This window comes from Musca autumnalis, unplaced genomic scaffold (assembly GCF_047663935.1).
Source record: "Musca autumnalis isolate F117 unplaced genomic scaffold, ASM4766393v1 scaffold_3, whole genome shotgun sequence".
NCBI classification, from domain to species: domain Eukaryota; kingdom Metazoa; phylum Arthropoda; class Insecta; order Diptera; family Muscidae; genus Musca; species Musca autumnalis.
In genome coordinates, this window is record NW_027411866.1 from 182,586,242 (window position 1) to 182,658,330 (window position 72,089).

A 72,089-nucleotide genomic window follows, 5' to 3' on the forward strand; every position below is an offset into this window, starting at 1 on the left:
TTCTCACAGAGATAGAAGCCTATTGATGTTGGTGATGTCGATAGTTGTTATAAATTTAAATATTAATTATTTTGGTTCAGTTCGCTTTAAGTCATTTGGTATAAAAGCCAGATAGGTGAAAACTTTCGTATCTCCATAAAAGAAATGTTTTTGAGTTAAAAGATTATTCACAGAGGTAGTGGGGTAGGGTATCACATAGTCGGCCCCGTACCGACTATAGCCTTTTCTCACTTGTTTTTTTATGTTTCTCTTCTATGAACATTGAAGTTTCGGAATCCGGAGAAATTTCCCAGGTGTAAGCACCTTCCATTTATAGTTGGTTTTCACCGAAGGTACTTCTTGTGGTCCTCTTTACAGCGATATAATGTTTTTCGTTCATGCTAATGGCAAAACGATCCAAGAGCTCTAAAAATTCCTTTGGTGACCAAATCAAATGGTCATTCCTTTCTTTCAGATAATTCAAATCAAAATTTATTAACAAAATGTGAGAATGAAAATATACCTTATCGAAAAAATTATTATACAAAATTCGTTTTAGGCAATTCGGTTACAACAGATTTAGCCATGTCCATCCGTCAGTCTGGCTGGCTGGAAAGCAGGATAACTCTCCAACCAATAAATCCATCTAGTCTACATTTTGGATATTTTGTCCAAACTTAAATCAAGTTCAAATATGGACAAATGTGGAAAGTTAAAAATTTTCATTAAAATTGTCAAAATAATTCTAGATGGGAGAATAGAATGCGACTTTGCACATCGTAATATTTCTTCCAGGAATGTTTCAGCTTCGAATATGGGCTATACTGGTTCACTACTTCGCGTACCTCTAACACAAAATTTCAAAATTCTTGGCACATGTGCAGTTTAGGAACACTTTGATGATTGTAATGCAATTTTTTTCAGCAGGTTGTGTTCCCTGCCATTTTACGACTGTACAATTTGTTCTTCAGAAAGTGTCCAGAAAGTTTCCTATCGTAATATCTCTGTTCTACTTAATCATGTTCAAATATGGACTATACCGGTCCAATCTTTCGGGTACATCCCACATAAAATTTCGTATTTTTCCCAAATATGTTGTTAAGGGACATGTCTTGGATAGTTTTGGCTTTTTTAGAGCAGGCCAATGCTACGAAATTATAATGTTTATCTAGGGTTAGCGGTAACAATTCTAAGGCCTTAAACGGAGTCCATGATCTGGTCCAATCTTTGCACATCGTAATCTTCTTCCAAATTCGGAAATGGACTACATCGGTCCACATCTTTTGGCACCTTCCCAAAAAAATCATACATTATATCATATCATCATATATACCTGTTCGCGGATACATTTTTAACTTTATTTTGTATAGTTATGACAGTACTCATTACAAGAGTAATGATTTGAAAAAAACCCACATTAGCTTTGCTTTTTTCATTGTGTCACGCATGGGCTGAGGGTATATCTCTGTCGTAATGGTCTACTAATATTTATACCCTCAGCCTTTAGGCTAAAGAGGGTATATACACTTTGATACGACCAAAAATGTGCCTCATCGAAATAATGGTTTTAGACCCAAAGTATTTTTGTACGATATCCGTTTCAGACAATTTTGAGCAGATCTAGCAATGTCCGCCCGTCTCTTTGTCTGCCTGTCTGGCTGGCTTGTGCGCACGATAACTCTCGAACGGATCAATCGATTCGGTTCAAAATTTGGGTATCGAAATAGTTTGTCCAGATTTGATTTAAGTTCGAAGATGGGCCATATAGGTTCACTCCTTCAGGTACCTCCCCCACAAATGTTCAAAAATTGTCGCAAAACTTGTGCGCACGATAACTTTCGAAGGGAGAAACCGAATTAAACCAAACTTTGCATATGGTATTACTACCTCTAGGCATATATCAGGTTCGAATATGGATTATATCGGTCCACTCCTTCAGGTACCTCCCACACAAAATTTGAAAAAAGTGCAGATTAGTGACACCTCACGAATCGTTATGAAATTTTTTGTAACAGGATGTTCGTGCGGCCCCCGTTACGTCATTGTATTTTTTTTCGAGGGCAAGTCCATAGTTCCCGAGATAATGGCGCATAACCTCAAAAAATGCTGCACTATGTCGCGAGTTCACATAAACGGTGGCCAAATATAAAAGGAGTTGGCGTTGACAGATGAATTTTGGTATAAATACTTATAGTTCACTGACAATGTCGAGAGCAAAAAATTGGGAAAATCGGTCCACGTTTTGGGATAGTCCCCATGCAACGGTACTTCTTAATGTTTCGGTATTTTGAATATTTTAGCTAAACTTATCAACCAAATTGGTTGAATTTTGAGATGCGGGGTTTTCACTTTACAAAAAACTTTTCCAATAAAAGACAAGTTTTTTTGAGCTTGAGGTCTGTTTTGTTGTTGTTTTTATTTTCTTTCCAATATTTCGCAATTCACTAAATTGCTTCCTCAGGGAAAATAAGTAAATTGAGTGTCAAATTAACTTAAAACTATGATAGACTTCACCATCATCGTCGAATGTAAATATTGCACTTTTCCGATAAAAATTATGTACATAGGTCCACGTTTTTATATAGACCTCATATAACGGCACCTCCCGATTTTCGGAATTTGAATATTTTACATATGTTTCACGCTCATTTGCGCCGAAATTTTGCATTGAGGGTTCCCAATAGACCAAAAAACTTTTCTGATAAAAATTATGTACATAGGTCCACGTTTTGGTATTGCTCCAATAGAACGGTATCGCCCGATTTTCGGTATTTTCAAGGTTTTAGCCACATTAATCAACCAATGTAGCTGATATTTGGTATTTAGACTTCACCAGGTCTTGCGAAATATTTTTACAGAGAATTGTTGGTATTGGTTCACGTTTTGATATAACCCCCGTGGAACGGTACCGCCCAATTTTCGGGTTTTATACCCTCAGCATTTATGCTAACGAGGGTATATACATTTTCATACGGGCAAAATGTGCCTCATCGAAATTATGGTTGTAGACCCCAAGTATGTTTGGACGATTTTGAGTCGATTGAGCTATGTCCGTCCGTCTGTCTGGCTGGCTGGAGCGCACGATAACTCTCGAACGGATAAACTGATTTGGTTCAAATGTTGGCTTTCGTAATATTTTACCCAAACTTAGTTTAAGTTCGAAGATGGGCTATATTGGTCCACTCCTTCCGTTACCTCCCACACAAAGGTTTGTGCGTACGATAACTCTTGAAGGGAGTAACCGATTTGGTCCATACTTTATCCATCGTGAAATGTGTACCAGACTTAGATAAGGTTTCAATATGGACTCAATCGGTCCACTCCTTCGGGTACCTCCCACACCAAATTTCAGAAAAGTTGAGTTTAGGGCCATCTCTCGAATCGCTTTGATTTTTGTTTTAGCAACTTGTATTCACTGCCCTCCATACGACGGTACAAGTTTCATCGCGGGCAAATCCATACTTCCTGAGAAAATAGCCTGAAAGTTGCAAAAACCCCCTATGACACCGTGGTTGGTGGTTGGAGCGCCCAAAAATTTTAAAATCCCCTAAATACATAAGTATTTTGGGAAAAAAAATGATTCAATATACACAGGCTGAGGGTATATCTCTGTCGGCAAAGCCGACTAATGCTTTTTTACTTGTTTTTACTTAATTTGTCGTCGAGTTCATACGTCCAATAAAGGCTACACAATTCTGAAACTTCAAAAATTTGCTTAAGACCGATCTTATCACTTGATGAAGACAAGTGCCCACATAACCGTTCGGTATTGACCTAAAGCTTTTAAAGATTATAGGTGTTTCAAGAACCTCAAACCTTCAATATGTTATAATTTAAGTAAATTGTTTTCTGATTCATTTTAAAAACGAGTAAGCAAATGCTATAGTCGGTCTGGGCCGACCATGTGATACCCTACACCACTGCATTTGGCTACTTTTACATCAAAATTCCTGTATTTAACAAAAAAAAACTTATTGAAAAAAATAACTTTGTGGATTCTACCACCTTGTCACATCAAGCTTAAATAATAATACAATACTTCCACCAAAAAATTCAGAAAGGACAAGGGAGACTTCTCTCATATTAATGAGGGCACCCCGATTCATATTGCATCAATAAAATGGCACCTATAGTTTATTGCGGCGTCCGAACGGCGTGTCTTAAGACTTAACTTGTAAAGAAGTTGTTCATGGTTGAAATACTCAGGAAATATTGCCAACATTACTGACGGGTATTTTGCCACCGTTAACAATTTTGTGTTGCCTGGACGGAAAAAAATCATATTCAATTATACGTCAGGAGGATGTGGGTGCCTTCGCCCTCAAATAAATTAGTATTTCAAAAAACATTAACGATAGCGACACAGAGTATATTTTGCAAAAAGTGGCTAAGCGACCCCGTGCTGCAATATAAGTATAAAAATCCAATTGGACAATTAATACGTTGAGGCTCCACGTAACTTGCAATAATGCCACAACTGGAAATTTCTCTGTCATGATAGAGACAATTTGTAGCATGGTTCTCTACACAAAACCCACTATATATTAGGAAGAAGGCCTGTTATCTAACAGACACATTATCGCAATTTGCATCAGGGGAAGCGTTAGTAACTTTTTCTTCATATGTAAGCTTCTTTGCCGGTATATGCCCTTCAGAAATTAAAATATGGACCAATAATAAAATGTTTATATCTTTCATACAAAAGTAATGCGCCGCAATAAATAATATCAGATCAACGCCCAAAATTGTAGGCATCTTCTTCGACCTAAACTCTTACCTCGTGCAAAATTTCGTGACTATTGAGCTATAATTGCTTTATGATTACAATACAAAAATAACTATATATATTAGGCTGTAGCTCTGTTATCTGACCTCGTACAATGACCTCGCATCAACGGAAACGTCGAAATGTGTCTTCGAGGAATAAAGATAAAAGCCGTATATTAAAAATTTTTACAATTTAACCCTCTACATATTATCTGAACACCATCTCATATTGCAAGCTTCTTCGTTGCCATATACACTTAACTTATATAAAATTTCGAGACGATCGGACTATTATTGCGACCGTCAGTGCAGCTACAAAATCGGATAAAAATTGTGTTTTTGGTTCATTTCACCCGCTATATATTTCACGATCATCACCAATAAAAATAGGGATCTATTTTGGTCTGAACCCGACCTCCATACAACATTTCGTGATGATTGGTCCATAATTGCGGTCGGGAGTTTGATTACAATTTATAATGGACAGACGGACGGACGGAAGGACGGACGGACACACATCTCAAAATCGCTTCATCTCGCCGAGATATGATGATTGGTATACCGCCCTTTGCCCTTTCCACGAAGTAATGTCATCTATCATTTCCTTAAGGTCGCAACATTTATATATGTTATGCACCATTTTGTCACGATATACAAACATTAGGAATTTGAAAGCTATTCTTAAAAATCGTATAGAGAAATGCAAAAAACTATTATAATTTTGAGACCGTAGTGTGAAAGTGACCAAGACTAATTACAGCTAAATGGGGGAAAGTGGCAAAACTGTTCTTTAAATCGATGCCAAAGTCAAGATGCAAAAAAAAAATATTCTGATCGACTATTTTGGTTTCGTACTTGTTTTTAGATTTCTTCATATTGTTTGAGGTTCAACCTGTGCAGAAAGTTCCCATCGATTTTATAAAATTCATTTTGGTCATACGTTTGAAATATCCACTGATTAATTTCCCACAAAGTGGACATACAAACACACCTTACAAATGAGTCATAATTAAAATACAAGTTATATTTATTTCAATGTTCAATTATAATTAATTATGCACAACAGTTTATGGAACCGTTCGGTGTACATTCTTATCAGCTAATTTATCCTTATAATGATAAAACCCGAAAGAAAAAATGTTGTAAACCTACATGAAATCCTATGTTACACAAGATCAGATTAAAATGTAAATTATGACTGCATTTGTATTGAAGGAAATTTTTCAAAACATTCATTAAACAAAAATAAAAATCAAAAAGACCAACAACTAAAAATGAAAAAAGGACAACTGTGGATATACCAAACTCGACCGACCAACCGACCGCACACGTTCCCACCACACAGTGATGACTGTTGCTTATCTGCCACACGACGTATGACGACCTTTTGAGGCATGATCATCATCAGCAGCAGCATACTCACTCACTTGCTTACTGACTGCACACACCTTTCCAGGACAACCCATCCATACGTTATGAATTGTCTGCCATGCACTGAAGAAGTATCTTTAAAGAGCATCGATTTTTCGTTTCTTTCTTTATTTATGCATAAAATGAAATTAAATAAATTTTTGTTCAGGCGCCAACGAGACCAGCGAGAAAATTTTTCGTCCAACATCAACCACACAAATTTTTTGAGGTTTGATCATTTGCGGGATTAACATTTTTTTCATTGATTGTTGGTTGGCTTAAAAAATAACTGTGGGTTAAGAATCTTCAGTGGATTTCTTCGTTCGAGAAAACCAAATCCCATGGAAAATATTCGTTCACTCAATAAAGGAAGAAGGCTTTCTTTAATGTTATAATAAATTGGTTGGTGTCAAAGAAATGTCCAATGTCAAAATGAAATTTATGATATCCGCATTGTGTGATGATGGTGAGGTCATACACCATGCATGCACATGTCTATCTACATGTGCATATGTATGTGCATATGTATGAACGCGGGTGATCAAATAATGATGATGGTTTAATATATGATTTGTCTAAATGGAGGTGTTAAATCAAGACACGCATATTTTTCTTTTGTGAATATGTTCTCCGCAATTAGAGTACATATGTGAGAAGGTAGAATTGTTAAAGGTATAATATTTATGATTTCTCGTACCAAGGATATACAAATAATTAAAATCTGTAAAAAACATAGTCAGTACTAATTTTTATGATACCATGCAATGTGAGCCTGGTGGTAATTTTTTACATTTTGAGAGGGAAAACCCGAAAATGTTAATTTACATTCAATTGACAATTACCATTTAACAACGGTGATCTGCCATTTCATTTAGGCTTATCTGCATATTTAACCGGAAGTTCTGATATAGCTTCGAAAACATCTTTAGCAAAGAATAATATCAGTTAATAAACCTACTTTTCCCCTGGATTAAGTAAAATAGAACAATTATTTAAATTTTCACACGGACAAAATTATTATTTAAACCGAGTGTCTCAAAATAAAGATATCTAATGGATTTATTGATTTTTTTACCGTCACTACCTGACGAAGAAGACGCTGTTGACGACTATGATACGCAATGTCATGGTAATATTTCATGGACGTCATTTTGCCAAGATATCATCAATTATTATCGTTATGATTTCCAAAATCATATCAAAGATATTGTATATTGCTTTCTGTTTGAACAATAATTCATATTTCAGTTTTGACAAACATGATACGTTTCTGTTGTTGTTGTGTGTTCTTAGACTTGTTCTTCGTTTGTTCTATACGATGTGAGTATATGTCATATTGCCTCTTATCGTCTCATCATCTGTCAGATTTAAAAACAAAAAACCAACTCAAAATATAATGTAATGCAGCGGATTGAGAAATCATCGGAAGGGAAAAGAGAATACAATTTAAGGCCATGGAATGAGAAAATAATGCAAGAAATATGAATTGTCATGGTGTTTTTTGTGTGTGCTGGCATTGTTCTTGTTGTGCGGGAGGTCCTTCGTCAAAAGAATGCAATGCAGTAAAACAATGTCATTTTGCTCATTTTAAGAATGTAATGGGGGTCTGATGAGAGAATGCAATTAAAAAGGTTATAGTTTTACAATTGGTTTTATTATGTACGGTAGGGAAGCCACTGTAGTGTAATTACTAGCATGTTGGTCTTGAGCCCAAGAACAAGTTTTTGCAAGAATAGCATGCACTTACTTAGTGAAAATTGGAAAAAAATTTATTATGAATCTTATATCTTTATTACTGGTAGACACATTCCACCTACGTGAGTTTATTTTGAAAGAAAATCTCTCGACCTTTCCATAGATGCCAATTATGTTGATGTACGTGCTCAGATAAAAAGAGTTACAGCCTAGTATATACAGAAATACCTCAGTTTTAATTGTGTGTACAGTAGAGTTAGAGCTAGAGTTCGAGTTATAGTTTACAACTGACAAATTTTTACACGAGGTAAAGATTTTGGTGAAGGAAGAGCCAACAGTTTTGGATAATGAGCAAATAGTTCTTAGCGGGTGAACTTTTGGGGGAAACATATAAAAATTCAATGTTTGTCTATATTTTATTTCTAGGAGACATATTTCGGCGAAATTAAACTTGAAAACCAACATGAATATAGCGTTTAGATACCTGAAGTATGGCCTAACATATAAGTGGTTTTTCTATTGTTGTACTTTTCTTGCATGGAATGTAAATTCCATGTTACAAAATGTCGCAATCATGATAGGAAAGTTTTCAAATCATGAAAAAAGGATTCCCAGGTTTTTAAATTGTTACAAATTACAATGCTGTACGGGGTCTTGATGTTTTTGTAATACCTTTTGTAAAAAGTAATGTAATAGTACCTCGAAATATTGCTCTTTTTTATTGATCTTATCTAATCGATCAATGAAAAAAGAGCAAAATCACAGAAAACTATTTCTAAAATACTTTTAATATTTGTTTATACCCTCAACATTTAGACTAACGAGATTATCAAAATAATAATTTTAGACCCCAAGTATGGTTGGACGAAATCCATTTCAGACAATTTGGAGTCGATTTACCCATGACCGTGCGTCTGTCAGGCTGGCTGTTGCGCACGATAAATATCGAAGAATCAACCTATTTGGTTCAAGTTTTGGGTTTCGGGAATTTTGTCCAAAATTAAATTACCCCCACAAAAGTTCATAATTTTTCGTTTAGATTATCTGCACGATAGTTCCAGAAGGGACTAACCGAATTGTTCCAAACTAGGGATGTGGAAATATTACATCCATGCATATATCAGTTTCGAATATGGACTATATGGGCCCACTCCTTTGGGAAAAGTATAGTTTAACAGCTCTTCTCGAACCGTTTTGAATTTGTTTGAAACATGCTCACCTTGCGGCCCCTTTTACGACGGTGCAATTTTTTGTGGGACAAGTCTATACTTCCTGAGACGACGGCAATCATAGTGACTAGTGCCTAAGATAACCCCCTAAGGGAGAAACCGCTTCGGTCTTAATTTTGTACATCTTTTTAGTTTTAGAGACTTGGATTACGTCGGAATATGGACTACATCGGAACACTCCTTCGGGAGTCTCCCACACAAATTTTGGAAAGAGTGCCGTTTAAGGACTCGTCTCGGATTGTTTAATTTTTTTTTTGCGTTTTTTTTTGTCTTTGTGGCCCTTTTTCGATGGTAAAATTTTTTTTGGGGTCAAAGTCCATTCTTCTTGGGAAATTGGCCTAAAATTTAACAACAAAAAAAAAAAAAAAAATATAGAGACTTTATAAGTATTGAGTTTACTTATTTTCTTTGTGTCCGGGGCTGAGGGTATATCTTCGTCGGCACAGCTGATTGATATTTCTAACTTGTTTTTTTTTATAATATGTAGCGAAAAAGCCCCGATAGGTCATTATAAAATACGTAATATAATACTTTACGTTTCCAGTAATGACGGCGTATATATGTACAGCTTCTTGTAACTAATTAGTGACAGCCCCTTGTTAAACATACGTATTTGAACCAATACCTGAAAATTTTTAAAACATTTGTATCCAAAATTTTTTATAATTAGGTTAATCTAAACCATCTCTTACTTATTACATCATATGTGATTAAACCCATTTACAAATATAGGATTGTTTTAATGAAAATTGTTATTTCGACAATTTCTAACCGTGCACATAATTAAGGACACATAATTTTTTTCATAGAAAGCTCAACATTTTATTGAAAACTGTTAATATTTTGTTTCAAAACCTTTGTTATCAGTCACTGCTTGACATCTGCGTGGCATCGAGTTGACAAATGTTAACACACACTATTTGGAATGCTTTCCCAAGCTTTTTTGGTTTCAGAGTAAAGATCATTAAAATTTTTTATTTTAAGTAGGGCCACTTTCGATTTTACAATTTGTCATAAGTTCTCAATAGGATTGAGATCAGGACTAGAGGATGGCCATTCCAGAAGTCTCACGGAATTTTCAATAAACCACTGCTTCACGTGAAGAGAGGTATGCTTCGGATCGTTATCCTGCTGAAAGATCCATGTTACCATATTTTCGTCAACATATGGTAACTTTGTATCGTTAAAGAATCTTGCATACTGGAGTTGATCCATAGTACCCTCAATCTTATGTAATGGTCCGACACCCCACCGCCGTGTTTAAGAGTAGCACGGGTATATTTTGAATTGTACTCAGTGCACTTAGGGTGACGTACATATTTTTACCACCTGGGGAGACTCTATTGATCTTCGTCTCATCGGAAAATAATACCCGTTTCCATTCTTCAGATGTCCAATGGCGGTACTTTTTTGCAAATTCCAAACGCAGCTTTCGGTTTCGTTCTGACAGTTCCGAGAAATTCGTCCAAAGAGACCATGTTTACCAAAAGCTGCCACCCGAATCTCGTTTGCAGATTTATGAGGATGTTTCTTTGATTCGCGGATTATTTACATATCTTCTCGGGCTGTCGTTATTCTGCTTCTTTTTTTACGCGGCAATTTTTCTGTCGTAGAATTCGTCTTAAAATAACGAATGGCGTTCTGCACCATGGTTTTGGAGACTTTTAAAGCAGATGCTATCTGTCTGCATGTCCCTCCATCACGATGCATTTGCACTACAGTCGGAACTGGATTATGTTTTTATGCAGTTTTTGAATATATTTTTAAGTAAAAAAGGCATAGTATTGTACAATAATAATAGATTCAGTAATTTTTGTTATATATCTAAAGGTAATCTACAAAGTTTTAGAAGGATACATAATACCATCATCAGATTCATCTGAATTGACTTTGTCCCATGGCCTTTGTGATACCATTAATATACAAATTGTGTAATATGGGAGAATTTCCATATATCAATGTTATATGAGCTGTCACTTCATTTATTCATTCGACATCCTTTATGTTTGTCAAAGTCATAAAACTTTTAGTTTTTGCGTTCACACTAGCATACAATTTCATATGATCACAAAATATAAATCACGCAAATAACACAATTTATATTGTTAAAAACTTTAATCGCACTCACATTTTCGTTTTCTTTACCTATTTCCTTCATTTTTTGGTAAAATTGTTTTCTTCTAACAATTAATTTCTCAACTGCATACAAAAATACATGGCCGAATAGAGCGTTCCCTAAATGAAAAATTTACATATGAGTTGCCACAACATTTTGATAGATGCAAATTTGTATAGTGGTTACACTATCACGGTGCTCTTGAATCAAATTTAAATGGAATGTGCTTACACCTGGGAAGTTTTTGCGGATTCTGAAACTACAATGTTCATAGATGAGAAAAATCAAAAAACAAAAAAAACGCAGAAGTGCTTTTTAAATAAATCGCGATTCAAGTTAACATTTTTAGGGGTTGTTTAGGTTTTCACGATTTTGCTTAGAAACCGCAAGAAGTATCAAAGTGGGACTGAAGAAAATGTAGCTATGAAAATTCTCTACAAGATTGACCTTTACGGTATTTTCGTAGGTCTTACCATTTTTGAGATATTGAAGTTCAAATTGGGACAATGCACTGACTGTATCGCCCCCTTATAAAATTATGTCATGAAGGGTGTGCCTAACTAACTTTTAATGAAAACCGCTTACATAGGGGAAGTTTTTGTGAATTCTGTAAAAGCAATGTTCATAGATAAGAAAAATCCAAAATCAAGAAAAAAATCACTGTAGGGATTTTTAAATAAATCGCGGTCAAAATTCACATTTTTAGGTGTTTTTTAGGTTTTCACGATTTTGCTTAGAAACCGCAAGTCCAATCGAAATGGAGCTAAAAATGTAGCTGTGAAAATTCTCTACAGGATTGACGTTTATGATTTGTTCTTAGGCTGTACCATTTTTGAGATAAAGAAGCTCAGTTTACATTTTTATGTTTTTTTGTTAGGGGTTCGCGATTTTGCTTCAATACGACAAGTCTTATCGGCATGGGACCTGAGAAAATATTATAGCTGTGAAAATTCTCTACAAGACTGGCTTAGGTTGTACCATTTGTTTAGATATATAAATTTAAGTTGGGAAATTGCAGTCATGACATTGTTTTATAAGGAGACGATACAGAATTGAATTGAATTTGAGTTGCCCCAATTTCAACTTCTATATCTCAAAAGTTGTAAAACCTACGAAAATATCATTAAGGTACATCTTGTAGAGAATTTTGATAGCTACAACATTTTCTTTATTTTCATTTTGATAGGACTTGCGGTTTCCAAGCAAAATCGCAAAAACCTAAACTACCCCTAAAAATGTCAACTTGAATCGCGATTTATTTAAAAAGCGCTCCGGCGATTTTTTTGTTTTTTGAGTTTTCTCTTCTATCAACATTGTAGTTTCAGAATCCGCAACAACTTCCCATTTGTAAGCTCCTTCCATTTAAATTTGATTCAAGAGCACTTTGACTATGTGTACAACATTCACAGGTAGCAAATTTGACATCTCATATGACATTCATAGATAGTGTAAGCAAACACCCCTTTAATCAAATCTATTGGAAAGTGTGCTTTTACTCCCGGTTAATAAATTTTATATCGAAAAATATAGGAAATGCAAAAAGACCAACATTTCTTTTCTATCCCGGATAATGGAGGTTCCCGGTTAATCGATTCACGGATAATCGAGATTCAACTGTATAATCTTCCTCGTACTGACGTCACAAGATTTATTTCTACCCATGATTAACAATGGTATTTTTATTCGGCAAACTGTGTAATAACTAAGCGTTAATAACTCTATTGTTATTAAAAAAATAACCAACCTGATTAAATAATATACCGAAATTATCGACTGTCCTTAATTTGGTGCACGATCTATTTTCTAAACAAAATGACGAAGTACGTGACAATTGCAAAGTAACGGTACAATCAGTTTGAACAATGTGGAATGTTAAAGCTTAGCGTTTTTCCATAACAAAAACTAAACAAACGTGAAATATTTTTTTCCGCCATGCTGTCCCTAATTATTTGCACGTAGCTGATGTATGTATGTTCTATATCTCTGGTATATCAACTTATGTATATAAGATCGGATGGCTAAAATATGTCGCAATCATATAAAAGAAATTCCATGAAAAATAGTGCCCAGGTGTAAAGGAGTAGGGTATCACATGGTCGGCCCTGTCCGACTATAACCCTATCTTACTTTTTTTTTGTGCGGATCATAATGTTTAATTTATGATTTCTTCGCTATTAGATATTTGGGCACAAAATTATTCTTCACTAAAAACGGGTGCTTGTGAATCGTTCGTTCGTTGATCGTTCTTCGTGGATCTTTCGGTCTTCGCTCAGTGAGCTATTGAACTATAATGAGCTATATCGACTGATCTAGTTCATACGCTCTTTTCGTTCATTTCAACTAGTTCGTTCATGAACTATTCAACAATTCCTCAAGAGTAAAGTTATCGAATGTACTTCTTGTGGTTCGGTTTACATCAATATTATGTTTTTCATGGGCAAGTCTACAACATAATGTTCTAAAAGTTTAAAATATCCTACGTTGACCAACTAAAGTGCGTCTCTTTATAGGCAACAAATTAGCGACGTGTGTTGAGAAAATCATCCAAAATTAGGTTTGCTGCTTTTATTTATGTCATAGTCTGAAGATATTTTTGTAACCATTGACATTATTTGATGTTATCTGGAATGCCTGGAATAGGGGTGAAGTCTTTGATTAGAGAGAACAGTGGGGCTTATTCTGGGATTTTAAGGAAATTAGTTTTATTTAAAACTATTTAGATTTCGTAAAAGCAATAACAGCAAGTCGAGTTATAATTTCAGGTATTTTAATTTTAATTAACTCCATTTCGGATATCTTTTGAGAGAGTGGACAATTCCTCTGGCATAAAGCAGGATAGTCTTTGAGAGCTATATTGTTCACCTCTTTACAATTCGCACTTGGAATATTTTAATTTGTCATTACTTGTTGCATGGTATTACTTACATTTGCTCATCATCATCATGCCGATCACTAGCTATCCACCATTGCCACCCTTATACGATGTAAAACCCTTAACTTGTTTTACCTGTCCCTTTTATTTTAATGCAATCCGCTGCATTTAGTAAAATTATAACGTGATGGCGTTGAAGAATGAAAAGAAAATTATGTTGTTACTGTGAGGTACACAAAAGACCTGGTCATATGTAAAAAAACCACTTGAAATTGCCCTAAGAAGCTACACATTCATTCACTAATTGTGAATAGATAAAGGCCTCGCATTTTTTTCGTTTTGTTTTTTGAAATTGTACACTTCAATATGACAAAATAAGACGAAAAGCAAAACAATAAATGCGTTTGCCTGACAGTTATGGACTGATGGAGGAATATGAAATAAAGACTTATCATTCGAAATAAATACCAGGTTTTGTAATCAAATAATCAAGAGCGACGAGCATTGTTAAACTTAAACGGTTTGGATATGAAAATCAAAAACTAGAACGGGAATTGTGTAGTCTGATGATGATGGTGGTCACAAACGATAATTACAGCAGAGTGTGTGGTCTGTAGTAGCGGAGTGCTGTTTCATTAAAGAAGAAGACGAAAAGTAAACCTACCACAAACTCCTTTTGTCCATTTATCCATGTCTTCAAAAATACGTTTATTTTGACGACAGGCTTCCATCGTTATTATCGTCCATCATCACCGTTGTCGTTGTTGTCGTCAGCAACAACCTTATTCTCGTTCACTTTGCTATACGTGTGGTCCTCTTCTTCGTCTTCAGTTGACATCACTTTAAGGGAATTAGAACGAAGGCCATATTTTGTGTTATTAAATGAAACACCATCTTATATTTTGTGGTTTCTATTTTTTCTTTTTGTGTCAAATGTTGTTTCTTTCGGAATATATTTAAGGGATTTTTGTTTCAAAAATGGCACCTTACTAATAACGGAGTAGACTGACGATAATGCTGATGATGGGTTTCCTTACCATCGTTCCACATCACTGACTTTGTGTTTTTGGGGTTAACTTTGAAATTTCACACGTGGCTTAATGTCTTAATAAATTAAAACCATTATTATATTGATTTCAAGTCAACAAGCAGTTGAAACATTGGTACTCTGGTGTTGGCCTGCTGTCGCTGCTTCTGATCCGAGACGATGATGATGTTGTTTGCCATTCTTAGTGTTATTGCTGATGCTATATGAAGTGTTAATTTGCTGATATGGCGCCAAAAAGTATTAGGTTTTCTTACGTTGTGTTACCTTTTTTGGTTTTTAATAAACTTTAAAGCATCATTTAGTTGAAATTCGAAGCCACCCATATGGGAAGCACCACAATGCAAAAAATGCCAAAGTCTGCCAGCTTGTGTTGCAACGCCATTTTTAAGGTTAATCAAGCCATATTTGCTTAAAATCTACACGTTTTTATATGCATACTGACGAACTTAAGGTAACCAGAAATAACAAAAAAACCTTCCCACAAAACTTCCTCTTTCAACCACCAACTTCAGTGAGGTCTAAACTGCAAAAACGGCCATATTTATTAAAAGGTATGATACCAATTTAAGGTTTCTTCTTTGCAAAGGGTTTCCTTTATAAAGTTAAGCCTTTCGTAAGGTTGGCACTAGCATCACTGTCATATTTAACACTGTCTCTGCTGCACATTGGGTAATAGGCAATATTTATGTACAGCTTAATAATGTGGTACCGAATTTTTCCTAGGATGTTTGGTATAGGAAATGGGTTATATCGGTCGACGTTTTTATATAATCTTCATAGAACTGATTTTCGGCATTCGCCATTAAATTTGGTGTTTTGTCTTCCTTGGGGTATAATACATTCCTACACAGAAAGGTCCAGGTTTTCATATAGCCACCCGATTTTAAAGGTTTTAACCATATTATACAACTGTATAATTTGGTTTGTTGGTCTCCGTTGGGGGTCGCAAACATTAATGCATAGAATTGTCGGTACAGGTCCACGTTTTGATAAAGCTCCCATAGAATGGTACCTCCCGATTTCCGATAGTAAAGAGGTTAAGCCTAATTATGCCACCGAAATGGCTACAATTTGGTAGTTGCTCTCAGTCGGGGGTCATAAACATTTCTGCAAAGAATTGTCGGTATAAGTCCACGTTTTGAAGAGAATTATCGGAATAGGTCTATGTTGTTATAGACCTACCATAGAACGGTACCTCACCATGTTCGATATTTTTGAGGTTTCACTCCGAAATGGCTACAATTTAGTATCCGTTGTGGGTATAGAATATTCGGTACATTTCCTGGTTTTTTGTGCAGCCTCCATAGAACGGTGTATCCCGATTTTCGGCATTTTCAAGTTTTTAGTCGCATTATTCAACAGATATGGCTATATTTTGTGTTTAGTCTACCTTGGAGGTAACAAATATTTCGGCATAGGATTATCGGTATAGGTTCACGTTTTGATATAGCCTCCATAAAACGTGCTTCCCGATTTTTTGAGGATTTTCAAAGTTTTAGCCACATTATCCAACCGAAATGGCTGAAAATCTGTTTTCACTATAATTTATAATTTGAGTTATAAAAGTTCCGCCCGGTCGAACCGTTTTTACTTCATGGTAACAAATTGCTGATTCATTGAACACGTTATTATTGTACACTCCCAAACATGAAAACTAGTTGGCTTTATCTAGACTTTGATGTATTAAAGCACGTGGCCTTGATCGGGTTATTCTAAGCATTGAAGTCAATGTTCATGGAGTATTACTAAATTTAGATATTTTATCTGTAAGTATAAAGTTTTCAAAAACATATTTTTCAGCAAACATCTATGTTTTTGCAACAGTCCCCAACATAATATATGTTTGGGTCCTCCATTCAAATATATGTTTGGGTGCAAATAAATATTTGTTTGGGTTTAAACAAATTTATGTTTAGATTCCAACAAATATTTGTATATATATATTATAAATATATACCCAAAAGCCACAAAAACAGACACATGCAGTGGTGGCCAATACATTTGCGACAAAATTGCACGTTTTAGTAAATTTTTAAAATATTGTTTGAAAGTAAAACTAAGTTTTTAATTAATTAATTGAATTAATCGAGCTAACATGGCCTAAGGTAATTGTATTGAAAAATGAATTCAAGCGAAGTACCACACACCCAACCACTGTGCTACCATCGTTTCGCTGGTGGTTTAAGCCAGCTCATCAGGCATGTTTTGAATGTAAATGGCAAGACGACACAGGCTGATTTTGATAACTTCTATTTATACAACCATTTTCACAAATTTGTAGATATGATGTATTTCTTGAAGTCTTTTTCTATATCAAGTCACCCTAGTGTCTTGTCTAGGAATCATTTTCTCAATACCCCCTTCGATTGTATATGTGTATGTATTGAGAAAATGATTCCTAGACAAGACACTAGGATGACTTGATATAGAAAAATACGTTTCCTTTTTCTGGCAGTGTCTACATACTTAATGTTTGTGTATTGTTATCATTTGATGAGCTTTCTAAAACTTTTTAAGTTTATAGAATCCGACATTGCCAATGATATCGCCTGTTATAACTGCAATACTTCAGTATCCATCATTCTGATATGGACCCAATACCCACGATCATACAAGGTGGCGCAAAGGTAAACTTCCGATGTATTTTTGGCTGTAATTAAAAAAAAAAAAAGTAAGAAAAGTCTATAGTCGGACGGAGCCGACCATGGGATCCCTATACCACTATCTTCTCCACGGAACTTCTTTTCAATGATTGTGCAAATTTAATTATCAAATATCAGAGATGCAATATATAATATTTATGACCAAAACCAAAAAGTTATCTAGCATGACAAAGACATTTTTGTAGCAGGAAAGCAAAATTTAGTTCACACAAACTAAAATGTAATGAAACCCACTTATGTAGTACTACTACTTCCGTTGTTATCCGCTACGTTATTGAAATTTTTACCAATTTCACACAAAAGTTTCAGTCCATTTAACCTGCTAAGTATTATCTGATCTTCACGTTGGTTTGTACGCTTCTTCTTCATCATAAACTCAAACTTTGTTTAAAATTTAGCGGGTTATTATTTTGACCTACAGAGCCGCTACAAAATTGGTTAAAATTTTGTTTTTGGTTCATTTCATCCCCTGAACATTTCACTTCTGGAGAGACAATGTGTAGCATGGGATAAAAATGTGGTTCTCTACACAGAACCCATTATATATTAGGCAGTAGGCCGGTTATCTAGCAAACACTTTATTGCACTTTACATCAGAGTCAGGTCAGGTCAGTAGTTTTTTCCATATGTAGGCTACTATGCGAAATATATATGTCCTCAAGGAATTAAAATATCGACCAAAAATAAATTTTTTATATTTTTCATACAAGAGTAGTGGTCCATTTTACGCGCTAAAGAATATCAGATCATAATTCAAAATTGTAGGCATCTTTTTCGACCTATACTCTTACCCGGTGCAAAATTTCGTGGCTATTGATGTATAATTGCGACTTCTAGCGAGTTTATTATTACACTACAAACAAATAACGGAATATATTAGGCTGTAACTCTGTTATCTGATCATGAACACCAACATAATTGGCATCAATTGAAAGGACAAGCTTTCCACTTTCAAGTATATCTCACTTGTCCGGAATGTCACTTCCAGGAATTAAGATATAAGCTGTATATTAAAAATTTTCACAATTTTCACACAAAAGTTTTGGTCCATTTAACCCTCTAAATATTATCCGATCACCATCTCAAATTGCAAGCTTCTCCTTTGTGATATACTCTTACCTTATTTAAAATTACGCGTTGATCGGACTATTATTGAGACCTACAGAGCCGCTAGAAAATTGGATAAATATTATGTTTTTGGTCCATTTCACCCGCTAAATATTTCACGATCATCACCAATAAGAATAGGGATCTATTCTGATCTGAACCCGACCTCCATACAAAATTACATGACGATCGGTCCATAATTGTGGCCTGGCGCGTTTTTACAATTTATAATGGACAGACGGACGGACACACATCTCAAAATCGCTTTATCTCGTCGAGATATGAAGATTGGTATACCACATTGGGGGTCTCCGACGAATATTTCGCGGTGTTACATGAATTTTTACCAAAACAAACTTATAATACCCTTTTCCACATTGTGGTATAGGGTATAAATATTGTTTGAAAGTAAAACTATGTTTTTTTTTCAGATATTTATAGTTCATAGCTTCAAATAGTTTTACAACAAAAAAATTGAAAAAAATTGAAAATACATAACACGCCTTAAAATTTAATGGTCACAACATATACAACATAAACAAATACGATGCAAAAATCTTCAATATTTTGTAAAATATCTTTTTTTATATAATTAAAATCACTTGTATTTGTTTTGGGAAGCTTAAAAGTGAATAAAATTTTGAAACTGATATCAGTCATACGTACTTCCTCGGGGGAGTTGTGGGTCGTACGGGTAAAGCATGGACATGGGTCCAAGGGTCAAAATTTTCAAAAGTAATGGACATTTCTTCACATTTCAGTTATCAATTTGATAAAATTCAAAGTTTAGAGTAAAGTTGCATCATTTATTAGCAATAGCCAGAAGTCTGGGTCTCGAAAACGTATGATCGTAGGGGTTGGCTCAAATATCACTGGAAATTTTGGATTCTATAAACTAATTTTTTTAGAAAGCTCATCAAATGATAACTAAACACAAACAAAGAAGACAAAGGAAACGCCGGCAACAAAAGGAAAATATTTTAAAATAATTAGGCTTTGTAGTATGCATTATCCCAAAAATTTTTAAAAAATGTGTTTGTAATGGAATAGGATAAAAGAAAGAAGAAAAATTCACTCAAAAGATTATAAAACACTGTAGTTGTAATGTAATGTTAATGGGATCTGGCGAGTTCCAAATGTTTTGAAAGATTTTCCTTTTGGTACTGGCGTTTCATTTTTCTGGATGTGTCTGTTTGTGTTTTGTTATCATTTGATGAGCTTTCTAAAACTGTTAAGTTTATAGAATCCAACATCGAGACTCAGACTTCTGACTTTTGCTAATAAATTAAGCATACCGTTACCCACATAAATTATTGCTTTTATACACAAACTAGCCGGCCCGGTCCACGTTGCTGTCCCTTGAAACAGTTTTATGTTACCTTTTCTTAAGTTTTATGTTACCTTTTCTTGCGTCGCAAAATAGTCGGGAACGGCAAGTGACTATAAATAAAACATCTTCAGAAATGTTGGTGCCTATATGCAATTTTGGCGGTATGTTAACTGATGACTTGAGACATGCATTTATTTCATCTGCTGGAATAGTATAACTGGCAGTGTTTGTCTGAAATCTAAACGTGAATTGCTCTTGAATCCTTCAAGAATCGTTCTAAAGCTTCTTGGGAATTTTTATGTGCCATTGTATATTTGTTCCAGAAGATAACTTCTATTTAATATTGCATGCGTGCAATTCAATCAAAAGAATGTCCGGTGTTAACTTAAGGGTCGACTGTGTCGTCCTTGCACCTTCATATAATGTATACCTGATGAAGCTATAGCTATCGATATGTTGCCTTCTAATCTAAAGACTTGCTTTCCAATAAGACCACAGCTTCATTATGCATAACATCTGATATTTCCATTGATTTGTAACATATTTCAGAAATTGGGAGTGGTCGGGTCTTACGGCTAAAATATGTAACACGGGTTGGGAAAACGGACACGTTCGTAAGTTTATATAGCCTATTTCCACCAGGGGCCATACCTGTACATCATCTGAAAATTACATGACGTATTTAAAAATGGGGGTGCAAAAAGGGTCCCCTTCGAAACTCAAAAAAAATATAGTCTATTTTCACCACGGGTGTTTAAGGTGGGCCATCGCAGAACATTCTCTGAAATTTTAAAAAAATCAGCTCAGTAGTTTCGGAGATATAACATATTTAAAAATGTGGGCATGGTCGGGTCTTTAAGCCCTAAATAAGTACCTAGGGGCTGAGATTCAACCACCCTTGTCTCGCAAATTTATTTTCTAAGCCATACGTCAGTAAGTTTTGTAAAGACACAGTTTTAATAAAATAGGACAAAGGGGAGGTACCCCGCCCCCTAATAAATTCACCAAAATATATAGCCTATTTTCACCAGGGGTCATCCCTATCCGTTCTCTGAAATTTTCAAGAAAATCGGTTTAGTAGTTTTGGATACATAAGATATTTAAAAAGTGGGCCTGGTACGGACCCAAATGAGTACACTGTCCCCAAATTATTTTTCTCTCCGATACGTCCTTCAGTTTTGTTAGAATATCGTTTTCAAAGAAATAGGGCATGGTGGAGGTTCCCCGCCCCCTCCGAAATTCAACAAAACATATATCCTATTTTCACCACGCGTCCTCCCAGTAGATTCTCTGAAATTTTCAAGAAAATCGGTTAAGCAGTTTTTGATATATAAGCTATTTAAAAAAAATGGGCGTGGTCAGGTCTTTAGGCCCCACATCAGTACCTAGGGTCGGATACACAACAATCATTGTCTCGCAAATTAATTTTCTCATAGAGTTTTGAAAAAATAGGGCATAGGGGAGGTACCCCGCCACCTCCGAAATTGCAAAAAAATATAGACTAATTTTTCGGCCGGTGTTCCCTGTTCATTCTCTCAAATTTTCAAGAAAATCGGTTCGGCCGTTTTTGAGTCTATACGGAACATACAAACATACTAACATACACACATTGTCATTTATATATAAGAAGATGGACATTTTTTCAAAATATGAGTTTATATAAGAGTGAAAACCAAAGGAGTATTTTTTTTAATTTGAAAAAAAAAAGTTTTTTAAAAAAAAAACTAAATTTTTGGAAAAAAAAATTACCAAGTTTTTTAAAATAAATTTTTCCAAAAATTTATTATTTTTCGTATTTTAATGGTTTTATTGTGGTTGTTTGACCTTTTTAAAATAGTTATAACATATGAAAAACTCAAAAACACTGATATTTTGGTGCAAAATATGTAAAAAACTCAATTTTTTAACTTTGACCTTGAATGCATCTGCAACTACTAGACCTATTTCGAATGTTTTTAATGCATCGGAATTATAATTATGTTATATGTCGAAAAAGATGAAAATATTTCTATCCGTTCAAAATTTGGGTTATGATAGCAGAATTGATTAAATACTATCAAAAATGGACTTCTTCCCAATAAGGCAAGAATAAACTTTGGTTTTCATGAAAACCTTTAGATACTCGGTTATTATTTTTCTGTTCCAGGTGGATGGAACCCATGTAAATTAAAAGAGAACCCTCTAAACATACCTCAATTCACCTAAAATGTATGAAAAATAATCCATAGTGCACCACCATAATCGTCATCACTATCAAATCTCGACGAAAGAAAGGAATGGTATCCTGGTGCAGTTTTTTTCCTATATAACCAGAAAAAAGAAGAAGACAAACATCCATGGCCCTACTCATGCCCAGCATCATCATCCTTACAATCATCGTCATCCTCGCTGTCGTTTTCATTTTCTTTGTCGTTGTTGCTGATTTTTTTGTTTTTGGTTTGTTAGTTCTCTTATAGAGATGGCATTCTAAAGATTAACATTCATTCGTTTCAACCATAAGTATGTACTTTCAAGATCTTCTTAGTTTTATTTTGCGGATTTAAACATATTCATATATGAGACTGCACTCATCCATCCATCCATTTTATAAAGATTCCTTTTGGAATCTGCGATGTTGGTTGGCTGGCTAGCTGGATGAAGGCTGTTTCTTTTTTTCTCATTGTGGGTTTTTTCGGCATTCTTGTCGGCTTTGGTGTGTCTTTTATATGTTATAGCGCACCGATTTTGCAGGCTATTCATTTTGCGTATGAATGAGTTATTTTTTATTTCAATTTTAATCAAATTTCTGCATCACCAACTCGTCGTATGTGGTTGTTAGGCTCTACAGCAGCGGCATCGACATCGTCATCATCTTCTTCTTCGTCATTGTCGCTGCTGTTGATGACAACAACAGCAGCCATTTAAAGACTATAAGACTAACCTTTGCTTGTTTAGAGAATGATAGTCCTCCTCTAAGTTGTTGTTGCCATGCAATTGTTGCTGTTGCTTTTGTTTTGTCCTTTTTTTGAGGTTTGATTGAACTTCTCAATGAAATATGCAAATTTTATTTCGCAAAAAAAACATTCTTCAGCGGGGTCTCCCATCTATAAGTGTGTATATATGTATGTGCTTACATTTGTTTATCTTGCAGTTTTTAGTCTTTCCCTTAACTACTTAGTTACTTGTAAGCTGATTTGCCAAAAAGGAAGGTAAATATGGGTGTTTCCTCAACATAGTAAAAAGTGAGTATTGCTGGGAGGTTGTCCTGAAGGAATGTATCGTGCGCTCATGGTCTATAAACTTGGCGTCAACGCCATGTTTATTATTCGATTGATGTAAAATGCGGCATTAATCTTACAATTTAAAGAAATAAAGTCGAAGTCGTCATGTTAAACAGAGGACGAATAATAAAGGACTAACTCTCTCAAAAATGACACGTATGCTACATAACCAGCTTCCAGCCAAAACGAGTTCAAGGTTGCAGTAAGCCGTCGGAAAAATAATAAGGCCGCTGATGCCGATGTTTTGTCAGCCGAAATATTAAAGGACGTAGGTGACACCCTGCTAAACAGTATGCATCACCTAAATAAATAAACCCCCCGAAAGGATAAAAAACTAAATCAAAACCGAACTGTTTCTTCAACAATAAAAGAACCTTTAACGAAGTGTTTAAGGACGACCTGATGGTTGCTGTGGCTAACAACAAGGAGAGAATGCTGTTCCTTGTTAATATAGCGGAATGGGGTAAATTTGAAGCTAAGTTGCCGGAACAAGTTATGGAACATGCTTTTATAAACGGAGTTTCTCCTGTGGCCAATTTCGACACTACCGATGTACATGGTTGTTATAGGTCATCATATGCATGGACATGTTCTCAAGTGATTTCTGAAAATAATTTATAGTTAAGCTCACCAATGCTTGGGACGACATCAGCCTGAGGCTGATCCCGGCCCAACAAAGCGCAATGATACCTCGTGTTAGAGTTGGGCCAGGATAGAAAGCGACAGACCAATGTTGCTGAATTGTGTGGAGATGTCTGTCCAGTCTGGTCCAAATGGAGAAGATTACGTCGACGAAGTTGAAGATGGTGGGGAGCTACTCAAGTGGCCAAATACATCATCATCCCACAAAAAAGTGAGTAGGTTTTAGATACTAAAAATCTTGGATACTATTCAACATTTCTGAAAAAACATCCCTTACGTATTCCTGCAACCATAAAAAACAAACTGAAGAAGTTCGGAAGATTTTACCAATATTCCAAACACTACAGCAGATGTGGACTGTCATACAGGTACAGACTTAATAAACTTATGTCAAGAGGCTACTGAAATCCCATTTACTTAATATAACTTCGAAGAACAAATCGATATTACTAAAACAAATAATATTGAAGCCGATAATAAATTCTACTAAAGTTACATGGACTATTAACAGCTTCTCTCCCTACAAATCTCCGGAGCCAGAGGGTATTATATCAAACATGCTGTCAAGCGTGGAGGGCATATTTAATCCATGGTTATTGCACATTTTGCAGTACCTGTTCATTATTGGCCAATCCCACGGCGGCCGGGGCTGGAATATATCCCGGAATGCCTCCTTCGAGCTATTTGGGACCATGCCGGGATTGAGAAGAACCCCGGATCACAGATCTACTGCATTTGCCAGATCCGCATCCACCGTATGTCAACTTCGGTGAGATGTAATGGACAAAATAGTGCACATCAGAGGCTTAGTCGGTTCCAGGACTACTGCAATAGGAGATATTTTGCTGCTGTGTCTCCAGCTTCTTCGTTGTCGGAATACAAAACACCCCCTCAGTCTCCTCGACAATAATAAACAGAGCATCAAGTTGTTGTTCAGTGCCCGGAAAAAACACCATTCTTACAATTCAATTACCACGGTCTCCCCAACAAAGTCAGCGAAATAGTAGATTTTATGAGTCGAAAGAACATCATGATCGCCGGAATCCAGGAAACAAAGCTCACGTCAGCTGTACCTTGCAACATTGCGATAGTTACAATGTTTTGCAGAAGGATCGTACAGAGCGGTGGTGGAGTACTTGCCTTCGTTATACATCAGTCTGACCAGTACAGCCCCATCTCGGTTAGGCTTGACCGCAGTGACCCATACAAGGAATTTATAGGGGAGGCAGTGAAGTGTGGCACTTTACATTAAAGTGTGTACATAGCGCGATAAATAGCTGTACCTTGCGTCACTAGACAGACATCACCATTGTTTGTGACATCCGGTCTGATAAATGACGAGTCTCAACCCTCCTGTCAACTTTTAGATCATTGTCTCCGTGAACAGAACACCCGACTCCATAACCTCTGATCGCCGCACTTTTCTGAACCATGGAGATGCTGATTGACAAGGGTTCAGAGAATTTACTAATCACCTCTTCAGAGTGCTGTCCATTCCATTCAGCCGATCGCTACATACCTGCTGTTAGAATATTTGACATCAGACCAAATTTCCCAGCCAGTTGTGACGGGACTTACAAATGGGTGTGACGAACTTCGTCGTACGAACCCTGAAGACCCAAACCACAGCTATTTACGACAAGATCACACGTAGGAGCAAGGTTCCCAAGTCGCTGGCCGGCAGCTCATGAGGTGCTGACTAAGAAACCTTGTTGACCACTTATCAAGCAATAGGTTGGTTTGTGGTAAGCTATGCGGTGTTAGCGCTACGTAGTGGAAGAATATTCATACCTCTCCAGTTAACTGTAAAAATATAAGAATCAACATATTTGCGCTGCTACAACAACAACAAATCTCGGGACCAGATGGTATTAGAACAAAATCCTGCCAAGCGGGAAGCGTTCATGTCCATACTTTCAGACATAATGACCCTAAAAATCCTATGGTGAGCAACTAAAATAAATGGTCCCCCTGATCACCATCGAAAAAATTAGACTCAGATCAGTTAAACTGTTTTTATACCCTCAGCATTTATGCTAACGAGCTTATATACACTTTCATATGGGCAAAATGTGCCTTATCGAAATAATGGTTTTAGACCCCAAGTATGTTTGGACGAAATCCGTTTCAGACAGTTTGGAGTTGATTTAACCATGTCCGTCTGCCTGTCTGTCTGGCTGGCGGAGCGCACGATAAATCTCGAACAGATCAACCGATTCGGTAAAAAAATTGGCTTTCGAAATATTTTGTCCAAACTTAGTTTAAGTTCGAAGATGCTTTATATCGGTCCACTCCTTCCGGTACCTCCCACACAAAAGTTCGAAAATGTTCGGAAAATTTGTGGGCACCATAACTCTTGATGGGAGTAACCGATTTGGTCCATGCTTTGCACATTGTAAAATTTCTAGCAGACTTAGATAAGGTTCCTATATGGACTCAATCGGTCGACTCCTTCGGGTACCTCCCGCACAAAATTTCGGAGAAGTTTAGTTTAGGACCTGCTCTCGAATCGCTTTCATTTTTGTTGTAGCAACTTGTATTTACTGTCCCCTATACGACGGTACAAGCTTCATCAGGTGCAAGTCCACACTTCCTAAGAAAATAACCTGAAAGATGCAAAAAAAAACCCTATGACACCGTGTGCAGTGGTTGGAGCGCAATATGATTCTCGAACGGATCTGTCGATTCGGTCCAAAATATGACCTTCGTAATATTTTGCCCAACTGCTTAAACAAAGCACTCCTCTTCCCGATAACATATCAGGACAATGGCAAAACATTGTCCACTCCATGCAAACAGCCGCAAAATCAGTACTTCGATACCAGAGACCTCCACCATGGAATTAATGTTATAACCAGGAGTGTCGTGCTGCAACCAAAGAGAAAAAATGTGGCATATAGGGCTACTTTATAATCAGTAGCAACGCGAAGCGCATGAGAGAGGTATCGGGAGAAAAGGAGAGAGGAGCAACGTATTTTCCGCAGGAAAAAGAGAGAGATGGAAAAGCGGGAATGTGAACAAATCGAGATGTACAGGAGACAGAATAAAGTCCGAAAATTCTACTAAAGAGTGAAACATCAAACTGATGGCTTTGGAATTGGAACATCCTCCTGTAGAGACCACCAAGGTAATCTGGTAACTGATACATATAGTGTGCTAAGGATATGGAAAGAGTATTTTTCCAAACTGTTGGTATCCAATAGTAGCGAAGTCGACGAAGATACCACAGATCCAATCCAAGAAGATGGTAATGAATGTATACCACCTGGCCAAGATAAGGTAAAGACAGCAATAAACCGGCTAAAGAATAATAAGGCAGCGGGAGCTGTAGCATGCCAGCCTAGCTGTTTAAAACCGGAGGCGACACGCTGATAAGGTGTATTCATTAGCAAGTTAGCACCATCTGGCAGGAAGAACGAGTACCCGACGATTGGAACCTAAGCATACTGCGTGCCGTCCATAAGAAAGGAGATAAGATTTTATGCTACAACTATAGGGGCATAAGTCTTCTCCTTATCGCCTACAAGATAATGTCAGGTATACTGTGCGAACGACTAAAGCCCATGGTAAACGAAATAATTGGACCATACCAATGCGGCTGTAGACCTGGCAAGTCCACCATTGACCACATATTTACCGTGCGGTAAATCCTGGAGTAGATCCAAGAGATGCAGATCGACACCTACCACCTTTTTGTCGATTATAAAGCAGTCTTCGACAGCCCGCTACGTTCAAAGGTATTCCAAGCCATGTCTGAATTTGGTATCTCCGCAAATTCGGCTTTATAAAATGACTCCAACTGACACAAGATCTTCAGTTAAAATAGGAAAGAACCTCTCCGACGAGTTTGGTACCAAAAGAGGTTTCAGGCAAGGAGACAGCCTTTCGTGTGATCTTTTCAACATTCTGCTAGATAAAGTTATACGAGAGGCAAACATCAAAAGAAGTGGCACAATCTGCACCAATAAACACATGTTACTTGCTTATGCTGATGACATAGAAATCATGGGACGATCAGTAAAATAAGTATCCGATATCTTTATGCAGGTCGAAGGAGAATCTGCTAAAGTGGGTCTAGCGGTAAGCGGCGAGAAGACCAAGTTGATAGTGTCGACGCTCAATGCGTCCATTGATACCGGACCAACTGTTGAAGTTGGTTCCTATAATTTTGAGGTAGTAAAAGGCTTCATATACCTCGGCACCACCGTAAACACAACAAACGACATCAGTTGTGAAAAAAAGAAGAATTGTATTGGCCAACAGATGCTACTTTGGCTTAAGTAAGCACTTCAAAAACAAAATCACAACTCGTCAAACAAAAATAACGCTTAACAAAACACTGATACTACCCGTGCTGATGTATGGTTCCGAAGCCTGGGTACCTGCGCATGCAGATAAGGCAGTGCTTGGTGTGTTTGAGAGAAAAATTCTTCAAAAGATCTACGGACCAATCTGCGGTGACGGTGAATATCGACGTCGTATGAACCACGAGCTGTATCTGCTATACAACGACATGAATATAGTTAAACGTATCGAGAAGCAGCGATTGCGTTGGCTAGGCCATATAATGAGAATGAGCGATGATGAACCCGCTAAAAAGGCGTATAAATTCGGGCCACTTGGCGATGCACGCAGAATTGGCAGGCCAAAAATAGAGGGCGCAAACAAGTGGATGAAGAGATGACAAGGCGCGGTATTCCAGAAAGCGAAGCACTAAACTGATAGAATTGGAGATCTTTTCTTAGTTCGGTCTATGAAACAAATGTTCTGTAATGGGCCAGCTAAGTAAGTAAGTAGTACCCAGCAACATTTATTTGAAGTTGTTCTATGTGAAGTAGTGATTGAATAGCTTTTTTAGAAGCAGTCAACGCAGAGTCATGCAAAATGCATTCCGTTCTTCACATTTTGACAATGTCCGATTTGAATCCATTTCATAAAATTGTAACATTTTAGCAAGGTTTACATTTATAATAACTTTTTGCAAAAAAATTCTTAAGAATACACGAAACAATTTATTTTATGGTATTTTAATTACTCAGCAAACTGTTTGTATCCAAAAAGATAGTCATATGTGTAAGAAATGTCAGACTGCATATTTGTTTTTAGCCAAAAAAGTAGTTGAATCATGATTGCAAGTGACTATTGGAGTTATCATGAACGGCAATTCCCCGTGAATGTTTTCAATTTCTCCCTTAAGTTGCAACGGCGGAAGGACGAAACTCACGGGGAAATTTCATTCAAGATAACCCCCTATGTCTTTTTTACGTGAAAGAAGTCAGCAATCAATTTTAGATATTTATCACATATTGGCATGACTCTATGCAAGAAGCGTTTTAAGATGTTTTTGGGTATTTTTGAGTAATAAAAGCTAACTTTCTAGAATAAAAGTATTTGATTTTTATTTGCACTCAGTCGCTTTTTAAAATGATCCTCGCTTAATAGATATTAACTTCCATAGCCATATCCTCAAATTGCATGCTTGCGAATCAATTTTTAAATGAATCGAAAAATCAATTCAAAATACTTTCCATGGAATGTATATTTATTCACTACAAAGAACAAATGCAAAAAGTGTGCTTAAGAAGCAAATTAGACAGTATCCTCACTGCACCATGCCCTTGTAAAAATCAATACTTCTTTCACGTAAAAAGATGTAGTCCGAAATCACTTGCACTCATGATTCAACTACTTCTTTGGCTACAAATAAAAGTTCAAAAATATTCGGAAAAATTGTGCGCACTCTTGAAGGGAGCGACCGATTTGGTACATACTATACACATCCTACCATATCTACCAGACATAGATTAGGATTGAATAGGGACTATATATGTCCACTCATTCGGGTATCTCCCACACAAAATTTGGGATAAGTTCACTTAAAGACCTGCTCTCGAATCACTCTGATTTTTGTTGAACCAACTTGCATTCGCTGCATCCTTTACGAGCAAATCCATTCTTCTTGAGAAAACAGGCCAAAAGGTGTTAACACCCCTAGCCATATGTAGTGGCTGGAGATAACCCTCGAACTGATCAACCGATTTGGTCCAAAATTTGCCCTTTGTCATATTTTGTCCAAATTTAGTTTCAGTTCGAAGATGGGCAATACTGGTCCACAACTGCCGGTACTTCCCCTCAGTACTTAAAAAATTCACTAAAATGGTATGCACGATATCTCTTGAACGGGCCAACCAATTTGGTCCGAACTTGGGATCTCCTAATATTTAGTCCAAATTTAGTTTAATATCTAAGTTCAAAGGCAAGTTGAAATCTCCAAAAAGCACCACAAAATTCTGAGAAGACCTTAATACATTCGATCTGTCCTTAGATGAAAGTTTCATGTCACATAGGCTGAGGGTATATCTCTGTCGGCAAAGCCGACTGATAATTTTTCACTTTTTCGCTTTAATCTAACTTAAGGCCCTTCACGGATAGTGTTGAAATTTTAGTAATGCGTAGCCGCATTAAACTAATTAATTTATTATAATTATTATTATTATTATTATTATTTTTTTATTTATTTTGTTAAGCCTTGGCCTGACCTGGAACTCATCTATTTGAAAAACTCACATAAAATGTACATAGCACACCCCCATACATCCGAATTAGGACTCATCATATAAAACTCCGCGTGGTATGCACTTCAAAAGTGTCTCTAGTCTCTTAGTTGTGGTGGTGTGATAAAACAAACTAAAAGAATTACTTGAATATGTTGCGCATTTAGTATTGTTTTATTTGCATCATCTTCATCATTCAGCACATTGGTAATCCATTGTGGAATGGCAACTAGCAAACAAGTATTGCATTGAATAACTATTGTCGTTGTTGTCAGTCGTCGTCGTCAACATCGACAACAGCAACGCCATCATCATCGGCATCATCTTCGTCATTGGCAGCAGCCAGTCGTTGTGGCTGCTGTCACTGCATTCGGCATTCCGTATTATTGTCTATATCGGCAGGTTGAGGTTTATGCTCTTTTGGGGCATCTCAAATATCCTGCTGGTGGGTAAGATTTTTTTTTACAATTCGCATTGCAGGTTTGCTGGTACGATTGGAGTTTGGTATGCAATATTTATCTGGATGCAGGTAAGTCACGTTTTATTTTATTTTAACACAAATAAAGGTATTTATTTTTCTTTTGTTGTTGTTGTTTTAGTCTTTCTAGTTGGCGAATATTTTATTAAGATTTTTTCAAATGTTAAAAATAAAACTCAATCAAAGTTATGGCTTCGGTGCTGTAAAGTCATACTCATGTGTGATTTTGAAAATTATTTGTTTTTTAAGTGGGGATATGAAAGGAAATGATTTAATAAGGCAAAAATTATAAAATATGAAGTCTTTAAAAATATTAATCTTTAGTCAGGAGAATCTGACTGACACATTTAAAGATGAAAATATTTCGAAATGCTATGGAATTTGAAAACCCAAAAATAGGCAGTGATTTCCAATAAACACGATCTACTACCTAACCGTCATAGAGATTCAAAATTATGTATATGTACTACATTTACAGTCATGCCAGTATATACATATGTACATACATTTGTGCATACCTATCTACGCTGAAGCAAATCATTTTTTAACCTGTGTCGTGTTACAAACAAATAATAGAAAAAATCAAACTTTGTTGTCATATTACGAAGTCTATTTGATGTCTTAATAATAGACTACATAAATCAAGAAACAATCAAAATCGACTGGTAATTGAAAGTTGGTATTATGTCATTGTCGGTCCAATGAAAAATAACAGCACATCTACAGAAATATTCATTTAATTGCGAACAATACAAATGTTGTTTGTCTTTGATTGTTGTTACAAATTCCGGTCTGTATGATGGATAATTAAATAAATTATACTTTGTTTCTTGTTTTGGATTTTTCTATTAATAAACAAAAATAATAACTAAAGCATCATGGAATGAAATGAAAAACATGAAATGCCAACTATAGCCACATATGACTTTCTATATTTGTGATTAGCATAGTTTTGATTCATAATACAAATATATTTATATTAATTCGCTTTCAAGTTGAGCTGTTTGACCAAAATCATGAAAGTTTAGCAAAAATCATGAAAATTAAAAATGTTGTGTAGCGTTACGTAATGCTATTTTAATGGATATTTAGTTGATTTTATGTTTATGCAATATTGATACTAGATTGAAATTTGGAACAGAGTTGGATGTTTAGAATTGAAAATACCATATCAGACCACGTTCAATATAGTCCCCATACAAAAGTTTTTAACCAAATTCTCCAACAGAATTGAAACAATGACTAAAAAATCTTTCAAGTGAATATTATCCATATAGGTTTACGTTTTGGTATATCCTAGAATTTTCAACCACATTAGCTCTTATTTGTCATTCTGTATTCTAAATCCGCAGAGAATTGATTTTGAAAGAATTTCTATAGTTTGCAGCTATTAGAATAATTTTTAAAAATATCGTCTGTAATATGGATTCAGGAAATCTTTTGGTGGGAGTAACTCCATGCAGAAAGTGGTGAAAATAGATATCCGTTTGAATACAGGGATTGCATTCGCGAATATATCGAATAGAGATATACAGTGTTTGGAGGATATAGGCAGTTCGGCCCGAACATAAATCCTTTCTTTAAAGTGCATATCCAGATATCATACACTAACTTCAGTCCTATTAAAAGCGTTTTGTATTATTATAAAAAAAAAACACCAAAACTTTACTATTTTACCAGAAGTGAAGTAAAATTTCAGAAGAGTACATTAAGAAAACCAGTAAGGAATGGATTAAAGTCGGCCGGGGCCGACTATATGATACCCTACACCACTGTGAATATGTAAAATATATATTGGGAGCTATATCGAAATCTGAACCGATTCTAAAATAATATGGCACACTTATTTCTGAACCAAATTCCGTCACACAGTCCAAGTTTGATTAAACTTGGACAGATATAGGGTGTTTGGTTCCTCAAATACCTCAAATCCGCCATATATATATACATATGGTAGCTATATTCAAATCTGCACCGATTTCGATATAATTTAGCACATTTATTCACATCAACTTCGGTCGTATATAGCGTGTTTGGTGCAGCGTATACGTCAAATCGGCCGAAAATATACATGGGACCTATATCCAAATCTGAACCGTTTTCGATATAATTTGGCACATTTATTTCTAGACCGAATTCAGTCAAGCGTGTTTGGTGCAGCAAATACGTCAAATCGGTCGAAAATATAAATGGGAGCTATATCCAAATCTGAACCGATTTTCACCAAAAGCAATAGCGTTCTTCCTATGGCTAATAAAATATATTACCCAATTTTTAGCTGAATTGGATAAAAAATGCGACCTGTACGTTCCGAACAAAAATACATGGACAGACGGACGGACGGACATGCATAAATCGACCCAGAAAACGATTATATGTATATCCCCAAACGGAACTATGGGTCTATTTCGTTTCCTTTTGTATGTTACATAAAAATGCACAAAGACATAATACCCCTTACCACAATGTGGTGTAGGGTACAAAAATTAAACATTTTTATCAGGAGTAGGGCAATACAATCTACGACTCATAGACTCCGAATCCAACTCGCAGTACTGTTTGAGGCTACGCAAAAACATGGTCGAAAAATATCTCTAAAAAAGCTCGGCAGCATTTTAGGTGAGTCCTGAAAAAATAGTTTAAGTCGAAAAAACTCCATCTGATACCTCAATGGTTTTTGTTCCCGCTTATTTCTATTTTAATTGTACGACTAGATATTTATTTACTCAATGACATTAAAAACTTTAATTTTTGGTACAGTATTATTAATAACCTCTGTTATGATGGAATGTAGTTTATGGAGATAATTGTCTATTTCTATGTTCGATAAATTTCTATTGGAAGGAATTGTATTTTCTACATTCAATTTCTGTAAAATTTTACGCTCAAATTTTCTCCAATTTGTCTTTTTATAGTCTAATTTGTACATTATTTCCTCATTAGTAAGTGAAAACAATTTTGGAAATACAAAATACACTAATAGTATTATTAAAAAGCTACATACAGAAAAAAGTAAGCTATTAACTTTATTAAAGAAACATTACCGTCTGGAAATAATTCTTTCCGAGGCAACCCTATCCATATTGAAAGCAAAAATAAAACTAATAAAAAAATTATTACAAGAAAACCTGTCACTGGTTGTAAATAATAAATTCAAAGAAAGGTTGAGTAAGATTAACTGTAAAGATCCCACAAGTATGTTCAAAGAAACTAAATTTTTGAAGAAATCCAATCCATTAAACATACGAAAATTAATTATACACGAATCTGAAGAAAACATTCTGCAAAGAGCAAGAATAGATAGACAAAACTTAGAAAAAGATAATATGAGTAATTTTATAGTTCATGATCAACATGAAATTCTCGACACTATAGGCGCTTACCTACAATCTCTTCATGATTACAAACAAATAGATGTCAATAATAGCACACAGACTACTGTTCAAGAATATTTCGATAACTTCATTCAGGAAAAAACTAGACAAGAACTCGATCAAACTACACGTATAAACTTCAATGAAAATCAAAGATCTGACAATTTTAACGATAATCAAACTAATAATTACTTTGTAACGAAAGATGATATTTATTATATATATTCCAACTTAAGAAGTAAATTATCAACAGGTTTAGATAATATTCCTAATGTTATTTTAAAAAACTTCCGTATGCCATATTAGATAACTATGTCATTTTATTTAACAATATGTTAAATAATGCATATTTTCCTGAAATTTGGAAAATGACAAAGGTAGTAATTCTGCCTAAAAAGGATAAAGATGCTAGTTATCCAAATAACATAAGACCCATTAGTTTGCTATCAAATATTGGGAAAATATTTGAAATTTGCATACATAAGAATATTATTAAGCACATGACTGAAAACAAAATCATTAACGAAAAGCAATTTGGTTTTAAATTTCAACATTCAACAACGAACGCAGTTGCTTTATCATCCTCAGAAATAAACTGGAATTGGAACAAAGGCCTATATACAGGGGCATGTTTTATCGATATGGAAAAAGCCTTCGATAATGTATGGATCCCAGGGCTAATATACAAATTAATTTCACTTATCTTCCCAAAAAGTTTAATAACAATAATACACAATATGATTGTCGACAAACAATATATTATTTCTCATAAGGGAGAAAGGAGTAAATATATTTATAGCATCGTAAACGCGCTACAACAAGGGGCAGTTACATCTCCCACTTTATTCAATATATATTTGATGGAATTGACTAACAAGGTTGAAAACATTATTTCTTTTGCGGATGATATTGTAATTTATCATCCAGGCAAAACAGTAGGTGAGATAAATTCAGTACTGTTGATTGGCATTTAAAGATAAATATAGGAAAATGTGAATCCATATTGTTTAGACCACCTGTAGGAAAATGCAATTCCAATGTAAGGAAAAACTGGAAAAATTTCACTATAAAATCCATTTTAACAAATACGAATATTTCAACAAAACATCAAATAAAATATCTCGGAATTATTATGGATAAATTTCTATACTTAAATGAGCAACAAAATACTGTATAACAAAGCAAATATTAATAGAATCGACATTTTCATCATAAAACTAATCAGAAATCATATAGATCGTTGCTCCAAAAATTTCGAGAACAATTTGATTATGGCACCATTTTATACAAGCGATGAATATATAAGAAATGCCATACAAAATGGTTTCGTTACCCCAGAAGCTTTTCTATTTCATGATAAAAATCATTACATTCAAGATGAAAATGCAATACCTGTAATTTATCATATATTCCGTCGTGCAAACAATAAAGCCATACAAAGCTTAACATATAATTGTAGTGAATTCAGGTTTAGTACAAGTATTTCAAATAAAGATAGACAATTATTATCAAGAAACGAAAAATTCTGGTGGCTTACCGAATAAATATGAATTACATTAACGTCCTAATGTTACCTTCCTTTTACTAACTAACCTTTCTTTTATAATAACCATAAACAAGTGAGCAAAGGCTATAGTCGGGACGGGGCCGACCATGTGATACCCTACACCACTACCCCTGTGCATAAACTTTTCACTGGTAAACATTTCTTTTAGGGAATATAATCCGACTACCACCAAAAATGATATGCCTCTTTCTCTCTGGGACCCCCATAAGCAACCAAAATTTCGTGACCATCCGATCAAAGTTACGACCTGTAGCTTGATTGCAAAAAATGGAAGAATTGGATGCATTACAGACTACTGTGGTATCTCCCTTGTATGACCACCTTCGCCAACCAGCTTTACACCAATGTAAAGGTAATATTTTCTTCTTCCATTGACAGGCTTTGCCGTTGGAATACCCCTACTAGAAGCCGATATATTCACAAGGAATAGAACTTTGAATTTGTCTCCAAATGAGTTTTTCCCCATTCCGACCCTTACATATTATCCGACTATCACAAAAATCAATAAGCTTCTTCCTCTGTGGGGCCCCCATCTACCCCCAAAAATTTCGTCACTATCCGATCAAAATTCCAACTTGTAGCGTAATTACAAAAAATGGAAATATTGGGTATATTACTGAATTTTGCAATATCTCGGTATGCTCACTTACGCCAACATACTTTGCATCAACATAAACGAGATCTTTTCTTCTTCTTCCATTGACGGGTATTCCTTTTGGAATACTCCAACCAGAAGCGGAGATATTCGCATAAAAAAACGTTGACTTTTCTCCACATAAGCTTTCCGCTTAGTCCGACTCCTGAATATTATCCGACCATCACCAAACTAAATAGGCTTCTTCCTCTGTGGGACCCGCATCAACGCCCGACAAATTCGTGACGATCCGATCAAAATTGCGACATGTAGCGTGATTACAAAAAAATGGAAAATTGGATGCATTATCGACTATTGCCATATCTCTGCTAATTGACCACCTACGACAACCTGCTTTACATCCTTGTAAAGGTGATATTTTCTACTTTCCTTGCCAGGTTTTGCTTTAGATATACCTCTTGAAGAAACAGAGATATTGACTTTGAAATAAAACGTTGACCTTTCCCCAAATAAGTGTTTGCCCATTTCGACCCCTGAATATTATCCGACCATCATCAAAATCAATAGGCTTCATCTCTTTGTAACCCCCATTAACCCCAAATATTTCGTGACGATCCGATCAAAATTGCGACCTGTAGCGTGATTACAAAAAAATCGGAAAATGGGATGCATTATCGACTATTGCCATATCTCTGCTATTTGACCACCTACGACAACCTAATTTACATCGTTGTAAAGGTGATATTTTCTACTTTCCTTGCCAGGTTTTGCTTTTGATATACCTCTTAAAGAACCAGAGATATTGGCTTTAAAATAAAATGTTGACTTTTCTCCAAATAAGTGTTTGCCCAGTCCGACCCCTAATTATTATCCGACCATCACCAAAATCAATAGGCTTCTTCATCTATGAGACCCCCATTAACCGTCAAATTTTCGTGACGATCCGATCCGATTGCGACCTGTAGCGTGGTTTCCAAAAAAATAGAAAAATGGGATGTATTATCGACTATTGCGATATCTCCGTTATTTGGTTACCTACGCCGACCTAGTTTGCATCATTGTAAAGACGGGATCTTCTACTTTCAGAGTCAGACTTTGCTTTTGGAAAGTTTTCAACCAAAGCTGTGATATACGTCAATATAATTAAAATCGCAAAAATGAAAATTGGGGTTTCATTTGCTACTATTGTGATATCTTCGTTGTTTGATCACCTACGAGCACCTGCTTTACATCATTAGAAAGGTGATATTTTCTACTTTCATTGTCAGGTTTTGATTTTGGTATACCCCATATAGAAGCTGAGATATTCGCTTTGGAAAAAAACGTTGTCATTTTATCCACCTACTTTTTTTGCCCTTTCCGACCCCTAAATATTATCCGACCATCACCAAAATCAATAGGCTTCTACCCTTCCGGGACCCCTATTAACATGCAAAATTTCGTGACGATCCGATCAAAATTGCGACCTGTAGCGTGATTACAAGGTTTAGATGGACAGACGGACGGACGGACTGACGGACGGACACACATAGCCAGATCGACTCAGCTCGTCGAGACATTCATTTTGGTATATATAAGTATGGGTCTGCGACCATTATTTCGATGCGTTACAAACTTTTTGGCCAAAACCAACTTATAATACCCTCCCCACATAGTGGTGTAGGGTATAAAAATATAAATGTAATGTTATTTTTAGCATGTTTTCATTACATTGTAACTTAACGAAAATATTTATATATACATTCTAATAAATAAATTGTACAAATGCAAAATTCCACTATTAAAAATTATACTAGAGAGCCCGTTGTTGGGACAATGTATTATATTATTATAAGAAATACTATTGTTTATTATAGTTTACATAATTATAAGTATACCAATAAAAATAAACAACTTAAAAAAAACATTAAAAACTTTCAAAGGACTATGCCCAAAGACCAATCACTGCTGTTTTCTAGAAAACAAGTAAAAAAGTATCAGTCGAGTTTGCCGACGAAGATATACCGTCAGTATATGTGAGTCTATAAAGAGATCAAATACGGGATACATAACCAAAATCTTTTTCCTAAAAATTGTGTAGTCGAGGAGTTTCTGAATTTCGTGGTCCTTTTGGAGGAATAAACTTTTCGACCAAAATATCGAAACATTTAGGGTATACACCTTCACGATTGGGAGCGTTGCGAATAACTGCATATGTTGTGCTCATAAATTTGACTTCGCACATGTTTTGCTTTTTGTACAGAAAATACCTAAACGACCGATTTAATCTGTTTTGGAAGTGGGCCTAATTTTGGAAGTCATTCCCTTTAATAGTTATGATGTCAAGTCTTCATTTAAGTTGGCCACCGTAAGATTTAGAACTTTTGGACCATTCCTGACGTAACCATGGACTTGCCTACGAAAAATAGAATATCACTGTAAACAAGACCGCATGGAGTACCATTGGTCAAATTGTGCAATGGCTCCTCGAAGGATGTGAGTGATGTATTCGAATATGTTGTCCCAAATAGGTACTTGATATACATATGTACGTCTGGAAGTAATTTTAAAATATTCAAAGTTCCGGTCAAATCGGATAATTGAAATTTTCTGTCGGAAGTACCTTTAGAATTGAATCAATGTAATCCATATTCGAACCTAATCTATGTCTCGAAAAAAATCGGCTTGGACTTGTGGGGTAAGTGCACAAAGGAGTGGACCGATATGCCTTAAAGTTTGTACAAAATATTGCGAGATCCAAAATTTGGACCAAATCTCTGCGCTCGAGCCAGACAGACGACGAACTGGTCTAAATCGACTCCAAATTGTTTGAAGCGGGTTTCGTCAAAACATATGATTGTCTAATACCATAACTTCGGTGGGATACATTTTTATCGTTTGCCTAACGACCGAGGGGCTGAGGCGTTAATGTAAATGAGTTTTAAGTTTTATAACGAATAAAGAAATATTATCAAAAAAAAAAAAAAAAAAAAAAAAAATTACAGCAAAATTTAATAACATATACCCAATGTTTGAGCATTAATTTCGTTTTCGGATGTTTTTGCTACTAATTTGTTACTGATAGGAAAAACATTTAGATGGGTATGCTATTTATAGCAGATTTTATGACTTTATGATGTACAACAAAAATTTTTCTCCATTATTTTCTCCTACTATTTAGCAACAAGTTGATTTAAAATAGGTATACAAAATTTTGATTAAGGCAGTAAAACAATTTTTATACCCTCAGCCTTTAGGATAAAAGGGTATATGAGGAAAAGTCAAAATTTTTTAGTTTCCATGAAGCCAAGGTTTGCACTATTATAATACGCGAACTATTGTAGTTTACCAGTAACTATGACTTTTGCTGGATTAATTTAGATGTTTTTGTACAAAGCTCAAAAATTTAGCAAAAAAAATTAATTTACGTGGTAGTTACGACCGCGTAAAGGAAAAAACATAGGTAAAAACACGTTGAGGCTAAACAGGCTTTTTACATTGCTATTCGATTTCTGATTAAACCATTCAAATGACGGACATCTGTCCAAAGTAAAAGTAGAAGAATACAAAATGAAGATTACACTTCTAATGTATCACTTTCCAAAATTTCCACTGCATCCACCTTTTATCGATGCTGACATTTTGAAGCCGGATTTCAGGTGTTTTTTATATTTTTTATGTAACTGGGACGCGCATTCGGATATTTCAAAAAACCAATTATAGGATTAAAGAACTCGCGATTTCGCATAATCTGATATGTATATTGAGTATGTAGCCCACACAGCAGCAGAGTAATCTACTGCCAAAGGCCAAAATTTAGTGCGATATATTTTCTAAAAAACCTATTTTTTGGGTACAATATTTACAATATCGTTTTGAGTGTGCTGGTACCCCGCGATATTTTAGTTTTTCGACGATCCGGATCATATGAATCACAGATCGTAAAAATCCATCTACTAGAACGGCGGAAATGGCTACTGCAAAAATTGAAAAATTTGCGAAAAATGTTTTTGAAAATATCGCGGATTAAATCGCGTTTTCTGTGGATCGTTTCCTTTTCAATGAAGAAACTGGCACATCACTCGAGTTTTTGCGAAAACAGTGGTTTAAAAAATTTAGTGCCATGGGAGCTTTATCCGATTTATCCCAAAAATAGTGTGTGATGCTACATCCACGGTTCTTGATGGATTTTATCGAAATACGTTTAGATCGATGTATTTTTTCATGGATGATAGTGAAATCGGATGCGCATAAAAAGTGTATGCACTTTGTGCAAATTATAAGCGTTATACAGTTTGTTGCACACTAAACTGCATATGATGCTACATCTTAGCGGCCAAAGTAAATCCTAGCAAATGTGTACAAATTAAAAGAGAAGAATTCGCTGTGTTGTTAAACCGCATGCGCATAAAGTGATTTTGAGGATTTCGCTTTTTACACGCATTTCAAAAAGAACATTACTCGATACAGTTTTATTTCAAGAGTATATCCCATTAAAAGGAACCCAACATTTATTTGAACGATACCCATATCTTCCGCTAGATGTTAGTGTGTATTCGAGAAGTGATTAGAATAAAAAATTCGATTTTTTGCGTGAAATTTCTCTAAAATAGAAGAATAACTCCGACAAATTTTTCCTACATATTTTCAACTAACTCACAAAATAAATTTTAATAAATATTTTCTCTTTCAAAAATTTTATAAATTTCCTCAATATATGTATCTTTTTGTTTTTGCTATAATATGCAAACCATTAAACGGATTTGTATAGTTTTGGTTTCATTTGAATCATCGCGATGTTTAGATTACGTACATATTTTTTTGAATATTTTTAGGATGCGTAAACAGCTTGAATTTTATTAAAACAAGTTGCAAAGTACCAATTTTTTTAACTCTTTCTCAATTTCCGCGAAAACTTAAAACTTTTTCACAAATGTTATGGGGCCTCAGTAATCATATATTACGTAGGGAGCCCCTAATTAAGAGAGTTTCTCAATATAATGATTAGAGTCTTTTAAAGATTTTTTTCTTTTTATCAGAATTGAAACCGCCATAACTTTTGCGCGCAACAACCAAAATTAGTATCTCGAACAGATTTAAGAATGGGATTTTTTTCCCAATCTATGTACAAAAAATCTTTCATGTAGCTTAAAAAATTTTTTTAATTTTTTTTTTTTATGGAAAACTAAAAAATTTTGTCTTTTCTTCATATACACTTTGATAAGCCAAAAATGTGCCTCATCGAAATAACGGTTTTAGACACCAAGTATGTTTGGACGGAATATGTTTCAGACAATTTGGAGTCGATTTAGCCATGTTATAACGATAACTCTCGAACGGATCAACCGATTCGAACCAAATTTTAGGTATCCTAATATTTTGTCCAAACTTAGTTTAAGTTCGAAGATGGGCTTTATTGGTCCGATAACGATAACTCTCGAACGGATCAACCGATTAGAACCATATTTTGGGTATCCTAACATTTTGTCCAAACTTAGTTAAAGTTCGAAGATGGGCCTTACCGGTCCACTCCTTCGGGTACCTCCCCCACAAAAGTTAAACATTTGTTTGTAAAATGGTGTGAACGATAACTCTCGAAGGGAGCAATCGATTTGGTCCAAACTTTGCACATTATTTCCTTCAAATATAGATTAGGTTCGAATAAGGACTATATTGGTCCACTTGTTCGTGTACCTCCCACTCAAAATTCGGATAAAGTGGAGTTTAAGAGCTCCTCTCGGATCGTTTTGAATTTTGTTTCAGCAGGTTGTCCGCGCGGCTCCCTTAACGACTGTACAATTTTTTTTCTTGCGCAAGTCCATACTTCCTGAGATATTGTGCAAAATGTTCCAAGAAACCCTGACGGTATCACCCAAAATGGCAAATCCGCAAAATAATACTTGCAGGGAGTTTCTGATTGATGCAGACTTTAAACGTCGTATTATTTCATCCAGTCATGTATCAGGTTGGAATATGGGCTATGTTCCACTCTTTCGGGTACCTCCCACACAAAATTCGTTTAGGCTTTTTTTCAGTAGGTTGTTCTAGCGGCCTCATTTAAAACGGTACACTTTTTTTGGGAGTGAGTCAATGTTTCCCGAGATATTCGTCCAAGCTCCAAATCCCTGCCGGTACATACTGACATGGCATTCAGAAGTAGTACAGAAATTTATCTTAAAAAGTGTATTCAAACAAAAAAAAAAAATAAATATTATTTAGACAACTTGTTAATAAAGTACATTTTCAGTACAGAACATTCAGAACAATATAAGTTTTCATTACCAATTTTCAAAAACAAAAATTATTTTGTAGAACAGAAAACCTAATAATTTGTAAAAGTAGCTCAACAATTTTTGTCGGACCAAACCATTCCGGCCTTCGTCCCTGCGACAGATATATACCCTCAATCTCGGATCAAAAGAAGTAAACACAATACTTCCGACGTCTCTAGAGGTGTTTTTAGTTTTTGGGCCAATTTCTCAGGAAGTATGGGCTCGGCGTGTCTTACGACACAACTTGTAGAGAAATACTCAGGAAATGTAAGCCATCAATTTCCCTTACAAATTTACGGTAGTTGATTTTGCCACTGTCTGTTTTAACGAACACTCGATTCCGGGAAAATTTTGAGTTTTAAGAAAAAAAGTTACTTGTTAAAAAATGATTAGAAATGAAAATTAAAGAATTTTACATTTTCGGAAAAAATCCTGGCACTAAGTGGTTTACACTGCACCTAAGAATAATGGCCTGTTTCTCTAAGACTATTCGAAATTAAATTCGCTCGAATTACTACCAAACTCTTATTGTTGTAGGAAATGTTTGTTTGATTGAAATACAAACCATTCAAATATTTTTCAAAAAAATAAAAGTTTGGTAGTAGTTCGAGCGAATTTGTATTCGAATCGTCTTAGTGAAACAGGCCATAAGTTTTTAAATTTTGTGAGGAGTTATCATTTTGGTACGTTTGAACGAAATATTACGATTTGATAAATTTCGGTGAAATCGTACGGTACTCAATTCATGAGTTATCGTGCTCATCAGTAATTTTATTTGTTATCGGCAGCGTTTTAAAATGGTTGTGCCAGAAAGTGCGGACTTGCCAGTGTAATCAGGGCCACTATCACATACAAAACGTTTACGCCAATATAGCTCGTTGTTCAAACGACGTCGCAACCATACGTTAACACGGGTAGTATCAGCGTTTTGTACAGTGCTTGTTTTGGCTTGGAGAGGTTTGGCTTTGTTTCTAAACTGTTTGCATAGTCCAACGTAGCATCTGTTGGCCAATACTATTCTTCTCATTTCACTTCTGATATTGTGTTTATAACGTTGCCAAGGTATATGAAGTCTTTAACTACCTGAAAATTATATAAAGGTACCATCATCATTTAGGCCGTGTATCCATTTAGTGCCAGACTAACCTTAACATATTAACTCCTTCGACTTTTTTAAAGATATCAGTTACTTGTTTCACTGATCGACCCATAATGTTAATGTCATCGGCATAAGCAGGTAACATGTGGCTATTGGTGTACATTACCTACCATATTACCTTTTCCAGCAGAATGACTAAGTCACACGAAAAGCTGTCGCCATGTCTGAAACCCCTTTTGGCACTAAACTGTACAAAACATCTCCGAGTTCTATTCTATTTTAACTGATGACCGGGTATCAGTCAAGTCATCCTACAAAGCCTAAAAAGCCTTGCGGTAATACGAACTTCAGATATGGCTTGGAATACCCGAACCCTCTACAGAAAATGGTAAATGTCAATCGCCATCTCTTGGCATCATCTGGTCAATGGTAAATTTGACTAGTCCGAAGCTGCATTGGCATTGCAACATGTGGCCTTATTATTTGAGCACTAGGGTTATGACTTTTTACAACCTCATATTCCTGTATAATATTTTTATGAGTTTTTACTGAAGATTGCATAAAATCTTAATTAGAAAGTGATTGGATGAAAAAGCTTCCGCACAAAAAGCTTTCAACGTTTTTATTTTTCGGAACTTTTGACATAAAACTAGGCAAGAGTTCATTCATTCTCATTCATTCTCCTTTGTTTTTTCCGTTATATTATTTTAGTCATTAGTAGGCAAAACTTCATTTATTCATGCAACAAGAAATAATTTTTGAAAAACAAGTAAAAAGGTATAAGTAGGCTTTGCCGATAGAGATATACCCCCACCCTGTGTGAATTGAAACATTGTTTTCCTGAAAAACTTATGTTTAAGGGGAGTTTCCGATTTTTTGGCGTATGAACTTGCCAACAAAAATATGGATTTGGATTAAAGTGCAAATGTTTTGAGGGGGAGATACCTAAAGGAATGTACCGACATAGTCGTTTTGCAAGTGGGTCTTATTTTGGGAGTGATTCCTCTCGACGGATATAATTCAGGGCTTTTGGACTATTATGTCAGGAAACATGGAAACAAAAAAACATAATATCGCTGTAAACAGGGCCACTAGGAGTATATTCGGTAAAAATTTCAGGATCCTCTAACAGACCCCTAACCGCATTTAAACAAATATGTTGAACATTTGTGAGGGTGCTACCCAAAGAAGTGGACCGAGAGGGCCCACTTTTGAACATAAATTAAGTTTGGAAAAAATATTTCGAGATCCAAACTTTGGAACAAATCAATTGCTCCGTTTACGAGAAAACAGATGTACTATTTTAGCGAATATTTTGGAAATGTTGTGGAAGAGGTACCGGAAGGACCACCACCTTCGAATTTCATCTAATACTCGAAGAAATATTACGATGTACAAAGTGTGGATCGACGCAGTATTCGGTTCGAGAGTTGTCGTGCGGTGCGGTGGCTGCTGCAACCACTACACATTCTGGCCGTTGGATTTTTTACAGCTTTCGGGTCATTTTCTCAAGAAGTGTGGATTGTCACTCAAAAAATCATCGTAATAGAATCCTTGAGTGCAACCTGTTGCAAGAAACATCAAAACGATTCGTGTGGAGGTCCTAAACTGCAATTTTCCGAACTTTTGTATGGGAGGAACCCGAATAAATTTACATACATATGGGGATTTCTAAGTGAAATCGGACATTTTTTTCAGGATGAGGTTTTTGATTTCCTTTATATTTTGCTGTGGCGATGCTGCTGATTAACAAAACATTTTAGTATATTTTCAAATTTTTTTTGACTAACGGTTCCAGAGATATCGCGCCTGGAAAAAGTCAAATTCTGTAAAAACTACATGCAAAGAAATACTCATAACTTCTTTAATATTGGTCCAAATTGGACCATCTTTTTTTTATTTGTTTGTTTTTTTATCAGCTATCGAAAGAAATATTTAAAAGAAAAATGCACAGTGGGCTTCAATGCAATTTTCGGGATTTAATATTTAAAATCAATTTTTAAACATGATTGCACCCTTCGATTTTTTAAAAAAAATTTAATGTTAAACTACAAACAATTACAAAAATTTAAAGCCCTATGTGGTAATGGGATTCGGACGATTACTATTTTTTCTGAATCTTTTAAAATTTGTCAATACAATTTTTCCTTTATACCTTTGTCCAAAATTTATTATTTTATTAAAAAAATTAAAAATTTCATTTATAAATATTTGTTTTGATTTTATATTTATGAATTTATCTCAAACATCTTAAAAACTGCGTCATTTTTCGATTTTGAAAATGCATCAGCGAAAATTCCATTAAAGTCCACTGTGGATTTTTTTCTACTTTTTATGATAAATATATAATATATAATGATAAATATGTACTCTTAGCTTCAAAAATACAGGAAATACAAATTTTGGACAAAGGTATTAAGGAAAAATTGTATTGACAAATTTTAAAAAATTCAGAAAAAATAGTAATTGTCCGAATCCCATTACCAAATAGGGCTTAAAATTTTTGTAATCGAAGGTAGTTTAACATAAAATTTTTTTGAAAAAATCGAAGGGTGCAATCATGTTTAAAACTTGATTTTAAATATTAAATCCCGAAAATTGCATTGAAGCCCACTGTGCACTTTTATTTTAAATATTTCTTTCGATAGCTGATAAAAAAACAAACAAATCAAAAAAAAGATGGTCCCATTTGGACCAATATTAAAGAAGTTATGAGTATTTTTTTGAACATAGTTCTTTAAAAATTCGATAATTTCAATAGGCGATATCTCTGTACCGTTGGTCAAAAAATAATTTTAAAATATACTAAAATGTTCTGTTGGCTAGGAGCATAAATTGAACCAAAAACAATTGAAATCAAAAATTACTTTTCTCCGAACTGTCCGATTTCACTTGGAATTCCCCATATATAGTCCATATTTTAACCGAAATATTACGATGCATAGTATGGATCAAATCGGTTACTGCCTTCGAGGGTCATCGTGCGCATCATTTTAGCGAAAAGTCCGAACATTTGTGTTTGGGGAGGAATGGATGGGGATTACAAAAGGAGTGGAACGATATGGCCCATCTTAGATTAAAGTTTTAGTTTTCTCAACATATTACGATTGCCAAATTTTGGACAGAATCGGTTTATCCGTTCAAGAGTTATCGTGCGCTCCATCCACAATACATGGTGCCAAGTTTAGACAAAATATTAGGAGGCCAACTTTTAAACTAAATCGGTTAAAATCGAGAATCATCGTGTGCTCAGCCAGCCGGAGAGATGGATGGACATTGCTAAATCGACTCCAAATTGTCTGAAACGGATTTCGTCCAAACATACTTGGGGTCTTAAACCATTATTTCGATGAGGAACATTTTGACCGTATGAAAGTGTATATACCATCATTAGCATAAATGCCGAGGGTATAAATATGGACTGCTTCGTAAACAGCGGATAGCATGATTACAAATTTTTTTGGGTTTGCTTCTTTGTTTCTGTGTCAGGTTGAAGATGTTCTATATCGGCAAAGCTAACTTGTACTTGTTCCCAAAAAACAAAAGTCTTCCGATACTGTGAATCTTCAGATATTTACCTTGGTATACTTATCTGTCTTTAAAAAAATTCTTACTTACTGGGACACACACTATGTTGTGAGAAATTATTGCATTTTCAATGAGCATGTTAGCTCGATTAATCCAATTAATTAATTAAAAACTTTCATAAATAATGGCCTTCGTCCTAAAAAGACAATAATAAATAAAAAATGATTATTATATTTGGGCCCCATACGAGTATTACTTCTTTGACGGCATTTCTTTATGGTTACCGCATAATCTCATGTTTAACAGGGTTAAATGTTGGTTTGCGTGACCTGTAAGTTTTCTTTTTGTGTGCAACATTGTTGTAATATTTGCAGTTGCATTTTTTGCTTTTAATTTATTTGCCCTAGGGTTGATTTTGTTTCATCTTTTCTAAATTGTTGTTGAAAATTTACAATGATTTTCCTTTGTTTAAGAAGCAAATGAAATTTGCATAAAATCGAGCAACAAAATCATTAGCTGTCGCAGACTGATTTAGCTACAAAAGATATGTATTTAAAACACACACACAAATGTACAACACTGTGGACTTATCATCATAGGGACAATGACTAAACATGCCATACTACCTACAGTTAAATGTAGTTAACAAGTGTCACGTCGGCCATATAAATTCTTCACTTTAACCAATTTTTTTCACTCACGTTCATCTCGGAACAAACTAACAAAAGGACACTACAGCTCATCAAAGCCATAAAAAGGCGAGCAAAGAAATCAAACCCTCTCAAAAAGAAGATAACCAGCCAAAGCAACCACCACCGCCACCAGCAGCATCAAAAGAAAACAGACCCATCACCATTCACAAATAAGAAACGGACATCAGTCGACAGTCAACATGAAAAAGCCTGACCCGTGTGAGTGATCAAACGGCCAACAGGGCCAAAAGACAAAGACAAGATAGAGTGATAAGATATGCGTATGTCCCATACCTCGGACTCGACCCAAAAAACTGCGTCTCCTGTTCATTGACTAAGCATTCATCGACTAAATAAATGAAGGAGCCCATCGCCACAACAACACAGGGAGCAGGAACAACAAGGGTACACAAAGAACTTAACTACTAAAGTCCCTAAACAAGGGTATAAACATAATGAGAACACTTGAAGGATGCTCACGTCAATGACGGCCAATGAAAAAAAGCAGTAATGCAGTGTGCGTGTGTGTCATGTTGTTTGCATGTTTTACTAACCGCAACAACTAATTCCGCACATGATCCAGCAGCAGCATCATCAGCCTGGTTAATATGTATCGTCGAAATGCCGAAAGAGTACCGTATTATTGTCGTTGCGGGACACAACGTGTAGCCACAGCCACAACATGCGACAACAATGCGCGAATGTGTGAAATCAAATTGTTAAGCAGACACATCAGGCTCTAGCTAAGCAGCAAAAAAAAATACTGCCCGCGCCAACGCTGCTGACAATGCCACTACCACCAACAACAAATAAGAACACGATTCATTCATGTTTTTCGGACACTTGAGAAATTTGTTTTGCCTCTTGTCCCACATGAGCTCAACATCTTCTTCTACCGCTGGTTCACATTGGGGCATGTTGTGCCCTCAACGACCATGGCCAAACAGCCAGCATCCTTATGGTACTCATCATGGTGTTTTATTGTTTTCCTATACCTGTGTGATCAATACAATAAAGTTAACCCCACATCAAGAAGAAAACAAAAAAAGAAGAAGAAGGTTATGAATGGCAGCTCAATGTGCGTAGAGATTTTGTTACGTGATTATGGAAGTCCGTTTAATAATGTGGTTAAAAAAAATTATAGGTTCCACTAGAACCTAAATGTTCGCAGAAGAAAAGGATCCATCTGTAAGCTTTGGAAGAATGTCTAAAGATCAACAAGAAATTCGGCAAAGGGACAAAGATAACATGTTGATATTATTGGACTTTAGAATGACTTTGCCTTTGTGTGCGTTGAATGTTACGGGAAGTCCATGAGTATTAATGACACTCAATGTACAAAACAACTGCTAGTAATCGCTTATGTCGATGAAATCAGTATAATCGGTCAAACTATACTGGAGCTAACAGTCGAATATTACTTGTTTAGTTGGCCCTCCACCGAACAATCGTCTTAAAAGTCGAACTAAGAAAGGATTCCCATTCCTCTCTATTCTCAAATATCATGTTTTTCGATCCCGTTTTCCACTTGATTACTCCTTAGAAGCCTTGGCCTTCCAGCCAGCGACTGCCACCTCAATGTACATGTTTCAATTTGTATAATTTTTTTGTGCCGTTATTATTCCAATCCCAGAACATTCATCCTTTTTGCAATTCTATTGCTATGGACTCCGAAATAAGATCGAAACCATCAAGGTCGCGATGGTGAAGGTAAGCATGCTCATCACCAACTGCAGCCTACAGCGTTGTGATGGTTACAATGTAGTGAGGAAGGATCACACCAGAAGTGGATGTGGGGGATTAGCTTTCCTATTGCAGCAGTCTGTTCAATACAGACCTATCAGGCCAATAAATAGCTGTATTTCAGGTTACAAGTCTAACATTAGCCCTCTTTCGGTTGGTCATAAACTTGTGGTCTTGGGGACTTTAATGCGCTGGGGAAAATGGGTACAGCGCAGGCTGCACAAAATGATAGCTCTACGTTTTGCATGGTCAACGAGGAAGTTCCTACCAGAATTAGAGGAGAATGTCACAGTTTGCCAGACATAACCATCGTGTCACCTGGTCTGACTAATGACGTCACCTGGCAACCCATAATTTTTCTTGGATCAGACCATCTCCCCATAATTGCCCCCATTGGCAGACCGCCCGATTCCATCAGCTCTGAACGCCGCACTTTCGTCAGTAATGGGAAAGCTGATTGGCCAAGTTTTAGAGAGTTCACTAATCACAATTTCAGAAATCTGTCCAATCCCTCTGATGTTCGGGTAGCAAAAAAGACCTTCCGAGACATCATCACTGCAGCCGCTCGCCATATACCTGCTGGTCGAATACCCGAGGTGAGATAAAACTTTCCAGCAGAGGCGATGGGACTAGCAAATGAGCGTAATGAGCTTTGTCGAGCCAACCCAGGGTCAGGGAGCTGACACTAGAAGTTAACAGGTTGTTCGGCGAGCATAAGTGGAACAAGTGGTTAAATCATCTGGAGAGTTGCAACTTTGGAGCCAACATAAGTGAATTGTGAGCAACGATTAAGTCCCTCTCGAACTCTGGAAAGAAGGAAGATAAAACTTCAGTCACGTTTGGCGACGTTACATTGACTAACCATAGAGGTATGCAAGTTATTTCAATCGACAATTTGCGAAGAGTAGAGTAATGCGTCGGATCAGATCTCCTCCTGTCGAGGAAGAACCACCACAGTTTACAATGGGTGATGTTGCGAATGCCATCAGGAACGTTAAATCATTCAAAGCCTTGGGCCCTAATGGAATCTCCGGGTTTAGAATATCTCATTAAAGTTCTCAAACCTATCGTTAGTCACCCTCAGACTTCGGAGACAGTCTGGAAAATGGCAGGGTGGTCCTGCTACTGAAGCCAGGCAAATGCCAGCAAAGATTAAACGTACAGGCTGATTTCGCTTTTGTTGCCCGTGGCAAACCCCTTGAGGCCTTAGTACTCACCATTGTCGAAATAGCTATCCAGATGCCGATCATCAGCATGGATTTCGTAAGAAACACAGCACGACAATACCGCTGCATTTGACCGATCTTACCACCTTTTCCACAGAGGAATATGCAGATATCCACCACTAAATCTGGGCCATTCTGTGCGGCCACTCTGTTCTACTAGTTACCAACAGTTTGGAAAAGTGTTCTTTCCATATCCAGAGCACATTATCTACAGGAGAATGTGCCTGTTTCAAAGCCATACGTTAGATGTTTCACTTTTTTTCCTGCGGAAAATATGTATGTCGGCTGTTTGTTATCGGAACGAGGATTGCTTTCATTAGGCAATAGGGTCAATCGAGTGGAATATGCTGTGGCTGTCTGTTGTGTTTGCAGCTTACCGATCGCCAACTTCCGTGTTGGGTCTGTTCGTTCGCTAAGTTAAATTGGGCAAGTACCATTGCAGCAGCATGGTGATGATCAGAGTAAATTTTTGCACCTCGAAATGATCGTACATCCAACAAGCTCCATGAATGTCTTACATCTATCACAACGTGATCACAAACAGCAGAGTAGTTCTCGCAGATTATTTGGGCCACAATTTGATCTAGAAAATTGGTGTCGGTACTGAAAGTCCTAAGTGCAACTACAAGTATGTATAAGCGTTTTCTTGCAGCCGCTATAGTAACCGTCAACTTATTATACTCCCCTCCTAACATATGACGATAATTTCATCGTGTGTGAAAATCGAGCTGATGCCGCCGCCTTTTTGTTCAACATTCAAAGGATTATAAGGGCTTTAAGACACACACACGCGCACACACCGAGATAACTGCCCAGCAAAATGTTCGATGCCAAAGATGCCATTCAATCATGGGTGCAAGTGATCTGGCATGTCATCTTTTTAGCATCTTCATCGATGAATTTTATATGAACGCGGACCCCAAAAGATGACGTTCTTTTTCGGATCCTAAGCATGTCATTTTAACCAATGCTTTGACATGTCATTTTCACCAATGCTTTGGCATGTCATTTACACCAATGCGTTGGCATGTCATTTTCACCAACCCTTTGCAATGGCATTATCATTACGACGAGAGTTTTAACAACGTTGGTTGTGATTTCGTGTCGCCGACAACATCAAGCCTATTGTAAATAATTAATCTTATATATTTAGAAAAGTGTATATAAATAAAAACACAAAATTCATCTCTATTGGATCGATGGAATGGGTTCAAATGCTGATGAAAAAATCGGATCTTTCACGACTTCCTATGCATTGGTTCAAATGCTGATGAAAAGATCCTATCTTTCACGACTTCCTTTGCATTGGTTCAAATGCTAATGAACAGATCGGATCTTTCACGACTTCGTTTGAACCAATGCAAAAGATGCCATGAAATCACGTCATCGCATGGAACCCCTTCCTTCAAATTTTGCTGGGTGCTTTTATTGTTTTATATTTGCGTCTTTGATTTTGGTTTCATGTATGTTTGTGCTCATTTTATTATCTCTCCCGTATAAGACAACAATAATAATAATCAAAAGACATTCCATTCCAAATATTTGTATATTTTTCATATAATATTTAACGAAAAGTTTCACATATTTTTGGCAATTTTTACAAACATCGCTATGTTGTCATTGGGACACTTATGCCATTGTTTGAATTTTGCAAATACAATATAAAAAGAAGACAACAAACAACAACAAAAACATTTAGCAAAAACAGGAAAATATTTTTATATAAGATATCAGATCAAGAAAAGTGCTGTCAACCCGATGCCAAAATAACAATACCGAGATGGCTGTGGGGAAGAAAAAGAAATATTGAACAATTTAATGATGATTGAGAGAGAGATTGAATTCTTAAATTATGGTACACATTATGATTTTGTCATTGGGAGGATGGACTTATTAAGTTTTAATATTATTTATTTTACATTCCTCTTAAAGGATGTAACGTAAGGTAGGGTTATCATGATTTTAAACCCCAAATATGTTAAAATGAAATACGTTTTGGAAATTGGGAGTCAATTCCAAACTTATTTGACCTTCGTAGATATACACTTTGTGTCCTATGTGTGAAGCAGTTTTGCCCCAACAATAAAATGACAAAATGCCCCAAATTTCGGGTAATATGGCCTTATGAAATATTACTCTAGTATAAAAAATGGCATTTCACCCCAAAAATGTATGAATTTTTATTATCTTTTACATTTTCTATGTAGTTAAGTCAAAAAATGTTCCGATTTACCCGATGTGGATCTGCAACAAAAACTAGTTTAAGTGTTTGCAAAGAAGCATCACAACAGTTACATAATTGTCTTTCCATATTATACATTCACCGCATTTCTTCTCAGAAATGAAACCAAAATATTTCAGATCAATTATAAAATACAATTTAAATAATTTGAATGATATTGCAAAATAAAGTCTAAGTTAATATAAAATATTAAAGGGGGGAAACATTTTTATGAGTAAAAATTTCAATTTATATATAATATATAATTGTTCCACAAACATCCCAGGCGGGACAAGGGAGACTTCTCTCATATCAATGAGTTCACCCCGATTCATATTAGCTCAATGATATGGGACCTACAGCATGGTGGTCTTGAAGCAACTTTAAATGGAAGGTTCTTACGCCTGGGAAGTTTTTGCGGAAACTGAAACTACTATGCTCATAGATGAGAAGAATCAAGAAACAAAAAAATCACCGGAGCGTTTTTTAAATAAATCGCGATTTTTTTTGGCATTTTTTGGGGTTTTTGGGTTTTTAGGATTTTGCTTGGAAACCGCAAGTCCTATCGAAATGGGACAAAAGAAAAAAGTGTAGCTATGCAAATTTTCTACAAAATTGGCCATGATAATTTCACAGGTTTTACCGTTACTGAGATATAGAAGTTCAAATTGGGACAATACATTGACTGTATCGCCTCCTTTTCTTTAGCTCCATTACGATAGAACTTGCGGTTTCCTGGCAAAATCGCGAAAACCTAAAAAACCCTCTTGTTTTTGGTTTTTTTTTAACCTATGAATATTGCTGCTTCAAAATCCGCTAAAACTTCCCAGATGTAAGCGGTTTTTACTTAAAATTAGTTAAGGCGCACCATGTGTGACATTGTTTTATAAGGTAGCGATACAGTCAATGCATTGTTCCAATTTAAACTTCTAAATCTCAACGTTAAAATCTACGAAATTATCACAAAGGTCAATCTTGTAGAGAATTTTCATAGCTACAATATTTTCTTTAGTCCCATTTCGATAGGACTTGCGGTGAAATCGTGAAAACCTAAAAAAACCCTAAAAATGTCAACTTGAATCGCGATTTATATAAAAAGCGCTCCGGCGATTATTTTTGTTTTTTGATTTTTCTTATCTATGAACATTGGTGTGCATACCATTATTCAAAAAAATGGGATGGTCATGAAATTTTGATTGCTTATGAGGGTCCCAGAGAGAAAGAGGCATATTATGTTTGATGGTAGTCGGATTATATTCCCTAAAAGAAATGTTTACCAGTAAAAAGCTTATGCACAGGGGTAGTGGTGTAGGGTATCACATGGTCGGCCCCGTCCCGTCTATAGCCTTTGCTCACTTGTTTTTCATGCAAAAGTACTGGTCAATTTCACTAGCTATATAAATAAATTGTAGGCATCTTCTTCTAGCTAAACGTTTACCTTGTGCAAAATTTCGTTATTATTGAGCTATAATTGCGACCTCTAGCGTGTTTATGATTACACTACAAACGAAAAACTGGGTATATTCCCAGCAAAAAAAGTCATTACTAAGTAATGACTTTATTCAGTAAAATTTGGCAGTAGTAACTACTTACAAATATACCGTAAAAGTCATTATTTTTACATGGGGATGTCATAGGGCGGAAGTACTTCCTTAAATATGTTTTTTAAGTACATACTTAACCACATACCGGCAGTCGAAAAGAAGCTAAAAAGCATAGTTCTATTTTTAGAAAAAATTGAGGTGAAATTATATTCAAATTCAACACTACACATTTTTTGTTTTTTTCTTTTTCATTCGATACATGCTAGTTTTGAACACACGAACTTCTGATTTGTAGTCAAACACACTACACACTAGGCCACTCGCTCGAACAGCAAGGGTTGGTTAAACTCATCCATGTACATCAACATGTTTTTGTAATTTTGTAACCAAAAAACACACATGCCGACGCTGAGCTTTGAACACACAACTCTAGAATTTGTAGTCGGACACACTAGCTCTGTGCCACCATACTCATTACTTAGTAAGTTAGTAGTAAGTAATGATGTAACTAGTTATGTGTTAACTGTTATATACATATGTACTGTGTGATAATGCGGAGGGTAATGAGTATTATTACCTGGTAATGCAGAAAGTAATGACATGTGCCTACCAAATTTTTGCTGGGTTAGGCAGTAACTGTGTTATTTTATCATGTACAGCAAAACAATTAACATCAATACAAAGGTAAGCATTCCTCTTCCTAGTATAGTTTACTTGCTCGGAATGTCTCTACCAGGATTAAAGATATAAGCTGTATATTAAAATTTTTCAGAATTTTCACACAACAGTTCTGATCCTTTTAATCCTCTAAATGTTATCTGATCGCCATCTCAAATTGCAAGCTTCTTCTATCTCATATACTCTTACCTAATTTAAAATTTCGAGGCGATCGGCGACTATTATTGCGATTGTTCGATCAGCTGCAAAATCGGACAAAATGTATGTTTTTGGTCCATTTAAAAATAAAATAATAAAAATAATAAAATTGTTCGTAAATTTCAGCCCTAAGAATCATTCCTAGAATCTTCATATGTTCTAAAAAGTTGTTTATTGAAATCTTAGGTACATTTTTGTGGTTGACGGTATCCTTAATTTTTGGGCGATTCGGTATCTGTGGACCAGAATCGGAGGAAAAAGTGTAAAAATTTAACATTTTCAAAAGTGTTTTGCTATTTTTACCATTAAGAACATTTCGCATATTCCAGAAAGTTGTTTATTGATACCTTTGCTAAATTATTGTAGTTGGTTGTTTTCTTGAATATTGAACGGTTTAGTATCTGTGGACCAGAACCAGAGAAAACAGGATACAAATCACATTTGCTTTGCTATTTTGACCTTTAAGATCGTCTATACATATTATCACCCCTCCTCTTCAATATATACTCCCAACGAATATTTCGTGAATCAATTGAAAAAGAACGCATGGGCATAAAAATGTACGGAAAAATGATAAATAATATACGATACGCCGATGATACCACCATACTTGCTAGCAGTATATCTGATTTACAAAAACTCCTACACAAACTGACACACACAAGCGAAATATATGGTCTCAGGATAAATATAAAAAAGACAAAATATATGGTTGTCAGTAGAAATGATTTGATTCTTGATACAACACTACAAATAAAGAACGAGACTGTCGAACGTGTAAAGAACTTCAAATACCTTGGTGTTCTAATAAACGACAAATGGAATACATCAAACGAAATCAAACGTCGAGTGGAGATGGCCAGAGACACATTTTTCAAATATAAGAACGTACTAACAAATCATAAGATAAGTCTAGCAACAAAGATACGATTCACGAAATGTTACATTTGGTCTGTGTTATTATATAGAGCTGAAACGTGGACAATTAAAAGTGCAGATGAAAAGAAAATCGAAGCGTTCAAAATATGGTTTTATCGACGAATTTTGAAGATACCATACACTGCTCACATAACAAACCAGGAAGTACTGAGAAGAATGAACCAGGAAAGACAACTCCTACATACTGTCAAATCCCGAAAAATCTCATACTTGGGTCACCTTATGAGAAATACAAAATACAAATTTCTACAACATATTATAAAAAGGAAAATAGAAGGAAGCCGAAGCAGAGGCAGGAGAGAGATATATTGGTTAAAAAACATTCAAGACTGGACGGGATACAGAGATGAAACCAACTTACTAAATGCCGCTAAAAATCGAGAACTTACCTACAACTAGATAATATCTATATTTGAAATTCATTTTAAAACATGTATACAATAATATTGTATGATCGCTTTACACCCGAATATCGGATTCGCAAATAAAGAAGAAGATACAGAGTTCGTATATTCTAGAAAAATGTTTATTGAGATCTGGGGTACATTTTTGTAGTTAGTTGCTTCAAATTTGATCGTTTTATAGCTGTGGACCAAAACCCGAGAAAAAAAATTTTAAAGAAATTTGAGCTTGGCGGTTTTGACCTTGCAGATGAAGTTTGATGGATTATATATGTTCGCAATGTTTGTTCTTTAAGACAAGATGTACAACTTTGCTTCTGAGATAAATTCAAATTCCCTAACGGTTTGGATGATATATGTAGTGATGCCAACTTATTATCTGTTATTTTAGTAGATTGGGGTTGTCAATATGAAATCCTACATAAACCTAATCATAAATATCCTTACGTTAATAACGATTCACAATAGCAATTCCAAACATGCCATGTAGTATCCTACAATTAAAATTCATTAAAATTTGGTATTTTCATAACATACTTAAATAAATTTGATATTTTTTTCTTATATGAAACTCACGTAGTGAGGAGTAAACAATTTAAGTTATCAGCAAACTTTGAAAACTACTGTATACACTGGGTAGAAGCAGATAAAATACATAGAACTGGTCGTGCTAGGGGAGGTTGCCTGTATGGGTTCAAGAAGGATTTAAAAAATAAATACAGCCTTCAATTTATAAACATATATGATCATACGTTACTCTCCGCTAAATTCAATGGCACATTATTTTATTTTTTCCTGTATATCTCAATTGTACAAATTGGTCAAATGATGCGTATAAGTTCGGAAAGTTTCCCCATAAACTTTTGCATAGTTGGAGATTTTAACGCTCGTATGGGTGAAGAACAAGTTTTAGGCAGAAATCTGTTAAGCGATTATCGGCATATAAATGAAATCAGGTACTCGAAGGATAAAATGATTCATTATAAAGGAAGAAAACTTTTGAACATGTTTGAAAATATCGGTGGTATCATTTTAAATGGCAGAACTGTAGGTGATGAAAATGGAGAATTTAGCTTTGTTGGAGTTATGGGTAACTCAGTCATTGACTACTAACAACTATTAACAACTTCAGTATTGACTCAGAACCATTTTCAGATCATTTGCCTTTATGCCTCAACTTGAAGATCCCATTATGTCTTAGCAGTACCATTACTCAGAACAATTTTCAAAAATTGTATTGGAAAAAGCAATATAAAGATCAGTATAATCATAACCTCTACTCCCTTTTTTGTGACCAAACGATGCAGAATGATACTACAGTGGATAATATGATCAACTTGATTACTGATAAAATAAGAAATGCAAATATAAAGCAACCTAAAAAGAAGTTCTTTGAACCAAAACAAAACTGGTTCGATTGGAAATGTTATCTTCTCAGATCCCTTATGCGCAAAAATTTGAAAGAATATAGGAAAAACCACTGTGTATCAAGTAGAATTAGATATTATACCTCTCGAGTAAATTTTCAATCATTATGTGAGCAATGTTACGTGCAGCAAGGACTGGTGGCATTTGACAAATTCTCTTAAAAACCCCAACTACGTAACTAATGGTGGCCTATGCGCTGATGACTTCTTGCCACATTTTGGAACCTTACTACTTGAGAGTGAAGATACTCAGAAAATGAATTGTATAGATACCTTTTTGGATAGATGCCTTTTTAGATTCTCCACTTGAAATGTGGGAATTAACTACTCTTCTAAGAAACTTGAAGTTAAATAAATCTCCGGGTGGGGATGGCATTCCTTACGAATTCTATATATATGCTCCAGAATGTGTTCATAGCTATATGCTAAAACTTTTCAATCAAATATTTCTTCATGAGCAAATACGAACTACTTTTAAGCGATCGCTAATTATTCCGTTATATAAAGAGAGGATCCTAGCATTGTCACAAACTACAGAGGTCTTTCATTAATTAACACCATATGCAACATTTTTACCAATATTCTGCTGAATAGATTAACTCACTGGGTTACTAGGAATAATGTCCTGAACGAATTTCAAGCCGGTTTTAGACTTTTCATCTGCTTTTGACCTTATCCATAGGAATAGATTGTTTTTCAAATTAGCCAGTATGGGTCTATCATCCAAGTTTGTTAGAATTTTGCAATCTTTATATCATAAAACTAATAGCAGAATCTGGGATGGCAATACTTGTTCCTCATGTTTCTCTGTTGAGTCTGGTGTGAGACAGGGTTGCATCCTCAGTCCATTACTATTTTCTTTATATTTTAACGACCTACCTGATATTCTCCCAGGCGGAATTAACGTTGCAAATACCACAATCAATATTATTATATGCGGATGACATTGTCATATTTTCAAATACGCCACATGAGCTACATGAGATGATTGACTCCTTACGAGAGTATTGTCTACTTTGGGGTCTAAAAGTAAATTTGTCAAAGTCAAAAATACTCATTTCCCGCAAAGGGGCAAGAATACCTACTAATCTGAGTAGAGTAGATTTAACATTCAGTATGTCATTTACCGGTCACATAAAACAAAAACTTTCTTCATCGAAAATAGCGATAAATTCGACATGGTCCAAGTATCTAACTCATAGCAACATTTCACGAGCAAGTAAGTTACAAATTTATGAGACTTGCTCTAAATCCATAATGCTATATGCTGCTCAAGTTTGGGGTTACAAAAGATACGATGAAGTGGATACATTGTTTCGCAAAGAATTTTATATCTGCCCGAAAACACACCTAATTATGCAGTCTATATTGAGACAGACTGGAATACTATGTTTTTCTCCTCGCTAAAATTGAATTTTTCATTCATAAACAAAGTATTAAGGCTTAGTCCGCATAAGTTGCCGAGAATATTGGCGAAGGAAATTATAGAGAAAAATATTAGTTGGGCAAGTGAATGGTCAAATCTATGTTCTACTCAACAATATTCTCCTCCATCTAACAATACTCCAATCTGTTACTATGCAAAAGAGATTTTAGAGTTACTGATTTTTAAGGAGCGGGAAGAATTCCACAGAAATGCTTCTAACTCTCAGCATCATGACTTGTACAGTGAAGTAAGTTACAACGTATCGTCATTATATACAGACCACATATCACCAAGAGCGACCAGTTTAATAATAAAAGCAAGGTGTGGCTTGCTAAATTTGAATGCTAGAAACTTTAGAAATGATAGAAATATTTTATGCTCTCTGTGCAACTTAAACGAACCAGAAAATACTTTACATTTCATTGGCATTTGATCAGGGTATAGAGAATTTAGATCTGCTTATTTTGGTAAAAGTACCCTTAATTTAATTGATGTTTGTGGTATCCTAAATGGCTCAAATTATAATTTGTTATACAAATTTCTAGAAACTTGTACTAAATATAGAAGTTTACTTATAAACGAATTTAATTAATAAGTAATTTTAAATGTACATATATTCTTACAAGTATCACAACATTATGCTAGACAAATATAGATTGAAATTTATATTTTAAATACTATGTTATATATTATATGAAAAAATCGATTAATAAATAATAATAATAATGGTAACTAATTTGTGAACATCCATTTTCAGACCATTCCTGTAAAAATTTGGGCTTGATGTTGTTATTTATGTCACAGACTGTTGGCAAAAAACTTACTTATAAACTTGTTTCAAAGTTTGGTTTTCTTTATCTGTGCCATTTTTACAATTTTACTAAACTTAAATTGGCTTATGTCTTACAAACTCAAATCAAAATCGAGCCATTTTACATTACAGAAAAACATTTGCTCTGTTCCAGAACCTGCAAGAATCTACTACAGTCGAAATCGCTATAACGACATATGGGAGCTAGCGACCAATTTCTGTCGGACTGTAGTTTTATAAGGGAAAAAATTGTAAAATTTTCAAAATTTTAGAGACTTTTTTTGTTGGTTTGGGGTTCTTCTCCTCAAAAGCAATCCACTTATAAGAAGAAGGTAATATCACTTAAAAAAAGGCGCATGCTTAAAACATGCCAAACTAGCTTCATTGAAAAGAATATAATTTAAAGAAAAATATTTAAGTTACTTCTTTAACACAAAGCAATCATAAAATACCAATCCAACTTAAAATTTGAATTATATTACTCGCACCACCTACACAATGCTAAGCATATAATTGGTACCCATTAAGCGGTCTCTTCATGGTTATGATTCTTTCATTCATAAAGACCAACCAACGTACATACATATGTCATAAGTAGCTCGTTATGACACATCGTTTGAAATTAAAACACAACCACACAATTAATTCTCCAAAAGAAAACAAACGCTACTAACACAGTTTGATACCGGAAACCCAATGCATACCTTGGCTCCCCATCAAACAAAAAGAAATCCCTAAAACAAATTAACAACAAAAAGAAAACCATCAAACAAACCAAGATATAAAATTAAGAAGAAAAGAAGTTGGAATCTTTACAGAATATGATCCTTTTTTCATTGGTACTTTGCCAACCAAAAATCAAAATGCTCCAGATACCATTGGGATGAGCGAGCATCAACAGACAAATAAATGTACATATGTACATACTTTCATTGTTAACAAAAGGTAAATTCAGCGGTGTGCCACTCACTCATTCTCAGGCTACAGCCATAGCTTCCTTCATGTTCTTTTTTATCACTGCAGTCAATTTTATTACTGCCTCCGCTTGGCTTCTGCTTTGGCTGCTGTTGTTTAGTGGATGGTTGGTGGTGGCGATGGTGTGGTGTTATGTGAGGTGCTGGACTGTTGAATTTTATGGTACGCGGCGGTGGTGCTGAGGTGTATTATTGTGGCATTGTGGAGTGTGAGATGTATTGTGCTCACAATGCTCCTTTTCTTACGTTAAATGAGATCAAATATGATAGCGCCATGATTATACCCCAAAAAATCCCAAAAACAGAACATGTTTAGAGCTATTACTTACCTTATATGTATGTTGAGTTATTTTGGCATTGTTTCCATAAAAGTGAATCTTTAGTGTTCGTATGAGGAGGGACGTCTGAAAAGTTAAGGAATATAATAACTAATATTAGTATGCTTTTTGGCTACTTTTAACCTTAAGTATAAAAAATATGTACGGATCTACATCAAAACACCCATAGGTTGGAGCATGGACACAGATGAGACTGATGTTTATAAATATAGATTTTATTCGAACTGTAAAAAGACTTCACTCAGAGACCAGTGGTCCATTTTTCTCGTCCTGAAGGCAGAAAAACAGGAAATATGTAGAAGGAGAGTGGATATAACATAGAGGTGGGGAAGATAAGCTAGTTAGTGGCACTTGCTCAGTCTAGGATGACCCATCCAATATATACTTAAGGCTCCAACAGTACCATATCATGCACTCTATACAGCCCACAGCGAAGGTGCCCGATTTTTTCACTAGTCAATACTACTCAATGATGTTGTCCTCCCACTTACATGTCATAGGTCTGACCAGTAATGACCTGATTTGATTTCTGATTCACGTACTGAGAGAAGAGACTCATTTCTTAGATTGCCGGATAGATTGACTTGGATACTTACAGCCAGATACTTCTTGCTCTGCGTAGAGCTTACTGTGTTTGTTAAGGAGAAGAAAGGTGGTGGCTAGACACTATCAGAGGACTTCGATTTGCCAGTACATCTAATGTGTCATTTTCCCCAATATTTCCGTGCTCTGGTACCCAAGAAAACTTAACGTCTATGTATATTAAAAGTTTTTATGATAGACCTACAACTTTGAAAAGTCGTAGATGTAAGATGATCCTAACGCTATCCACGTAAACCGCGATTATCCTATCTGCAAGGTCTGTCATTCCTAGTAGTAGTTCTAAGGCTTTCAATCGGTTTCCGAAAATGGGTCTTTGACAGTAGGTCTTGAATTTCTAGAGCAGAGTTCGTGCACATGTCATCACTTCGTTTAATGCTCCCAATATGTTTTGGGTCCTTTGAGATCATCTTATGAAATCTTGCTGCTACATTAACTCCATCTGTTGCCTCACCAAAATTAACCCAAGAATTTCTCTTGGCTTTCCTGACCTCGCTTTTGTACTTACTGGACCTATTCCTGTATAGGTTCGTGACCACTGAGAAGCTCAAATGTCAAATTACAGCTGGTTCGGTTAAAAATCTTAGCTAAAATCCTCAAAATACAGAAAATCGGGAGGTACCGTTATATATGGGCTATACCAAAACATGGACCTATGTTGACGATTTTTTGTGGAGATCTTTCGTGATCACTGAAAACCTCAAATGTTAATTACAGGTAGTTCAGTCAAAAATTTTAGCTAAAATCCTCGAAATACCGAAAATCGGGATGTAGCGTTATATGGGGCTATACCAAAACATTGATCTATGTCGACGATTTTTGGTGGAGAACGTTCGTGACGACTGAGAACCCCAAATGTCAAATTACAGCTAGTTTGGTTAAAACTTGTAGCTAAAATACTCATAATAAAGAAAATTGAAAAAATTTAGCTAAAATTTTTAGCATCGGATTGACTTGGGGGAATCTTCGACCAGGGGCCGTTACCTAAACAATTATGTGTTTGTGTTCGTGTATTTTTTCACCATGGGAGCGGCAATTTATCCCGGAATGCCTGCTCCGAGCTCTTCTGGTCCTTGCCGGGACAGAGATAAACACCGGACCAGTATGGATCTGTTCCGTTTGCCAGATTCGCATCCACCACATCAACAATGGTGAGATGTAATGGATGTATGGAATGGGTGCATTTTCGTGGGTGCTCTGGCCTTAGTAGCACCCGGGATTACAGCGATAGGTATGTTGCTGCTTGTTGCGTCAGCGCATCGCCTAGTGCGTCTTCTACGTCGTCGTCAGAATACGAGACGCCCCCGCAGTATCACCAACAACAACAAATGCAGCACCTAACACCACAAGTTGTTGTTCTTTCCTGAAATTCAATTGCTACGGTCTCCTCAGTAAGAAATTGTAGATTTTATGAGTCGGAAAAACATCATTGTCGCTGCGATCCAAGAAACAAAGCTCACCGCCACATGTAGCTTGCGTTGTGATGGTTACAACGTTTTGCGGAAGGATCGCACAAGAAGCGGAGGAGGAGGACTTGCCTTCCTGATACACCAGTCTGTCCAGTACAGACCTATCTCGCTTGAGCTTGTCTCTAGGGACGCATATATGGAATGTATGGGAGTAGCAGTAAAGTGTGGTACTGCCGAGGTAGAGCTGCTTAATGTGTACATACCGCCGATGAATAACTGTGTCCGGCGTTATATGCCCGATATTAGTTTGCTTTTAGAGGGCAATAACCGTCTGGTGCTAGGGGACTTTAATGCCCATCACGAGCTTTGGCATTCCGTCCAGAGGGGTACAGCGCTGGCTGAGCAAATTGATAGCTCCACGTTTTGCACGGTGAATGAAAACGCTCCTACGAGGATTAGAGGAGACTGCCACAGCTCACCATTGTGTCACCAGGTCTGATAAATGACATATCCTGGCTATAAGTCATTTCCCTTAGCTCAGACCAACTCCCTATCATCATATCCGTAAACAGAGCACCCGATTAAATAACCTCTGAACGCCGTACTTTGCTGAACCATGGGCAAGCTGATTGGCAAGGGTTTATAGAATTTACCAATCACCGCTTCAGAGAGGGGGTAGCTCAGAGCCTCGGTTAGCTGAGAAAACTTTCCGGGACATCATCACTGCAGCAGCCGCTCGATACATACCTGCTGGTCGAACACCCGAAATAAGACCAAATTTCCCAGCAGAGGCGACGGGACTAGCAAATGAGCGTGATGAGCTTCGTCGTACGAACACTGAAGACCCAAGAATTAGAGAGCTTACTCTTGAAGTCAACAGGTTAGTAGGCGAACGTAAGCGGAAAAAGTGGCTAGACTACCTGAAGCAATGCAACATTGGTCCAGGATTAAGTAAATTGTGGGCATTCTGTGGATTAAGTAAGGATGGCAGAATAGCAGTTACTTTCAACGGCGTTACAGTAACTGACCCAAAGAGGTGCGCATGTTATTTTAACCGGCAGTTCATAGAGCACACCAACAGTGATAGGGCGAATAGGAGTGTGCTACGCCGTATAAGAAGAGCCCTTCCTGTCGCGGAAGTACCACCACAATTTACGATGAGGTGCGCGTGTTATTTTAACCGGCAGTTCATAAAGCGCACCAAGAGTGATAGGGCGAAGAGGAGTGTGCTACGGCGTATAAGAAGATCCCTTCCAGCCGCGGAAGTACCACCACAATTTACGATGAGCGATGTTGCAGATGCCATGCGAAACGCACAATCATCCAAAGAGATGGGCCCACACCGAATATAGATGGTAATGCTTAAGCAACTGGATGAACCTGGAGTTGACTATTTAACAAGTGTCCTCAACCTATAGTTAGACACCCATATCATTCCAGAAGCCTGGAAAGTTGGCAGGGTGGTCCCGTTACTGAAGTCTGGCAAGGATGCCAGCAGAGGTGAATAGTACAGGCCGATTTCGCTCCTGTCGCCAGTAGCAAAGATCCTAAAGACACTACTCCTTAACATCAACATGGATTTCGGAAAATGCATAGTACTACAACCTTACTGCCTTATCCACACATATCAGTAGAGGACTGAACCAGAAAAGGCCGTGCGACCGAACAGTCATGGTGGCTCTTGACCTAACGAAGGCTTTCGATACCGTCAACCATGCCAAGCTGGTTGTGCGGACGCCAGTCGTTTTTGGAATTCAGAAACAAGAAGTCCAAACCCCGTATAGTAAAACAGGGAGTTCCCCAAGGAGGGGTGATATCTCCGGAACTGTTTAACCTCTACGTTTCTGAAATTCCACACCCTCCAGACGGTATAGAGATCGCGATGTATGCGGATGATTGTACGAACTTGGCGTCGGGTCCTACCATCGATGACATATGTGATAGGTTAAATGTCTACAAAGCTGACCTAGTGCAGTTCTTCGATCTGAGGAATATGAAAATATCCGCCGCTAAATCCACTGCCATACTGTTCACCACATGTGCGGCTGAAATGAGGCTCCCACTGAACATATTGGTCGATGATGCACTGATTCCGACCACTAACTAACCCAAAATAATGGGTGTAACGTTCGATAAGATGTTTAAGTCGTCTGCGCATGCCACAGCTATTTGCGATGAGATCATAAGTAGGAACAAGGTGCTCAAGTCGCTGGCCGGCAGCACTTGGGGAGCTGACAAAGAAACCTTGTTGACCACCTACAATGCAATAGGCCGGTCTGTGGTAAGCTGTGCAGCGCCAGCGTGGTCTGCAAAGGTTAGCACTACGCAGTGGAAGAAGATTCAAACTGGCAGGTTGCTGCCCTAAGGACTGCAACAGGGTGGCTCCTCATGACACCAGTGAACCATCTTCATGAGGAGACGAAGATTTTACCGGTGCGTCAACACAATAAAATGTTGTCGATGCAGTACCTGCTTGGGTGTTATGGCAGTGAGCTTCCCTGTCACGATTTAATGGACAGGCTTCCTCCACCCAGACACATCAGGAGAGATCTTCATGATCTAGAGAGAGAGGTCCAAAGGTATAAAAGAGAACCTCTAGACCAACGAGCTTATCAGGCAGGCTTGGATAGCATTCACACTGACATGGTTGCGCAGGCAGTACAGTGTGAATGCCGTACTTGGAGACCACCCCCATCCATTGCAGCAGAAGAACGCCAGCTGTCAAGGCAAACATGAGTGGTTTTAACCTAGTTAAGATCCGGACGATGCGGCCACCTCAATACGTATTGGGCCCGAATTGACGCCACGATACCCAACACCTGCCCAGCATGCGGATTGGGACCACACGATACACTGCATTTGTTTAGCTGCCCAGCTAACCCCACTCACTTGTCTCCTGATTCCTTATGGACGGAACAAGTTCAGGTTGCAGAATTGTTGAATCTGGATACAGAGGAACCTGATAACTGAAACAATACATGAACGAACACATTTGCGTTGCTACAACAACAACAACGTTATTACATAGAATTATATCGTTCCCATGGTACAAATTCGATGTAATATTGAAAATAATCAATAATACGTACAAAGCCCCAGCAAAAATACGATGTCTAGTGATAACAACAGACGGGCGGAGATGCATAGATCGACTCAGTAGAGGGTATAACAAGTTTAAACCGATTTCAAGATTCAGGCTCAAACACTTTCAGCAGTGCAGAAGAATTAATAAACTACTTTAATGATGCGTACCAACATCAAACCGACTCATCGCTGTGTTGTTTAAATATTATCCTCCTTAGAACCACGATTACTCCAACATGTGTATAACGGATTACTATGCTAGTTAATCTTATCTGAATTTCGAATTTAAATGTTCAAAATTCATTTCTTTTCCTTATCATTCCATTCCCTGTTACACTATCTGCATAAATACACAAAGTGTCGAATCTTGCAGCTTCTATTCACTCATTCTATTTGTGGCAGATTGGTGGTATGTCTTTACCATTGAAACAAGCAATAGTGTTGTTGTGGATGCTTCTGTTGTTGCTGCTGCTGCTTTTGATGATTATGGTGATGTTTTGTTGTTACCTTGATGGCGTTGCTGATGACGCTGTATCACCACCATAATAACAACAAACATAGTTGTTGGGTTGACGATGACGATGATGTTCTACATGTTGAGATTTGTATGTGCGTAAGCTTTTTGGTTTATCGTCAATGTCGTTGTGTTGCTTTGAACATGAACCCGAAATTGTATGTGTATGTTTGCTATTCACGTTTGTGTCTTAAGTCTTTTGATTTGTTTCACTGAGGAAGGGGTTTGTCGTGTCCGCCTGTTGCATTATGAAAACACTGCCAATGAATGAAGGTTAAGCAGCAGCAGGAAGAAGAAGATGAAGCCGCCGACAGTAGTGGCTCATGGCCATAATTCAAAGGCTGTTGATGACTTTGAATGTGGAACATTTTTTGTGTTTATTTGGGGATGGTTCATGTTTTGGCCTGTTGCATACTCTGTCCAAAAACCAAAAGTCTTTGTTTAAACATTGCTTGGTGTTGTTGTTGTTGTCGACGTTTTTGTTGTGGGGTTTATATGATTTTGCACCATCTATTTAACCATACGTCCATCCAACCATCCATCCATCCGTCTATTTTATTCCATGATCCCTTTTGGCTTTGTGCTTATTTTGGCAGTATAATTGTTGTAGTTGTTGTACGAGGCGCTCGTTCCTCTGTTGTTTTGCGTTTGTTAATCATCGTGTGAAGATGGTCCGCATAAATATTTTTTTTGTTGCTGTTTTTTTCGATTCTTTTATTTTAATTTTATTTGAAATTCTTCGGCACTGTTCTTCAATGTTGTTTGACATTCAATCTTTGATTTCAGTTGTCTTGTTGCTGGTGTTGTTTTTGTTGTTACTAGAGTTGAGAGCTTCTTTTTGTTCGCATTTGATTGTGGTGTTTATGCGTTGTTATTTGAAGCTTTTGTATTTGTAATTCATTCAAATCCTTTATTTGCTTGTTTCGGTGCAATTCTTTTGTTTGGTGTCAAGTTTAACAAATATTTAGTTCTGTTGATCGGCGTTTTCTTTTCGTTTCAATGATGTCTGGAATGTCGTATTGAACAAGAACTTTGGTATAGAATTGTGTGTGAATGACATGTGTTGGCGGTGACCGCAGTACTACTGGAATGTTCTTAAGAGCCATGATCATCGTCGTAAGGACATTTTTGAATGAATTACCAAAATTTCATTGTGTTTTGAATTAAACCCCATTCCAATGACATTATTAATGAATACTTATACCTTTTGAATGTCACATTTTCACAATTAAAATCCTTAAGAGACATTTACTCAATTTTAGGGTAAAAATTGGTTTAATGATTAAAAAGCTAGTCACTGTGCAACAGTGGGAAGGTGTAACAAAAATACTTCTAGATAATATAGCGAACTGACATTTTTATTAATGACCTAAAACACTCTAACAAAAACCCTTATCTCCGTGTCGCCTACAGTTTTGAACAGCTCAGCTGTTAAGCCTTCGGTTCCCGCTGCCTTATTATTTTTCAGCTGGTTTATTGCTGTCCTCATCTCGTCTTAGCCGGACAGTATATACTCAATACCATCTTCGGGTTCCTACGTAGTAGGACTGGATACCAACTTCTTCTTCTTCTCCACTTAACTGCTTGAGGAGCATAGGGCCTCTACAAACATCCTCCAGGATGATCTGTAATTTGGAGGTATGTGATCGAAACCTGGTGGTTTATTATTTTTTTAATTTCCTAATAGCATTTTCAATGTCAAATACGTCAGGACAGTTGGTGTTTATATAAAGGGGTGGTGGCACTATCATTTCGGTTGAGTCGACAGAATAATATGTATCGGGATAGTTGTTTAGTGTTTCCATGAATTGGTCTCGCCATCTTATTATTTGGTCACCGGTATTCAAAAGGAGATTTCCATCTTAAGAGTTTATTGGCCGGTCTGATGAAATATTCTTTCCAATAAGTTTCTTTGTAAGTGAACTGTTTTAGTATCATTTTTAGTCTTTGCGTCATTAGCTAACGTCACCATTTCGTCTATGAATATTCTTTTGTCCCTTCTACAAACCTTCCGCACTTCTTTGTTCTTAAGTGAATGACCAAACAAAACAAACGACAAGTGTTAAAGTTATTAACACTCCGCAAAAGCTTTATTGCATTAACTTTAACTGTTATTATTAACATTAACACGCCGAACAGGGCATAGTTCATTATTTTTTAATTTCTTTTTGTTTCGCCTTTCTTCAATTGGGGTCCACTTAGCGGAAGTTATCCATTCTCGTTTTTCTTTTGGGTATTATATATACATATGTCCTTTATTTATTTATGTATAATTTTTGCTAATACAATTGTTATATACACAAACAAAACGTTCACGAAGAACATAGGGAATTTGTGTATTGGCCTAGTTTATCTTCACATATGCACAGAATATTATTCTCCTTTATCAGTTTCCCGAAATTTTCCTCAAATGTACTTAATTCATTAATTACAGCTTGTTGATGATTGAGACTCCGAGAGATTAGAAGCGTCGAATTTTTTGTGATGGACATGCTTGGTAGATCTTTTTGCAGGCATTCACTTTCATTTGTTGTACGGTTATTACGAGGTGATGATCGGATCCAATATCTGCACTTCTTTTAACTCGATAATCGCAGAGATTGTGTTTCCATTTTCGACTCATACAGAAATGATCTCTTTGGTTTTCGGGTTTGCCATCGGGATAGACCCATGTTGCTTTGTGGCTACGTTTGGGTTGTATAGCGTTCTACCAACAATTAGATCGTGGCGGCTACATGCCACTAACAAGAGTTCGCCATTTTCGTTTCTCTTTCCGACTCCATGACTTTCAATGACATGTTTGAAACCCGTATTATTCTTCCCCACTTTAGCATTTAGATCGCCCATGGAAATAAGTATATCTCCTTTGGGAGTTACCGATAAGGTACGGTCCAGTTCGCTAGATATCAACAGTTTGCAAAAATGCTTTTTCCACATCCTGAGCACAATATCTGTATCTGTAACTAGATTACCTAGCTCGACTCTACTGAAATATGTACCTATACCAAAAACATCACTTTGAAGTTTCACTGTTTGGTAGAATTTTTGATTTTCATTCTGGCTCATGTACACCTCGATCTTTTTCAAATTTCCGCTTTTTCATTTCTGTATTTTTCCCTTCTTTTCTCCCGAGACATCTCTCGTGAGCTACGTGTTGCTACTGGTGTTAGAGTAGTCCCATATGGCGCATTTCTATTTGGTAGTAGCACATCATGGATTGGACAATACTTTCCCACTGTTCTGATATGTTATCAGAACGAGTAGTGCTTTCATTAAGCAATTGTAGTAGTGCTTCAAATAAATACAAGTTGGCGCAAAAGTAAACTTCCGACGTTTTTATACCCTCAGCATTTATGCTAACGAGAGTATATACACTTTCATACGGGCAAAATGTGCCTCATCGAAATAATGGTTTTCGACCCCAAGTATGTTTGGACGAAATGTGTTTCAGACAATATGGAGTCGATTTAGCAATGTCCGTCCGTCAGGGGCAAGTCCAAACTTCCTGAGAAAATAGCCTAAAAGTTGCAAAGAGCCCCTATGACTCCGTATGTAGTAATAGGAGGGCAAGAAAACTCTCGAACGGATCTGCCTATTCGGTCCAAAATTTGGCCTTCGTAATATTTTCACTCCTTCAGGTACCTCCCCCACAAAAGTTGAAAAATATCCGGAAAAATTGTACGCACGATAACTTTTGAAGGGAGTGACCGATGTAATCCTTACTTTGCACATCCAAATATATCTACCAGATATAGATCAGGTTCGAATATGGACTATATTTGCCTCCTCCTTCTGGTACCTCTCACACAAAATTTCGGATAAGTTCACTTAAAGACTTGCTCTTGAATCACTTTGATTTTTGTTGAAGCCATTTGCATTCGCTACCTCCATTACGACAGTAAAAGTTTTTTCAGAGGCAAGTCAATATTTCTTGGGAAAACAGCCCGAAAGGTGTAAAAAACCCCTATGTCACCACACATATGTGGCGGGCGGAGAGCACGATAGCTCTCGAACTGTTCAACCGATTGTGTCCAACATTTGGTCTTCGTCATATTATATCCAAAATCGTTTTGATTTTTTTTCAGCAGATTGTCCTTGCGGCCCCCTTTACAATGGTACAATTGCAACGGCAAGTCCATACCTCCAGAGATTATGGCCGAAAAGGTTCAAGAAACCCTGAAATACAAGCAAGAAACAAGACTAAAATGGCAAATCCACAAGATAACTCTCAAGGGAATTTTCTGGTTGGTCCAAACTTTGCACATCCTATTATTTCATCCAGTAATGTATCAGGTTGGAA